Source organism: Lissotriton vulgaris, chromosome 6, assembly GCF_964263255.1.
Source record: "Lissotriton vulgaris chromosome 6, aLisVul1.2, whole genome shotgun sequence".
Lineage (NCBI taxonomy): Eukaryota > Metazoa > Chordata > Amphibia > Caudata > Salamandridae > Lissotriton > Lissotriton vulgaris.
The window spans coordinates 1,129,938,082-1,130,010,170 of NC_141694.1; positions in this window are offsets into that span (position 1 = coordinate 1,129,938,082).

Genomic DNA, 72,089 nt, shown 5'->3' on the forward strand with positions numbered 1-72,089 from the left:
CATTGTCTAACCCAGGGTGGTGTGGAGTGCAAAAAAACGATGGATTTGGGCCCAGATCTTTTGACTGGGGGAATGTGTGACATTGATCCACATTCGGTCCATCACTTGTTGTTTTTGCAATTGCCGCCCTAAGTGCGCTGGGGATGCCCAGACGTGGGTCCCAGGCACTCCACACCACTTGGAGTCAAGCTAGCCGGGCTGATGAGAGGTGTTACCTCGAAACCGGTCCGGTCCTCGGATGCTTGATTCCGTTCTGGGAAGGACATGGCTTTTGTAGTTCGGACTGGACTGTTCCCATGGGGCAACAGGGTCAGAGCTGATTTGCATATCGCCATTGTCTAACCCAGGGTGGTGTGGAGTGCAAAAAAACGATGGATTTGGGCCCAGATCTTTTGACTGGGGGAATGTGTGACATTGATCCACATTCGGTCCATCACTTGTTGTTTTTGCATTGTAAATGCGGCGCACCATGGCTGGCGGAGCTGTGGCGCACTGTGGCGCATGTTAACTGGCGCATCCCTGGGGATGCGCCAGTTAACATAAATCTGCCCCTAAATCAGGCCGTTGATAGTATCCAGTGCGGTTATAAGTTCTTCTGATGCCAGGTGTAGCAGGTAACCACAGCATCCAATTGATTCTCTCAGCTTCACTAGCGAGATTTAGAAATCCTTTGGAACAGCAATTTCCTATGTATCTTACAACATAAGTATATTTTTTCTGTTTTCAGAAATTTCTGTTCTCAGTGAAACTTTCAGCTGGCAAACATTAATTTTGTGTTGTATTAAATTCATCATAAAATATATTTGTTTACATATAAGTAACGTTTCCAATCGGCTTGAACACTTATGTTTAAAATTAAAAATTGTTCTTTGAACAAACATTGCATAGAATAGGGAATTTCAAGTACGAGTTCAATAACTGTCTGTACCATTCAGCATTTTTCTTTATGATATACCCTTGAAATTACCACACATTAATCAGCATTCCATTAAGACATTGAATGAGGCATGTAATACTTAATTTATAATATAGACTATAAGGTACCAATTCAAACCTTTGCAATCACATCAAATTATATGTAGAATTTAATGTACCTAATATTTTCTGATGATCGACCAGATTAAATTGATTTCAACATCATTTAAAAGGTTCTATGGAAGTCAATGTGTGCTCAGTTCCTCTAAATAGGTTTGCAATGTACATATATAATTTAAACTGCTCTTGCTAATACCTAAAATTTTCTAGTGTTTTTTCACTACATTAAAATCAGTTGAAATCTTTTCTGAAAGACTGGTTATTTCTTTTGGATGGGTGGGGGCATTGACATGCCCATTCTGGCAACACCCATCCCAGTTCTAAGAAAAGGAATAGTTCATGGCATCCTAGTTTGCTTTCTGACCCCCTGGGGGGGCAGATCAGGGTAAGAACCCTCATCTGCCCTTAAGGGGGGCTGAAGGACCGTACCTTTATTTTTTTAGGGTAGAAGCATTGTAATGCCCATTTAGGGCAGCCTCCACTCCTAATTTTAAAAACATATAATCCCTGGTGCCAAGGGTTCTTTCTGCTCCCATGTGGGGGTGGGAGGAATGACTCAATCTGGCCAATTTTATATGGGGGGAGCAAAGGCCCTTACCCAAGGCTCCACTCCCCCCACCCTGTTGTCTAGTGGTGGATCACTGCTAGGGGATCACCCTCCTGCAGCGATCTCTAAGCAGGAATCCACTAGCAAAGTGTACAATTGGAAAGGAGAGATTCTCCCCTTTCCAACAATGTTGCTCCCATGTGTTTCAGTGATCAGGGGACTGAGATAGCCTCACCCCCTTCACTGCTACCTTGTTCTATCTGTCCTTCTTGGTCCACTTAATATAATATATACAAATACAGAATTTCTGTATGTATATCCTTTCATTCCCAGCACTGCAACCCTAATAATACGTAACCTGGTCCTGATGATGGTTTAATCCTTCTACAGGCCTAAACACCATCCACTTCCACAGCGGAACTCTTGGCGCCCCTATTCACAGATACCCTGTTCATCTGAAATTTGTATTACTGTACCATTAATTGTTGCGGTGTCCTAAATATGTAAACATGTGTTTTTATCTCACTTGTCTTTTGTTGCGCCCACTGCCCTCAAGCACTTGTGCCCAGTATTTTGTTAGTGTGGCGGAGTAGAAATGACTGGACAGAGATCAGGTCGGGTTAGGTAGGGCTTTATTTTACCAAACACTCGCTTATGGTGACTAGTCAGTCTATCAGCGGCGAACTTGGCAGGATCCTTGTTGTCGTCAGGTTCTTGGCTCGGTCCCCTGGTCTGGTCTTCACTTTTCTAGGCTTTGTATTAGTGTCAGCCGTGTTGACTTTGGAATGGCATGTAGGAGTAAAGAAACAGAGTGTCAGGACGGCGCCGACTGGGACAGATACAGCCCAAGGACCAGGGAGTGAAGGGAGCAGCACTCTCACTTGTGCACGGGTTTAAATTAAATGCAAAAATAACAAGGTTTTTGAAAGAACGAGGGAGGGGAAGGGTGAGTGAGTTATTAGGGCACAAGGGATGAAAAGTCGGTACTTAAATCGGTACAAGGGGTTTAAGGCGGTCCCCGCCTCCCAACCAAGCCCGAGAGTTTTTCTCGTACCTGTGGAGGCCCCGCTCCTCCTGGAACATGGCTCGGTGAAGAGCAGGAACGTTGACCTCCTGGCTCAGCTCTAGCTCCATTGGATTTGACCCGCCGTCTCTCCTGCACACTTGATCTTCTCCTGGACTTTCCTTCACCAAACAACAACGGCAACCTCTCCTCCTTCCTCGGTCTTCCATCCGGTGACGATGCACACGTCTTTCTGAATTTCCTCTCCTTTTACCAATGAGAATGTGCTAATGTCTGCAGTGGGCGGGGCCTCGTCATACTGAAAGGCCCAGTTAAATGTACCAACTCCACTTTCTTGCAATAACGGAGTAGGTTCCCTGTTCCGATCGTCCCGCTGGGAAGGAAAAAGAGGGCGTGATGGGGTTTGAGCTGACTACCAGTCCATGTTATGTTTATGTTGTGGGGCCGGCGGGTCTACCCATTCACCCACCACCCCCCTGGATTCTCCCGATACGGGAGAGGAAAGGCGCGAGACAGGTAATCAGCATTTCCATTTTCTCAGCCCTTGCGGTGTCTTACCTCAAAGGTAAAAGACTGTAGGGACAAAAACCAGCAGAGCACCCTGGGGTACTGAGCCTTGTTTCTGAAGTGGCGCATGATCTGTGTATAGAAAGAAGGGACACCCTTCTAAGTAATATCTTAACTTATCCACAGCCCATTTTATCGCCAGGCACTCTCATTCTATTGTGGGGTATTTGCATTCCCTAGGAAAGATATTGCTACTGAGATATACGATGGGGTGTTCTAAACCGTCTTCCTCAATCTGTGACAATACCGCCCCTAACCCTCAGTTGGAAGCATCAGTGGATAGGATGAAGGTCTTACTTAAATTCGGGTATATTAGCACCAGACTAGTTGTGATGACCTCTTTCAAGTTCCGGAAAGCCCTCGTCATTTCTTCTGTAGAATGCAGCAGTTGTTGTTGCTTGACTTCTTTCCGTAAGATGTTGGTTAATGGTGAATGTTTTGCCATTGTGCAACATTCCGTCCATCATCTTGTTTGTTTTGCTGTTCACCCTATGTGGGAAGGGTATGCCCAAACGTGGGTCCCGTGCTGACTAAGCCACTGGAGTCAAGCTATCCTGGCTGAAGACGGCTGATAGCCAGAAACCAGTTCTAGGATGCTTGATTCCGATCCAGGAAAGACATGTTTTGGCAGTTCGTGCTGGACTGTTCCCATGAGGCACAGGGTCAAGACTGATTTGCATATGGCCATGTCTGAACTGGGGTGGCTTGGTGAGCAAAATAACAATGGACTAAACCCAGATCTGTGACTGGGGGGGGAATGTTTTGCCATTGTGGAACATTCTATCCATCATCTTGTGTGTTTTGCGGTTAATGGTGCTGCCACTTCTGAAAACTGATGAACGAACCTTCGGTAATACCTGATGAGGCCCAGAAATGCTCCTAATTCCCGCTTGGTGGAGGGAAAGGGTATGTTTGCTATTGCCCGCACTTTCTCTGACTGGGGGGCTATTACTCCATATCCCAATACATATCCAAGGTATTTTACTTTGTGGTAAGCTGCTCGGGGTTTCTTCGAATTGATGTGTAACCCGGCTTGTTTCAGGGCCTGCAAGATGGTTTCCAAGTGCTGTAGATGTTCTGACCAAGTTGGACTAACGATGACAATATCATCCAGACATGTCGAACAGAACGAGGTATAGGGTTGTAGGATGGTGTTCATGAGCCTTTGAAATGTCGCTGGTGCTCCATGAGGTCCAAAGGGGAGTACGGTAAACTCAAATACCCCTTCTTCGGTGGCAAATGCTGTTTTCTTCTTGTCTTCCTCCCGAAGGGGTACCTGCCAATATTCCTTTGTTAAATCGAAGGTAGTGATAAACCTGGACTCTCCTAATTTTTCGATTAACTCATCGACTCTCGGAATTGGATAGGCATCGAAGGAAGATATGGTGTTTAATGATTGGAAGTCCATACAGAAATGGTCTGTCCCGTCGGGTTTGGGGACCATCACAATGGGCAAAGACCAGTTGCTTTTGGATGGCCGGTTGACTCCAAGCCAGATCATCTATCTCGTTAACTTCTCTTTGTATGCCCACCCTTCTTGCCGCAGGTATCCTGTAAGGCTTCAGTTTGACGTACTTTCCATCCTGTGTCTCTATGCTATGTTTGGCTAGCATTGTTCTTCTTGGGGTGTCTAAAAATATGTCCGAAACAGGACCCTGGTATGTTGTAAGTGTTTTTTCATGGTCTCGGTCAGTTCATCGTTGATTAGGAGCTGATCGAGAGTGGAGCTATCAGAGGAGGACGGCAACACCAATTGGGAGTCCTTCGGCAAGGGTCCCAACCATTTTTATGATCGGTTAATGTGGTAGCACTGTTTTCGGGTGGGAGATATCTGAACCTGATAGGTTGTATTGCTTATCGTTTCAACCATCGTGTAGGGGCCCAACCATATGCTCTGAAACTTCCTAGTAGAGGAGGGAGCTTGACCAACACCCAGTCTTCAACCGATAGCTTTCTCCAATTTTCCCTTATCATATTGTTTCTTCTGGTTTTCTTTTCTCCAAGTTGGAGTATGCCAAATCCCTCAATTTACCTAACTTGGATCTTATTTGCTGCGTATACTCCAATAGGGATTTTTGGTTGTTCTCTTCTTCTTTTACCCAGACGTCTCTGGTAATTTCAAAGAGTGACCTGGGTTGGCTTCCATAAAGCATTTCAAATGCTGAGAAACCCTTCTGCTCCGTACTTGAGCCCGTAGGTCATACAAGACCAGAGGGAGGAGGCGATCCCAGTCCTGTTCTTCCACCGTGAGCATCTTCTTCAGCGTGGTCTTTAGTGTTCTATTAAACCTTTCGACTAGCTATCCTGGCTGTTGAGGGTTGAAAGCCTGAAACCGATCCTAGAATGCTTGATTCCGGACCAGGGAAGACATGGCCTGGCAGTTCGGTATGGACTGTTCCCATGAGGCACAGGGTCAAGACTGATTTACATATGGCTATGTCTGAACCGGGGTGGCGTGTTGAGCAAAATAACAATGGATTAAATCCAGATCTGTGACTGGGGGTGAATGTTTGACAATGTTCAACATTCCGTCCAACATCTTTTTATGTTGCACCCACAGGCTCTGGCAGCCCATTCGAAATTTGTTAAGAAGGCGTCCGGATCTTCCCCTGATACATATTTTTGGAGAGACACCACTGATGGGTTGTGGATGGGGGCTCGCCTTTCTCCCTGTGCAAACGCCCCTCGTTCATGAATCGCTTTCTGCAGGCTTTCTGTCTGTGCTGCTATGGTGTTCTTGAAGACTTCTCGATCCGCTTGGGCCGATGTCATCTGTCTTTCAATTGCCCATTACATTTTCCCCTGGCCTTTTATCAGATGTTGAATAACAGTCTCCATCACAGGATTACTGATGGATGATGATGTTGATCCCACTTTTGACACCAGTTGTGGAGGGGTAGAAGTGACTGGACGGAGACCAGGTCAGGTTAGGTAGGGCTTTATTTTACCAAACACTCGCATATGGCGACTAGTCAGTCTTTCTGCTGCGAACTTGTCAGGATCCATGATGTCGTCAGGTTCTTGGCTCGGTCTTCGTGTCTGGTCTTCACCTTTCTAGGCTTTGTGGAAGTGTCAGCAGTGTTGCAGTTGGAATGGCATGTAGGAGTAAAGAAACAGACTGTCAGGACGGCGGCCACTGGGATGGATACAGCCCAAGGACCGGGGAGTGAAGAGAGCACCACTCTCATTTGAGCACTGGTTTAAAGTTAATGCAAAAATAACGAGGTTTTCAAAAGAACGAGGGAGGGGAAGGTCACAGTTGGTTACATGTCATTGAATGTAACGCTGAGCTACTGACCCATGTGCTTGTACATATGTACAACCTGTTTGTCAATTGAAATACACTTTATATTTACTTGAAAATGTCTCCCTGGTTTTCTCACCCCTTCGATTTAATCCATTGCAATTAAGTGTGCCACATATAATTGTTCTCTGAATAATACCCTTGAGACATTGTCATTTGTTATATAAAACAGCAGCAAAGCAGTGAAACTGAAATAGGCCGATCGGCTCATTTCAGTGTTATTTCGAAATGTGGAGAGTATGTAGCCTTACGGCTAAAGTGGTCGACCTCGAAGCTCAGGAAAAGGGTTTGAGTCTTGGCAACAACGCACAAGATCCTGTGATTGTGGGCAAATTACTTAATATACTTGTGCCTAACAAAAAAAAAGTATGTGTCCATCTGTAACAAAACTGATGCTCATGTAAGGCCATCTGATACCTGATATCTTTGGGTTTAGTTTGCGCTATATAAAACCCTATAAAAAAAGTATGACATCAGTGTGCCATGCGGGGGATCGTCATTATATTGAAAAAAATGGCTCTGGAGGTTGGGAAGCTCTTTCCCACCACCTTGGCAAAAAAAGAAAAAGAAAATCCCTCTGCTGTTTAAGGCAGCGGGATTTTGTAGTTTTTGAGCCAAGGATTTAATGGTTACGTCCTCGGCACATCAGCATCACAGTCAAAAACATAGCCATAACCTCCCCGGCACTGAACCGGTTAAAATGTAGAGGGGCACCACTACTCAGGAGCTGTCATGTGCATTATGTTGTGTTTTACAACCTGCTCAAAATAGCTCATCTTTAATTATAGGTTTGCTAGATAGTAAATCATTTGGATTTGAACTGGCAGTCATGAGTACCCACAAATCATAGGTAAAGCTGTAGACATTCCAAGTAAAATTTGTGGTGACTGTGTAAATCAAGTATATACCACAACTTTTTTTCTGTTGCAAACTACCCTGTCTTTGACACACAAAGTTTTAATAAGGAAACATGAGTAACCATCTTGTTCTGTTACAGGCTTATAGGACAGTACTACACTTAGATTTGGAGAGACAACCATGAGTAGAAGCAGAAAGACCAGATAGTTATGCGGTTGTGGTCATGTGTGGTGCATCTTGCACATTGCAGTATAATAACCTGGATTTATCCATCTTTTCTTTTGTTTTAGGTTTCTCAATCTGTACTGCATGTAGGGTCTGATAGGCAGGTTTAAATACAAGAAGAAAAAACAGGTAATTACTTGGGGGATGTCTCTTGTGTATCTGCTATATTTCACTATACTATGTTTGAACCACCTTCTTCTATTGCATGCTTCCAAGACAGTAAATGGATTTGGACAGGTAGATGGGAGTATTAGCAGAAAGACCAGGTACATTTGTGTTACGTTCCTTTGTGGAGTATCTTACATTCTGTATTACAACAACCTCCATTGTTTCTTCTATTGCAGGTTCTACAACAATATTACACATAGATGTAGACAGCTGGATGTGAGTACAAGCAGAAAGACCAGGTGCATATATTGCAGATATCCCTTGTGGTGTGTCGGATACATTGTAATATTACAAGCTGCTTTAGCATCCTGTTCTTCTATTACAGGCTTGTGAGCTATAACTACACATAGATTTAGGGATGTAGACAGGAGTACTGGCTGAAAGACCAGGCAGTTATTTGGTAGATTTCTCTAATGGTGTATCTGGTATATTTTAATATAACAACAAGCTTTAACATTAATTTCTTCTATTGCAGGTTTATCAGGCAGTGCTACATAAAGAATTGTAAGGGCAGGTGTGAGAATAAGCAAAAACAGTTGGGTAATTATTATATTTTCCTGGAGATACCTCAGTACTGTATAATGCATGGCATTCATAAGCACAGTAGAAACAAACATTAACATTTTCTGTTTTTTACAGGCTTTACAGCCTAGTAGGGTAAGACTTGTTATCAGCGAAATGTTCAATAGCAAAGCTTTTGCTTCCTTAGAGAATGGTGTCTCACCACAAAGAAAGAAATGTAGCCTTTTTGTTCAAAGAGTCGATGAAGGAAATTGTGGAGACTGAGACACTGAAATCGCAGAAAAAGGTTTGTATAGAAGTGGGGGAGCAGTTTCACTGCAGTCCAATTGTGGGCCTGATCTGCAAAGCATGTGATAAAGCAACAATTGTTGAGGACTTTTACACAGGGAAGAAGTGGAGTGAGCGCTGTAAACTGGTTGCCTCCAACGTCACCTAAACAGCAAAGTATATTAACCTGCTTTGGTAATCCTAAGGAACAAAAGTGCTATCACCAGGTTGGGATTTGGAGTGTGCACCGTGATGACAGAAACTGCTGTGGACAGAGCCAGTAGATTAGAAGTGGATGAACGGCAAAGGTACTTGCCTGAAGAAATAAAGGTTCTCGTAAACAAAGGGTTGCTGGCAGTCATGATGAACACTTGAATGTTTTCTGTCCAAAACGTCCATGACCAGCTAGGATTGTATCTGAAGCTACCAGACAGATGGAGAAGCAAGAATTATGCCTTTGAGTTTCTTGAAGCCATTGATAGCATGAAATTCTCCGAGGCCATGGCAGAACTTCGCAAAGCTAGATTTCACACATCAATAATCGATTAGAGCACACACATTTCAGTTTCCAAAAAGCTCATCCTGTACTTCAAGCTCATCTTGCAAGATCAACAGAACACAGAACAATGCTTGGGGGAATAATGAAGCTGATCACTTGTAATGCTCAGGCTATCGCTACAGCCTCCCTTCCGTCCAATAGTTACAACTATTGGAAGTGTTACGGAACCTCTATCTAAATATCTAGATGCAATATTAAGACCGCACATTGCCAAAATACCTGGATACATATTGGATACCAGACATGTTATCAATCAATTGGAAGGTATTCCCTTTAATGCCCATAAACAATGGATGGTAACACTCGATGTAGAAAGCCTCTACTCTAATATTCCGAACATAGGAGCAATCAGTGCCACTAAATGGTTCATAGAGTCATTTGAAATTGATTGCAACAAAGACTTTATGCTAGATTGTCTCAAAATCATTCTCGAAGACAATGTTTTCGAATTCAGAGGAAATCTCTACAAACAGGTGAAAGGAGTAAGTATGGGCGCATCTTGCGCCCCTACGATTGCTAATATTTATGTAGCATTTTTTGAGGAGTGTCACATTTTCAATGAGGTAGCTCCTTTCTTCGAGTCGGTTTTTTATTGGTCGCGATTTATCGACGACATCATATTTATCTGGGATGACAACGAAGATGTATTGCAGGAATTTATATCATGGCTAAATGCCTGTGATCCAAATTTAAAATTCTCTGAAAAAATCAGCAATACCAGTATCGAGTTCCTAGACCTTGAAATTAAACATGCTCAAGGCCAGTTAATTATGGATCTCTTTATAAAACCTACTGCTCGCAATACCCTTCTTCACTACAGTAGTTTCCATCCCAACACACAAAAAAACAGTATACCTTTTAGTCAATTTCTCCGCCTCCGGAGAAATTGCACTAGACTTGCGGATTATGATGAAAGAGCAGCTGTTCTAAAAGATAAATTCAAAGAACGAAAATATCCCCACAGATTAATACGAGAGTCATGTAAAAGAGCGAGATATTACGACCGACAGCATCTTTTACATAACAGCAAAACCAAACAAGACACTAGTTTGGTATTCGTAACACGACACTCGCTACTAAATAACCAAATACGTCAAATTATTTACTCAAACTGGCATGTACTAAATGTAAACAAGACACCAGAAGATTTGATACCCAAACCAATCTTTGCTTTTCGCAAAAATAAAAATCTAAAAGATTTGGTTGTTAGGTCACGCATGCCACCACCCAGACAAAGTATCCAAAGCAATATTATTACTGGGGACCCAGTAATTGGAAACCACAAATGTGGAACATGTAAAATTTGTCCACAGGCCTTTGAAACAAAAGAGTTTCGGCACAACGGTATCACAATACAACTAAACTACATGACAAATTGCAAGACAAAAAATATTGTGTATCTACTTTTATGTCCCTGCAAACTAGGATATGTAGGTGAATCTTCTCGTACAATATATACAAGAGTCACAGAACATAAGTCAGCGATCCGTACGAAGAAGCTAAACGCCCCATTAGTGGCACATTACCTGGAATATGGACATAAACCTGAAGAGATCCAGTGGGTAATTTTAGAGAAAATTATCCCCAAGGAAGGTTTATGCATAGATAAAATCAGGCTAAAACGTGAAGTGTTTTGGATATTCACTTTGGATACTGTAAAAACGGGACTGAATCAGGAAATCCCGTGGGAGCAAGCGATAATGTAATTTGTCCACAAACCATCGGACTCATTAATATTCTCCACAGTATACTTTGGCATATTCGTTCTTCAACTAGTGATTGCGGTTTTATATACACATTTCCCCTTTCACTTCCCATTATGTGGTTAATATATCCATTGTGTAAACGATCTGTAATTCAATCTGCCACAAACGGATCATATAACTACATGTGAGAATATATATAATACCGATAATACGCAGAATACCAATATGGCTCCTTAACACAGACCCTAGAGTCCGTTATTTATTTTTATGATCATCCACTAAGAGTAATGCGCCACTTCCAACATGGCGTTCAAGCTTGTAAACATCCCCTTCTGTCCGATTGTCTGAAAACACGGAGAGTCGACGTTCATCTACGTCAATAGTCGGCACCTTCAATAGTTACACACCGGTAGCCAATATTAGAGAAACCGCGGGAATTATACGCGCTATAAATAAACAAACCTGACCCCAGTCAGTTGGTGCTTCCTAATCGTTGCGGACTCCCGGCGGTATGCACGGATAGACTTTCCGGTTAAAAAGGTAAGAACTCAAGTTAGGGGACTGCCCTATAAGTTAGGTAGTTACAATCCTTTGTTTACCCATTGTACATATTGCCTTGCGTTTATCCCCTTTTTAGATAAACTCATAGGACAATAAAGAATATCGGAAGGCTATTCGCCGTATTACAAGAACAGACAATGGGTATGGTTCTGTATTTTCAGCACATACTATAGTGCACTTGTATTTACTCTTGTAGCTCACATCATTAAACAAACGATGTTCGGTTTTTTATAGAATTGTGCACAACCGCAAATGAAGGTCTCCTCTAGAAGGAAGATATTACCGTGAAAATACTATTTCCATAATAAGGTAATCTAAATGGATAAAGCATAGGCTTTTTATCTAGAAAGCCCTGTTAAATATAGCTAACTAACCTATATGTATATGTATTTACCTACTAGGACGTGATTGCTGATTTATCTCAAAACCTCTCCCCCTTTAATACCAATATTACTGATACCATCTGATTGGAACGTCAGAAAAATAAAGGACCGATTCGATGGTAATGTCAAGTTAAACTTGAGTATTATAAAACTGTCAGCTGCACGAAAAAAGCTAGATTTATAATATAATTAATTTGTCTTAAACAAAATGTCTTGAGGACAATACCTTCCTCTAAACCTTTCAATTTATAACACTACACAGAACAGTAATAGTGTTGTTTCTTTTTCTAATTCTACCATAGAGTCTAAAATACTTCCCGTTTTTGGATTGGATAAAATAAAAGGCATCACACAAGTGCGGAATTCTTTCTCCACCCTATGGCACAGAACAGACCAAATAATAATCATTTGAGATTTTCAATATAAATATTTTAATAGTAAGTATATATTCATCTTACTTAATCCATAGGTCAGGTCGGACCACTTAGTGTACTAAAAGGGACCACATTATGTTTCAACTAAACTGTTTTCATCTTTCAAAATGTGTTCTGCTTTTATTCGTTTTCTTATTCTTCTTTCAAAAGTTTGAACTAGAGGATACTCTTGTTAAGGGACTCACTTGTTTACATAAGTCGGACACAAAAAGATATGTGAATGAATGAGTATGTAAATAATTAGGTGGAATTGTCTTAGATACAACCTATATAATCTATGAACATCCTGAACTGGAATATACTTTTGCTAAGTGACTCACTTGTTTGCATATGTCAGGTACAAAAGATATGTCTATGAATAAGTATGTAAACAAATAGGTGGAAATGTTTTAGACACAACCCATAGAATCAATGGATGTTCGAACAGTAAATATAAATACAGGATATAAATAAGATACAAATGTATAATGAATTCTTGCATAGGGATGATTAGAATTATATTTTTTCATTCCTTTGACAAATGCATGTAGCTGTTTCTTGATGATAGGTATGAAATGATACAAAGAGGTATATTATGTACTGTTCATACTGACCCAATGAGTTCTCTCGTGGATACATATATCAATGTAGATAAATAACAAAATACAAAGTGACCAAAATGGATAATGCTATGTATTCTCTTTTATATTCCCCCTCCTTTTGTAGATTTACGTTGTATTATGTCAAGTTCTGTCTCTTTGTCAATGACGGTCACCTGACGAAGGCTATTGGCCGAAACGCGCATAGTTGCTATATTCCACCGCTTTGCCTACCTCAATGCTACATCGACCGGAGTTTTGTTGTGTTTGGTTTTGTATAGTGTATTTTTGTATTGATCATTGTATATATATATTAATGTATGGAATCTATGTATGTTGATCAATGAATTAATTATGAGATGCAATATATTTATAAAAAGAAAACAGAAAATATCTAACATCAAAATAAAAACAATTTAATCAAACAAAAAAATCTTTTTCTATAACTATTTGAAGTCATTATTAAGAAGGGTCACTTTGATTGTCACTCAATATATGGGCAGTTTTATAACTTCAAGTTCTGCTAGTGGGAGTGTGTAGTCACACTCTTGTTTTCATAAATTCTTATAGTTCCCTACAACTAGCAAACGTAGTTTAAGTAGGGGTCCCCTGTTTTTCAAAATATATCGCTACAGCTGTGAAATACGTCTACACTACCAATGAACTGGACATTTTGAATGTGGTCATGTTTATGCCAGATGGTGAATCCATGATGCTGGGCAAAAACAAAGGTTTGGCTGCTCGCCTTAAACAAGAAAGCCAACATCTAGTTGAGTTGTAGTGTGTCGCCCACAAGGAAGCTATGGGAAATGGAGATGCCTGGAAGAAGATGCTGATGCTCGAAGAAATGGAAACATAATTGAGGACAGTCTTCACTGTGTTCTCCAGATCTTGTGCAAATAAGTTCAAGCTGGACAAAATTACACTAGTAGCTCAAAGTGTTATTGTTTCAAACATTTAATGAAGTGCTGTGGCTTTCAAGACATTTTGAAGTAAGTGCACTAATGCATAATTATGGGGATGTACTCAACAACTTTAAGCATGAGAAATGAAAAAAATCTATTGCTAAACATTGATGCAAAAAGCTGTCTAATGCCAACTGCCATATTTCCCAGACAGCACTGAATGGCATTGTGGCTGAACTGTCATCATTGTTCAAGCTGTTTCAAAAAAGCTTGCTGACCACTATTGAAGCTACAAAGTATGCCAGGGCCAAGATTGGCTAAGTTAAGTGACAGTACTTGGGCAACACTGTCTTTTGGAACAGTGCAGTCTGAGATCTACTCACTTTGTACAGGGAAGAAAGAGAGTTCGACATTGTGCCTATTTTTGTTTTTACTTCTGTGTGAGCATATGCAAAAATGTTTCCCTGCAGACGAACTGAAGGAGTGGGCAAGCTTTGAATTCCAGACAATAGCAATACATTCACAATTTTTTAATAGTATAAGAATATGTTGTTCCAGGGACATTGTGAAACACCTGCCAATGTTGTTCAATAGTACATGTAATTTAGGTTTCTTGTGGCAGAACATGCAAAATGTGTGTTGTTACAACCTTTATTACATGGTAAATATCACTTTACGGAATGCTGCTCAGTATAATGTGATATTTCAACTTGTAGATTTCAGTGCAACATTCCAAGCATCAAGTGCAGACTGTGAACGCGGATTCAGCCTCATGAACACTATCAAATCTAAGGGTGCGTGGCTTAGCCAATAATGGCAACGGACGTGTTGCTGTGAAGCTCGGTCCTCGGCTGCCTTCACTGGCCTCATTTAACCATGAACAACTGCACTGGAGGGGCTGCTGCCGGCAGGACCCGCTCCGGAAATGGACCTGACCCACTGGCGGGGAAATGAGTGGCTGGATACCAGGGGAAACTGAGGCAGACTCTCTGGCCTGCGCCCCTGCCGTGAGTGGCTCTGTGACTTCGGGCTATCACAAAAGACAAGGGAAACCCTACTCACAAGGAACCAGGGCAGACAGTTATATCAAGAACAATGGTTCCAGTGGTGCAATCGAAAATAATAACAATTAGTTGTATGGCTCAATGGCGATAAAAATTACTACTGAGGATTGAGGATGGCTAAAAGAAGAGGCACACACACAATTATATATATTCCTCTCTCGTTTTTACTTTATAGTACAATTATCATATTGAATTATGTCATACAGAGTAGTTCATACAAAAAGACATAAACAATACATAAAAGTGCGATGTGTCCCAAGTGTATCAAAACAACCAAACTAACAATACACAAACAATAAGTACTCTAAGGGCACAGTGGTTTCTTAAATGAATATATATACTGGAAAAAGACCCAAAATAGATATTATAATTATTCTGAGTGAATCTACACAATCGTAGGCACTCGTCAGGACAGGAAAATGAAGGACATCTAAAATTAAAATTACAAAGGGGCTGTAAATAAACTGTATGACAGTTGTATATATTTTGATAATTATTTGGAAATTAGGGACCTAAATACCTTATTTCTATTTCTATGATCACCCATGCGTGGTATAAGGAAGAAAAGAATTCAAACACTTACAAGTGACCCAGCCGGGCACTGTTGGATTTGTCAAAAGAGAAAGGGAAAACAAGAAGGCAATTGGTGAGAAATTATTATTGCCATCTAAGTAATTTAAGAGAAGGAGCACTAGATTTAAGAGAAGGAGCACTAGATTTAGTACTTACCACTTGTAGTGGTCAGGGAAAACGCAATATGTAGCGCAAGGCAATTGTGTTACAATCTTGTGGTAATGTTGATTACACCTGATGGAGTAATGGACATCCTAGTTATATTGCGTTTGTAAATCGTAATACTTACAACCCCTTAGCATAACAATTTTAATTGATTACCTGCAATGGGTGTATCATGGATCGAGTATTCGATTCTTTATGCCAATGATTATGACAGACGAGGGTAGTGTCTGTATCAATGTTTAAATGAGGGTAATACCTATTCCAATAAAAAAGAAGGGGGGAACTTGTTACATATGAAGCTTTATCGCCACAAATCGCAATAAAACGGGATTATAACGCAATGAATTAGGACGTACCTCACTACTGCAGAGCTCCGTCGCGTCTTACAGCTTCCCGCTTCCGTGTCTCGCTCCTCACGCTCCCGCTCTACTAGTTCCAGTGAGACCTCACCGCGCGAGTTAAGAAAACTCGAGCGCGGTCCGGTCAGTGAATCGATGGCTGAACCCATGATTCCTGAGGTCAATTGCTTAAAAAACGGACTACAGGGAACAGAGTGTATTAGCGCGATACTGTTTGTAAACACTAAGGCACCCTTTGTAAATGATGTATATTACTCATTGGGACCCCATTTATATCGTATTTGTAATTTAAATAGTGCATAAGCATATATATACACGGCATGACAGTCAACTTTCCATAAATAAAATAGACACTATAGTGGGCTACGACGATGGATGTGTCCTATTATCCTATATGATATGTCAATTTTATATATGCACATGGCCCGGATACAATTAACTTAAGAGTAATAACAATGCAAAGAGTGGTACATTACTATGCGTAGATAATTCCGGCATACGGCAAGGTTTAAATGCTTACAGTTATTACACTATAGTATGTACAATAAAGTATACCTATCATATTTACATACATATGCATACATCAAGTATTCAAACACCATATCAATATTGAGTATTCAACAATTAGCGTCTCAATGAAATATATACATTAAATTAGACATTATTCAAACCGAACATCATCATTCTTAACAAGCAAAATATCAGTGTAAAAAGGTCTAGATAGGCAACACATTGATATGAAGCAGGCTAGTTTGTAATGTTTGACACATATCCTCTCCATTCATCTGCGGAGTTCAAACCATGGTTGATAGAATCAATTCTATCTATCCAATGACATTCTCTACGTTGTAGGATCTGTGTGATATCACCACCTCTCTCAGGTACCGATATATTGTCTATGACTTGCCATCTGATTTGGTCGGCATTGTGATTGAATTCTTTGTAATGTGTTACAAGGGGTGCAGTCAGGATGAGTTTTCTAATCCGACTCCGATGTTGACCTATTCTGGCTTTAATAGGTTGTTGTGTCTGCCCAATGTAGGGCAGACCACAAGGGCACCAAATACAATACACAACACTACGAGTGTTACAATTTGAAAATGTCTGTAATGTATGAGTAACATTGCCATGTTGGAACAAGGTTGTCTTGAAAGTAAAGGGGCAGGCTACACAGTTACCACATGGATGGTGACCCACCACCCGTGGTAAACCCCAAACCGATTCCAATGTACCGCTTGTATCTCTGGTATTTTCATTTGAGGAGTGTACCAAGTGATCTTTCAAATTCTTTGCTCTCTTGAATGCAAAAAGTGGCACTTCAATAGAGGGATCAATATTTTGTATGATATGCCAGTGTTTTGTTATCAAGCTACGTATCTTGTTTGTATGAGTACCAAAAGTAGTCACACAAACGATCTTCTGTATGTTTTTTTTGGGGCGTGTTATCAAAAGCTCCTCACGTGGACAATACCACGCACGTTTCAGTGATCTTTTTATCAATTTGTTAGGATATCCTCTATTAAGTAATTTCACTATCAGAGCATTTGCTTCTCTCATATAGTCTTCCCTCCGGGCACAATTGCGGCGAATGCGCAAAAATTGCCCGAAGGGAAGGCCATCCCTGAGAGCTCTCGGATGGTGGCTCTAGTAAGAAAGCAAAGTATTCCTTTCTGTCTCTTTCCTATGTAGTGATGTAATCAGTTTATCTCCATCACTCATGATGTTAAGATCCAGGAAGGCAATAGTGTCTTTACAAATTGTGGATGTGAACTTAAGATGGTGTTGTATCGTATTCAAATAAGTCAAAAAGGCATCAAAATCTTCATGAGTACCATTCCACACCAGGAAAATATCATCAATATACCGATACCAACATTTAATGTTGGTACGGTAAGGATTTCGATCATTGATGGCAAAAGATATTTCTACCTGATCCATATAGATATTTGCCAGGTTGGGAGCAAAAATTGCTCCCATACTGGTCCCACCACATTGTTGATAATATGCCCCATTGTGTACAAAGTAGTTCCTCTGAAGGGCAATACGTAGTAGGGAAATTATGAATGAGGTGGGCACATTCACAGGCCTTGCTCTGGTGTCAAGGAGATTAGCAATGATGTTGATGCTTTCTTCTTGAGGGATATTCGTATAAAGTGACGAAATATCTAAAGTCACTAACCAATCTGTGTTCTCATCAAAAGAGATGGTGTCAACTAAATTAATCATGTGCATGGTGTCTCGCACGTAGCTTGGTAAATCAGGGACATAGTCTTGAATAAAAAAATTGACATATTTGCCAATGGGCTCCAAAATTGAGCCACATCCGGACAAAATTGGTCTACCAGGAGGATCTGTGATGCTTTTATGAATTTTAGGCAACGTGTACAAAACCGGTGTCCTGGGATTTGGAGAGTTTAGAAAGGAGAATTCATGCTTACTCAAAAAGCCCAAATCACGACCTTGTGTAGTAATATTGAGTATTTCATCTCGTATATCATTTAGGGGGTTATGTGTCAGTTTTTTGTAGTGTTTAGGTTCGGAAATCTGCTGATTTATGACTGTTTCATAATCAACCCTATTTTGTACAACAATTCCTCCCCCTTTATCCGCAGGTTTCAGTATTATGGACGAATCTTGTTTCAGACCATTTAGTGCTTGGCGCTCAAGGAGTGAGATGTTATACGGAATAAATTGTTTGGTGGTCCGCAAACTATCTACATTTTTCAAAATTATCTTCTCAAAAGTAATGAGTTCTGAAGGCATCATACTATTGTTGGGATAGAAAGTAGAAGGGGGTCTTAATCCTGTCACTGATTCTTTCCCTGAATATTCCTTATCTTTAAAGAATATTCGCAGACGGATCTTTCTAAAGAATTGAAACAGTTCCGACTTTAAATTAAAGAAATTTGTATTCTCTGTTACCACATAGGACAAACCTTTACTTAACAGAGATATTTCTGAACAAGACAATATATGATTAGACAAATTAAAAATAGGGATGGTTTCCATATTGTCTTCGGAGGTAGTCCTCTGTTCTAATAAGGTTGGGGCCCCCACTGATAGTGTTTGTTGCGGGTCTGTCTCTCTCTGGCATACTGATGCCATACTCGTCTCTTCGATCTCCCTCCTCTCCCTAAAAAAGGCTGACCTTGATGGGTATTCGAATTACTAGGGCCTGGAGAGTTATTAGAATCAATTGAGTCACCTGATGACTCTGAAAAGGTCACAGGTTGGTTCCTTTTAAAACGACCCCAAGTTTGTTGTCTGTTTGGATTTTGAAAATTGGTAAAGTAGTCTTCCTTCAAATATGGGAAGGCCTTTTCTTTTGTAAAGAATTTTATATCCTTTGATACCTTATCAGCCTTCTTTTTAAGTTCGAAGGAATTGAAATCTTCTATGGTCTTATTTAGTTTGTCCAATAAAAGTTTTGCTTCTGTTACACCGTCTCCCCCCAGAAGTTCTTTCTCCAATTCCTCTATTTCAAGAAGTTATGCCTTTGAATGTTCGATGGCCGTCTCTACACCTAAGACCATCCAATGTCTTGAACACGTCACTGAAATATTACAAAAGCTACCCTTGAATTTTGGATCTTCGCGGAAGATCCCTGGTACATTCCTAATTTGAAGACCCTGTGGAATAATTCCTGCTCTAAGATAATCTGACAGCATCCGAGCATGTAGGTCCGTTCTCACATGTTTCTTTTTTGCCTTCTCTAGTTTATCAAGCAGAACTTGTCTGGGAATACTAGTGTTAGTGGGTAAATCCGAAGACAAAGAACAGGCAGGTCCACTTGTCAATTTGGTAATATAATCCTCTGTGTATAAAGGTGCATCTCTATCAGCCATACCAATCCTCAGTATCAACTATACCCTGTATTGAACAGGGAGGGAAATCCGAACAACAGATAATTCCCTTGCGGTGTAGCCACCGCGCAAACAATCTATCACAAAAGACAAGGGAAACCCTACTCACAAGGAACCAGGGCAGACAGTTATATCAAGAACAATGGTTCCAGTGGTGCAATCGAAAATAATAACAATTAGTTGTATGGCTCAATGGCGATAAAAATTACTACTGAGGATTGAGGATGGCTAAAAGAAGAGGCACACACACAATTATATATATTCCTCTCTCGTTTTTACTTTATAGTACAATTATCATATTGAATTATGTCATACAGAGTAGTTCATACAAAAAGACATAAACAATACATAAAAGTGCGATGTGTCCCAAGTGTATCAAAACAACCAAACTAACAATACACAAAACATAAGTACTCTAAGGGCACAGTGGTTTCCTAAATGAATATATATACTGGAAAAAGACCCAAAATAGATATTATAATTATTCTGAGTGAATCTACACAATCGTAGGCACTCTGTTTGGGGGTTCTATTCCACGTAGCGTCGACGGCGTTTCGACCCCTTAGGGTGGGGGTCTCGTCAGGACAGGAAAATGAAGGACATCTAAAATTAAAATTACAAAGGGGCTGTAAGTAAACTGTATGACAGTTGTATATATTTTGATAATTATTTGGAAATTAGGGACCTAAATACCTTATTTCTGTTTCTATGATCACCCATGCGTGGTATAAGGAAGAAAAGAATTCAAACACTTACAAGTGACCCAGCCAGGCACTGTTGGATTTGTCAAAAGAGAAAGGGAAAACAAGAAGGCAATTGGTAAGAAATTAATATTGCCATCTAAGTAATTTAAGAGAAGGAGCACTAGATTTAAGAGAAGGAGCACTAGATTTAGTACTTACCACTTGTAGTGGTCGGGGAAAACGCAATATGTAGCGCAAGGCAATTGTGTTACAATCTTGTGGTAATGTTGATTACACCTGATGGAGTAATGGACATCCTAGTTATATTGCGTTTGTAAATCGTAATACTTACAACCCCTTAGCATAACAATTTTAATTGATTACCTGCAATGGGTGTTTCATGGATCGAGTATTCGATTCTTTATGCCAATGATTATGACAGACGAGGGTAGTGTCTGTATCAATGTTTAAATGAGGGTAATACCTATTCCAATAAAAAAGAAGGGGGGAACTTGTTACATATGAAGCTTTATCGCCACAAATCGCAATAAAACGGGATTATAACGCAATGAATTAGGACGTACCTCACTGCTGCAGAGCTCGGTCGCGTCTTACAGCTTCCCGCTTCCGTGTCTCGCCCCTCACGCTCCCGCTCTACTAGTTCCAGTAAGACCTCACCACGCGAGTTAAGAAAACTCGAGCGCGGTCAGGTCAGTGAATCGATGGCTGAACCCATGATTCCTGAGGTCAATTGCTTAAAAAACGGACTACAGGGAACAGAGTGTATTAGCGCGATACTGTTTGTAAACACTAAGGCACCCTTTGTAAACGATGTATATTACTCATTGGGACCCCATTTATATCGTATTTGTAATTTAAATAGTGCATAAGCATATATATACACGGCATGACAGTCAACTTTCCATAAATAAAATAGACACTATAGTGGGCTACGACGATGGATGTGTCCTATTATCCTATATGATATGTCAATTTTATATATGCACATGGCCCGGATACAATTAACTTAAGAGTAATAACAATGCAAAGAGTGGTACATTACTATGCGTAGATAATTCCGGCATACGGCAAGGTTTAAATGCTTACAGTTATTACACTATAGTATGTACAATAAAGTATACCTATCATATTTACATACATATGCATACATCAAGTATTCAAACACCATATCAATATTGAGTATTCAACAATTAGCGTCTCAATGAAATATATACATTAAATTAGACATTATTCAAACCGAACATCATCATTCTTAACAAGCAAAATATCAGTGTAAAAAGGTCTAGATAGGCAACACATTGATATGAAGCAGGCTAGTTTGTAATGTTTGACACATATCCTCTCCATTCATCTGCGGAGTTCAAACCATGGTTGATAGAATCAATTCTATCTATCCAATGACATTCTCTACGTTGTAGGATCTGTGTGATATCACCACCTCTCTCAGGTACCGATATATTGTCTATGACTTGCCATCTGATTTGGTCGGCATTGTGATTGAATTCTTTGTAATGTGTTACAAGGGGTGCAGTCAGGATGAGTTTTCTAATCCGACTCCGATGTTGACCTATTCTGGCTTTAATAGGTTGTTGTGTCTGCCCAATGTAGGGCAGACCACAAGGGCACCAAATACAATACACAACACTACGAGTGTTACAATTTGAAAATGTCTGTAATGTATGAGTTAAATTGCCATGTTGGAACAAGGTTGTCTTGAAAGTAAAGGGGCAGGCTACACAGTTACCACATGGATGGTGACCCACCACCCGTGGTAAACCCCAAACCGATTCCAATGTACCGCTTGTATCTCTGGTATTTTCATTTGAGGAGTGTACCAAGTGATCTTTCAAATTCTTTGCTCTCTTGAATGCAAAAAGTGGCACTTCAATAGAGGGATCAATATTTTGTATGATATGCCAGTGTTTTGTTATCAAGCTACGTATCTTGTTTGTATGAGTACCAAAAGTAGTCACACAAACGATCTTCTGTATGTTTTTTTTGGGGCGTGTTATCAAAAGCTCCTCACGTGGACAATACCACGCACGTTTCAGTGATCTTTTTATCAATTTGTTAGGATATCCTCTATTAAGTAATTTCACTTTCAGAGCATTTGCTTCTCTCATATAGTCTTCCCTCCGGGCACAATTGCGGCGAATGCGCAAAAATTGCCCGAAGAGAAGGCCATCCCTGAGAGCTCTCGGATGGTGGCTCTAGTAAGAAAGCAAAGTATTCCTTTCTGTCTCTTTCCTATGTAGTGATGTAATCAGTTTATCTCCATCACTCATGATGTTAAGATCCAGGAAGGCAATAGTGTCTTTACAAATTGTGGATGTGAACTTAAGATGGTGTTGTATCGTATTCAAATAAGTCAAAAAGGCATCAAAATCTTCATGAGTACCATTCCACACCAGGAAAATATCATCAATATACCGATACCAACATTTAATGTTGGTACGGTAAGGATTTCGATCATTGATAGCAAAAGATCTTTCTACCTGATCCATATAGATATTTGCCAGGTTGGGAGCAAAAATTGCCATTGAGCCATACAACTAATTGTTATTATTTTCGATTGCACTTCTGTGACTTCGGGAGCGGCAATGTATGTGCCGCCGGGGCCTGGCCCCTCCCCTTTGGCCAAGACGGCTGCTGCGGCTCAATCTATTCCCCTAATCACTCCCTGCGGCAGATATCCCAGCATCGTCTCAGCGAAACCTGGAGGAGGAGTGATATTATCTCTGCTGGAAATCGGGCAAGCCCTGCCTCCTGCTGGGCTGCTGGATACAGGGCAGCTGTACGCAAGGCTGGGCTCCTCATACTGGGCCTCGCTGGTGGAGGAGCCGCCGCGGAGACGTGAGGCTGTGGTCAGCTGAGAGGATTCTGAGCACACCGGGGTGACTCCTGTGCGACGGCAATAGGAGAAGAATTGGCTCTCTGGAGGCAAGTCCGTCATTTTGCCCAGCTGCTGAATGGAATGACTGGGAGATTGTGCCCTGTAGCTCATCTGGATCTAGTGTCCGCCCTAACCTTGTCTTTGAGCAGTTGAGTGAATGCCCTTCATCGTGGCTGCACTACCCCAGTTGCGGATGCCCAGTGTTGATCCCATGAGCCTGCGGGGTGGTGGCATACACTTTGCTCTCATGACTGCCTGCAGCCTGCAACATGGCAACCTGAGTACCCTGCTGGGCGCTGCCCAATCAGCGGAGGCCAAGTACGCAGGGACGGCCTGAGACGAATTGTACATCGGCAGAGTGAGAAGGTGTGTGCTTGTCAAGAGGGGCTCGCGGTGAACTGTGCTGGCGATGCCCCATTAATACAAGTTCTGGTCTGACTGCTCTGCTCCTCCACGCGTTCTTTTGTCCCTGGAGTTTTCCCACCAGCAAAGCAGTGAATTTATGATTGACTGTGTATTGGGGATTCTTGCGCCTGGCCCACCCTGCTTCTCATGCTTTTGGCGCTTGGCTCGGGGGAGGTGGAGTCCACCTACTTACTTCTGTGCTGTACCGTTTGAGGCATGGGCTGCGGAGAGGGCTTAAGAGGCGCAAGGGTCCTGTCTGTTTGCTCTTGGACTCTAGTGGTGGCAGACAGAGGACACGGGCCTTGTGGGTCGCTTTGGGGATGCCTGAGAAAAAAGGCGCCCGACCTGGTGCTCTCTGACTACTGTTTCATGTAACGAGGGGGTCGCACAAAGGTTGGCACTGGCAGTGCAGCGGCCCCTCACCCCCAGACCGGGGCACAGGCAGACAGATGGCAAAGACAGTGGATCCCATGGTGAATAAACTTGACGCAGTGCTGGCAGCAGTTGAAAAACTTGGGAAGACGATAAATCAAATTCGCACATCTCTGGAAGGCAAAATTGCCAAGGTGGAACTGGATCTCACGCTGCTACATGTGGATAATCGGAAACTTGCGGACCGTACTGCTACCACTGAAGGGGAAGTCACAGAGGTTATACCGTGAGTGTCCACGGTTGAGATGAATATCCAAGATGTATTGAACCGAGTGGAATTCCTGGAAGACAGGTCAGAAGATGCCGAAAGCAGGACCAGTCGCAATAATGTATGCATTGTGGGCCTGCCGGAGGGGGCGGAAGGGAGAAATGCAGTAAACTATGCAGAAGACTGGATCCGATCGTTGCTGCCAGGAGAGGCCCACCTCCACAATTTGTTGTTGAAAGAGCACACAGGGTACCTGCTAACCCCCACCTCCAGGCTCGAATCCAAGGTCATTCTTAATCCGCTTATTAAACTACAGGGACAGGGATGCTGTCCTCCAAGGAACTCGAAAGCTGCAAGAAATACAAGTGGACAATCACAAAGTCATGATCTTTCCAGATTTGACTTTCCAAGTCCAGAAGCAGAGACACTCTTATTTGGCAGTGAAGAGGCGCTTGCGGCAAAATGATCTTAAATATTCTCTGCTGTTTCCTGCGAAGCTGAGGGTTATCGTGAATGGAAAAACTCGTTTTTCACTACTCCGGAAAGTGCAGAGGAATGTGTAGACTCTTACACTTCATCACCAACTAGATGGCGGGAGGCACTGCCTGAGACTACTCTACGATGTCGCCAGCGAAGATGAAGGAAGTCGCAGTCTTCGACCCCTCAGACATCCGGCCTAACACCATAATTGATACTGAGTGGGCAACTTGAGGCAGTACTAGCAGTGGTAAATATCAGTGGATCGCCGGAGGGAGAATGTAATTCGGACTCCGATCTACAGGGGCCGCATAGTGAGTAGGAACTTTCGGGCAATCTTTCTGCCTCTCAAGGATCCTGTGTGATGCCTCATGTCAGTCCGCAGACTTCTAATAATATGGCTTGAATGGGTGTATGTCAGCTATTGGCATTTTCCCTCCTTCACAGTCTGACCATTGCGCTACCTCCTTGGACACGCAAGTATAATGGACTCTCTTCGCTCTCTTCGAACCGTAACATTTATGTTTAATACTTATGCAGCTGTTGCTCTTGTGGAGCGGGTTCTGGGCATGTTGGCATACCCTGCTTATTAACCCCCTTCTTTCCTTTTAATGCATGGGAATTACATGTATAATGAACCAGCAGAGGCCCTGCCTCATAGGCATCAGGCCAGAGATAGGTTTAGCCGCACACAATGGTTCCCTCCTATTCGCTAGTTAGTCCTTAGATTGCTGTGCGCAATAGTCTCCCCCAGACGTTGGTAGTGTGCTATTGCATTTTAAGTTTGGGCACTTGCTTATTGCAAAATTGCTCTCATGGTATTTCTGATCGTAAGTTATTTAATTGTTTTCTATGCCATCTTTTTTGACAAGGTTGTGATTGCTGCACCATTGGTCTGCGCAGGGAAACACGCGCTAGAGTAGATTCTACATATCTATTGTTGGCCATTCTCATCATTTGGTGGGATGGCTCCATTTCTGCCCCCAGCACTCTTCGGTTATGGCCCCAGTTAAGATAGGCACATGGAACATGCAAGGCATTCACAGCCCTGAACATAGTTATCTTATATATTCGTATTTGAAGCCAAATCACATACAAATAGCGCTCCTTCAGGAGACTCACTTAACCAAGGTAGAAGCTACAAGACTACACAGATGTTGAAGAGGCAATTGTATGCAACAACCTACTCTGCATATGCGCGGGGGGTCTTAGTGTGGGTAATACCAGGCACTCCATTTTGGGTGGTGGACATGGTAGTAGATAGAGAGGGCAGATACGTCATAGTTAAAGGAATACTTGATGAGACGTCAGTAGAAATAGCCTCATTCTATGAACCTAATACTGAACAAACAGCCTTCCTGGATCAGATCTCACAAACATTATCCACATGGCACGATCTCCCTATGATTTTAGGTGGGGATTATAACTGCGTGCTAGATGTCTCCTTAGACGCTCCTTTCCCCCTTTGCCTGGCACGCTCACATATGTAGCTGCAAAAGCATTGGTGCACTGGGCTGCACAGTGGCGTTTTTCTGATGTATGGTGACACAGAAACCCACTTGATAAGATGTATTCTTACTACTCTGGGGCTCACAAACTTCATGTACGTCTGGATCGTTTCATGATGTCGACCGACCTCTTGCCATGCATTCCTGACTCCATATACATGGGGCGCAGACACTCTGATCACAACCCGCACATTATGGAGTTACAATGGGAGATGGAGTTGCCTCTGATGCCCATGTGGCGCCTCCAGCCAGATGTCCTCCTGGATGTGCCCTTCCAGGACCTCCTTGCTAACACTGTTGCTCAATACTTTGAAGACAATGCCAGCACGGCCACGTCACCTTTGGTGGAGTGGGACGCCCTTAAGAGGGTTGTTAGGGGGCACTGTTTGGAGACGAAGGCGGGTGTACAGGTGCACCTGAAAAAGGAGCTCACAGCTGTAGAGCGAAGATTGTCCGCTAGCGAGCAGGCAGATGTAGACGATGCTCAGGGGCAGCAGGGCAGCCTCAAGGGCGAGCATGCGCAATTGCTGGAACGACTGCGTTGCATCAGTTATGCAGCTCACTCAGCGAGGACACATCAAATGGGCGATAAGGCAGGTAAGCTACTAACATAGCTCATCCCTCAGAATGAGTCCTCATCGCCCATAGTATCGGTGAAGAAGACGAATGGGGAGATTGCATACTCACAACAAGATATTCATACTGTGTTTGTAGCGCATTACAGAGATCTGTAAAAATCGTGTGTGCAGGCTATGCCTCTAGCACTACAGACATATTTGGCAGGACTAGATCTACCACGGCTCACGCGCACCCAGCATGAAGAACTTAATGCCCCTCTCCTTCCTGCGGAGATTCGAGAAAGTATCTTTTCCCTGTCTAATTGGAAGTCGCCAGGGACAGAAGGTAACTGCAAACCGAATTTTATAAGGCATATACACATATCCTAGTGCCGCAGTTGTTAAAAGTATACAAGACTCTCACTGCCATGCAGAATGAGGCCCTGTTAGTCTCCCTTCTAAAACCTGATAAAAATTCCGACCTCCTAGGTTCCTACTGCCCACTTTCACTCCTCAACACAGACTATAACATTTTTGCGTCACTCCTGGTCAGGCGTCTATCACCCCTAGTGAAATCATTAGTACACCCTGATCAGAACAGTTTTGCCCCCACGCGTTGCACCTCTCTTCACATATGGCGGTAATTGCAAACAAAACAGGTGATGGACCGAATGTGGATCAATGTCACACATTCACCCCAGTCCAAAGATCTGGGCCCAAATCCATTGTTTTTTTGCACTCCACACCACCCTGGGTCAGACAATGGCGATATGCAAATCAGCTCTGACCCTGTGCCCCATGGGAACAGTCCAGTCCGAACTACAAAAGCCATGTCCTTCCCAGAACGGAATCAAGCATCCGAGGACCGGACCGGTTTTGAGGTAACACCTCTCATCAGCCCGGCTAGCTTGACTCCAGTGGTGTGGAGTGCCTGGGACCCACGTCTGAGCATCCCCAGCGCACTTATGGCGGTAATTGCAAACAAAACAGGTGATGGACCGAATGTGGATCAATGTCACACATTCACCCCAGTCCAAAGATCTGGGCCCAAATCCATCGTTTTTTTGCACTCCACACCACCCTGGGTCAGACAATGGCGATATGCAAATCAGCTCTGACCCTGTGCCCCATGGGAACAGTCCAGTCCGAAATACAAAAGCCATGTCCTTCCCAGAACGGAATCAAGCATCCAAGGACCGGACCGGTTTCGAGGTAACACCTCTCATCAGCCCGGCTAGCTTGACTCCAGTGGTGTGGAGTGCCTGGGACCCACGTCTGAGCATCCCCAGCGCACTTATGGCGGTAATTGCAAACAAAACAGGTGATGGACCGAATGTGGATCAAAGTCGCCATAAGTGCGCTGGGGATGCTCAGACGTGGGTCCCAGGCACTCCACACCACTGGAGTCCAGCTAGCCGGGCTGATGAGAGGTGTTACCTCGAAACCGGTCCGGTCCTCGGATGCTTGATTCCGTTCTGGGAAGGACATGGCTTTTGTAGTTCGGACTGGACTGTTCCCATGGGGCACAGGGTCAGAGCTGATTTGCATATCGCCATTGTCTAACCCAGGGTGGTGTGGAGTGCAAAAAAACGATGGATTTGGGCCCAGATCTTTTGACTGGGTTGAATGTGTGACATTGATCCACATTCGGTCCATCACCTGTTTTGTTTGCAAATTCCGCCAGAAGTGCGCTGGGGATGCTCAGACGTGGGTCCCAGGCACTCCACACCACTGGAGTCAAGCTAGCCGGGCTGATGAGAGGTGTTACCTCGAAACCGGTCCGGTCCTCGGATGCTTGATTCCGTTCTGGGAAGGACATGGCTTTTGTAGTTCGGACTGGACTGTTCCCATGGGGCACAGGGTCAGAGCTGATTTGCATATCGCCATTGTCTAACCCAGGGTGGTGTGGAGTGCAAAAAAACGATGGATTTGGGCCCAGATCTTTTGACTGGGTTGAATGTGTGACATTGATCCACATTCGGTCCATCACCTGTTTTGTTTGTAAATTCCGCCATAAGTGCACTGGGGATGCTCAGACGTGGGTCCCAGGCACTCCACACCACTGGAGTCAAGCTAGCCGGGCTGATGAGAGGTGTTACCTCGAAACCGGTCCAGTCCTCGGATGCTTGATTCCGTTCTGGAAAGGACATGGCTTTTGTAGTTCGGACTGGACTGTTCCCATGGGGCACAGGGTCAGAGCTGATTTGCATATCGCCATTGTCTAACCCAGGGTGGTGAGGAGTGCAAAAAAACGATGGATTTGGGCCCAGATCTTTTGACTGGGTTGAATGTGTGACATTGATCCACATTCGGTCCATCACCTGTTTTGTTTGCAAATTCCGCCATAAGTGCGCTGGGGATGCTCAGACGTTGGTCCCAGGCACTCCACACCACTGGAGTCAAGCTAGCCGGGCTGATGAGAGGTGTTACCTCGAAACCGGTCCGGTCCTCGGATGCTTGATTCCGTTCTGGGAAGGACATGGCTTTTGTAGTTCGGACTGGACTGTTCCCATGGGGCACAGGGTCAGAGCTGATTTGCATATCGCCATTGTCTAACCCAGGGTGGTGTGGAGTGCAAAAAAACGATGGATTTGGGCCCAGATCTTTTGACTGGGTTGAATGTGTGACATTGATCCACATTCGGTCCATCACCTGTTTTGTTTGCAAATTCCGCCATAAGTGCACTGGGGATGCTCAGACGTGGGTCCCAGGCACTCCACACCACTGGAGTCAAGCTAGCCGGGCTGATGAAAGGTGTTACCTCGAAACCGGTCCGGTCCTCGGATGCTTGACTCTGTTCTGGGAAGGACATGGCTTTTGTAGTTCGGACTGGACTGTTCCCATGGGGCACAGGGTCAGAGCTGATTTGCATATCGCCATTGTCTAACCCAGGGTGGTGTGGAGTGCAAAAAAACGATGGATTTGGGCCCAGATCTTTTGACTGGGTTGAATGTGTGACATTGATCCACATTCGGTCCATCACCTGTTTTGTTTGCAAATTCCTCTCTTCACATAAGCAGGCTCTTCTGAGTGCAAAGCTATGCAACATGTAGTTGGCCCCGATCAGGCTGCCTAGTATTGGATTTAGAGAAAGCCTTGGGTTCAGTGGTGACATATGAACTAGGGGACCACTATTTAAACATGGTCTGTCTCAAATCAACGACCCACTGTCGGGTCAGCACTGGCAGGTTAATCTCAGACTGCCTTGGAGTGAGACGAGGGACGCGCCAAGGTTGCCTGTTATCTCCGCTACTGTTCTCCCTGGCTATGGAACTTTTTGCTATGTTACTCTGGAGGGATGGTGAGGAGTGGGGGATATGGTTGGGAGATGGGCTGCATACTGTCTCCTTGTATGCTGACGACTTGCTTTTATATCTCTGAGATGTCACAGCGATACCGGCATCCATAGATGATATTCTCACAGCATTGGAGGAAAAATCAGGGCTTCGGGTTAACTGGGCCAAATCAGGCATTTATCCATTTAACTGTGACACAGTTGAAGAGAATGTGTTCCTGAATGGAGCGTTTCTCACATGGTATCTCATGACATCTAGATATATTGGCATTTTCATATACCGATCACCCGATGACTTATTGGAGGGTAATCAGGTAAGAACAATCTCGACAATACGAGCTCAAAAGCAATTTTGGAAAACACTTCAGTTGACCGTGATGAGCCGTGTCACCTTGCTAAAAATGATCATACTGCCCAAACTGTTGTATTACTTCTCAAACCTTCCACTCAATATTCCACCCAGGACTTTTAGAGACCTGGAACGGCTGTTCCGGAAGCTAATATGGAACAAATGTAGACCAGGAGTTGCACTGTGGAAAATATATGTTCTCATTAGTCACGGGGGGTTGGCAGCTCCTAATATGGAACAGTACTATTTAGCGGCCCAGCTCTAAGGTGCAACATCATGGTATGACGACAGGTGCCTGGACCCACTCTCAAATCTGTCATATGTTCGAACCCATCGCTAAACTTCCACGACCACCACAACTACATTTGGGATTAGCTCACAGGTGCTTTAAGAGAAGCTTATACCTTACTCGCATGACACTTCTATATGCCCCAATTTTGCCCCTGATGGGGACGCCGAGGGGTAGGCTAGGCTCATCGGAGGCAGCCCTGACGGCCTGTCGAGCGGTGAAGCTAGACACACTAGGTGATATGTACAGAGGTGGCACATTAATAACATTTGAAACGCTGGCTGAAGATACTGAGTTGCCAGCAGGGCAATTCCTTTTACATACCTCCATTTTGAAGGCTTTGACAACTACCTGGGGAAATTTAACAATTGAGCCACTGACACACCTCCTGGTACAATATTTGCATGTAATGGGAGCGGATTCACATGTGGTACACTGGCTGGTGGGTGCGCTACTTGCACATACGCTGAAGCCGATGCAACGTCTCCGAGTAAAATGGGAAGCAGACAGAGGCCGGCCCTGGACCCATAAGGAATGGGATAACATACTGGCGGGCGCTAAATACATACCAAGGAACTCTAGGTTCAAGCTCATACAAACATATATCATACAAAGGGCATACCTCTCACCTCTGCATCCAGGTGCTGACTTGCTTCATATGCTGTGGGCTTGTGCGTCCCTTCAGCACTATTGGCAGGAGGTGGTAACAATCCTAGATTTGTGCACAGACACATTGCTACCATTGTCCTGGGGAGTCTGCATCCTAAGGCTTTATGCCAGATCCAAGGCAAATAAGGTCACCTCGAGGTTCAGGGATTTAGGTTTAATTACGGCAAAGAGCTTAATAACTAAGAAATGGAAAAATACGAACCCTCCAGAGATACTTAGTTGGAGACGTTCACTTACAATTTGGGCACAGGCGGAAAGTACAGCACTACTTAAAGAGGAAACAGTGGGGCTCTACAAATTCCCCAATGCACAGAGTTGGGACGCCTTACTCACTGCTTTACAGGCAGGCCACGCAGCGAACGCACACAGTAACTAAATTGCTGGCTCTACTCAGACACACTAATCACTCATCACTTAGTTAAGAGTCGCAGGTATGCCTCAACATAACCGATCAAATACACCACTGCACCCCTGGATCACTATAGATAACCGCCTGCTCCGTTTTCAGAAATAGAGAGCCTCTTTACCGACTGGTGAAAACGCCTCTATAAGCGCACTACTCCACTTCTTGATCGGTTATGTTGTTCAAATAATATTACACCGATGATGCAGCTTTGTGTTTGTTGATTTTGTTTAAATTTCATGGATGGCATATCAGTATTTTTTTATTTTTATATATATTATAAGTTTCAGTTTGGTTGGAGTATTTTCAAAAATATGTCTTATTGGTGCCTTTCAGTATCTATCCCTTGTGTCCTATCAACATGTAAACCCTAGTTTTATCTATTTGTATTCCTCTCTCACAGTGCATTGTAGACCAGGTCTGACTGACGAGTGTTGTAAATTCTAGATGTATACAAGTAAGATCCTGTCATAACAGTCCAGTCTGGAAATGTCATAAGTAAAATGCGGATAATGATGATGGAAACATGTAATATATGATGAAACAAAATATGAGAGTAGGGACGCGCATGTGGTGCTGGAATATAAATAGCCTAAATTCCAAACTAGCCGATCAAGAGTTGATTAATTGTGTATCGTCCTTTGGTATAATGTTCTCCCGGAAACGTGGCGAGTGGAGCCTGTCTTTATACAAGGATATATATATTTCTTCACACCAGCTATAAAACAAGCAAAACATGAGCATCCCTCTGGAGGACTGGCAACTTTTGTTTCCATAGCTAGTGGTGCCTTAGCAACAGCTCTAGATCTTAGGGCCACAGGACTGAATGCAACATTATAGTTGTAATTTTGATCAACACTTACATTCAGCCCCAAAAAAACTTAATGGTAGTAAAAAGATACTGCATGAACTAACGAGATTGTTGGAGACTGTGAATGCAACCCACTTTATAATATCCGGGGACTTCAATCTATACTTAATGGGCTCTTTGGCGAGTGATCTATTAATCTCCCAATCTGCACTTTAGGAAATACCCGACAAGGGCAGTAACACACTAGGGAAATGGAAGAAAATTGGGTGTCAACTTCTAAATGATCTTGAATATTTATCTCTTAGGGCCCTAAACGGTAGGTTTCAAACAGATAACCCACCCTATGCTAATATTGGTACTTGTTTGGACTATTGGACTATACATTTGTCTCCCTGACCATATTTCAACACATTTGCTTATTTCAAATTACGGATAGATCCAGCATTGACCATCTTCCACAAGAAGTTACAGTCTCCCCATATATTACTCTTTCAAATCATATAAGGGCTATAACTGACAAAACCTGTTTAATTAATTGTAGACGTATAAAGAGTGCAACTGTTGGGATTGTGCACTTGCATGAAACTGTAAAGGATACACTCCGGGAAATCTCAAGCAATGAAAGTACAGCAGTAAATATGTGGGAACGACTCACTGGAATACTTCGAGAAAAATATACTAAACCAATAAATCCCAAAGGTGACATCAAAGCATATTCGAAAGCTACTACTGTAACACATGATATCACATTTCGGGGGTACAAAACTCGAATAAACAAAGCCCTAAGGACATTAAGGAAGAAGCCAGGAGATTTAACAGCCTTTACAGTACAAAGGTCAAATAAAAAAGTAGTAAAAAAAGCTAAAATGGTGAAGCCAAAGAGATCATGCTAATGATATCTGGGCTAAATTGCATACTGATATAAACGGCACTAGATTCTGGACCACAGTGAATCAACTCCTGAATCCAGAGAATAAATGAATAAAGTCACATATGACAGAGGCTTTGTGTGTCTGCTACCTAAAAAAACTACTTTAATGAACCATCAGAAGAATATTAACAGACAAAGCGTCAGGATATTCCATCAAGCATGCGATACAAGGGCTTGTCAGAATAAAATAGAGATATTATTAAATAACAGATAATGAAAGGATGTAAAGAGGGAACCCAGAGCACTAACAGCATACACTCTGCGGTCTTCAAATATAACCCAGCTTTTTGGGCTGAAATTCTTTCAGCAGTATTTACGGAGGTTAGGAGCACATAAATATTCCTGCGCCCTGGAAGAGGTTGATTTATCTCCCATATTTAAAGGAGGGATTAGAGCTGTATCGGCAAACTACCGCCTTATAACATTAATGTTGTTGATGGCAAATATTTTGCCGGAACTGTCCTGGAAGAGTAGTCATCATGGTCTTCTAATAATAACTTAATTCCATACAACTAGAATGGGTTCATAAAATCCACCGGCACGATCATGAACATTTTGGTAAATGTCCTTACTTATGGACACTTCCAAACCTTCATTATACTTCTGCTATATGGACTTTAATTCAGCCTTCGATTATGTAGACCAATGAAAATTGTGGCGGAGGTTAGAAAATTGGACTAAACCACAGAATCTTTAAACCATGTTGACAATCCTGCATAGTGACACATGGGATCAAATCAAAATAGGAGCATGCACACATCTTTCTTGAAAGATTCAAACCACCTGAGACCTAAAACAAGACTGTGGTTTGGCACCAACCCTATTTAACCTCATAATGGTGTACTTGATGGAATCATTACAATCATGTAATCCTCATGCTGCAAATCTAGGAGTAAAACCAATATCAAGCTTCTTATATGACGATGATGTAGTGATGGAGAAAGGGTTCGCACGTAGAGCGACTTGCTTGTACTCAACCCTCTCTAATAACTCATACCATAATAATAAACATGTTTTGTGTACTAATAATTGCGCCAAACAACATTACTAGTATCTAGGGGAAGCTTTTTAATGTGCTTTTATTAACTATAATCCGCTTGCACTAAAATGGCTGCTGCTACGCAGAATTTTCTATAACGCATACGATTGTCATACTCACGTGACTTGACGTATTATCTAGCTTTGAGGGAAAACTTTACTTCTGCGCACTAGAACTAAGATGGCTGCTTTGTGTTACCGCATGCAAGAAGCTTGCACTGCTGCTTTTGCTAAGCCGTCTGTCTTGCCTAAACACTAAACGCAATAGTTAAAAGAAAATGATGGATAGAATAGAGATAAGTGGTATACAGTACATTAATTTATTCTGTGTTCTAAAACTGGTTCTTTCTATTTTTCATGAAACTTAATCTTGGGCTTGGGAGGTGCTATTACTCCATTTTTAAAACCCACACTGCGCATGTCAATCTCCAGAAGGAGCTTAAGTCATTTGTCATTGAATCAAAGCCAAGCCTTCATCACACTAGAAGATGCGCCTGGGAACTTGACTTGATGACCCCAAGCGGTAGACAAACTGTTAAAATTGTATTTCTATAAAAACATTAATTGTTGGGTGGAATAAAAAATGCATGGGAAAATTAAATTGATGGGCGGGAATGCTAATTTAAATTTCAGGAGAAAAGTTTCATTTTGGTATGGTGTGATGACCTCTCCTCATCCTTTTGTCCAATCAGAACCTGGGGATCCTTACGCTTGCAACATTGGGGGGTGGTACACTGCCCTGGAAAATAGTATAACTAGAGTGGGCTTAGCTAGTTAATTTGTCCGACTTGTCCAAATAGCTGACCTGTCACTGACCCAACGCACTCAATAGGTGATCGAGAGTAGAGGTGCTGTCGGAGCACTCTGCCAGAAGAGTCGATAATCCAATCGGGGTCAAGGAATTGGGGTGCTGGTGAAGCACTTTGTCCGAGAATTTGCTGACCCAATCAGGGTTCGACTGTTAACTGCCGAGAGGGTCCAACGTAGGTGTTTGTCCTTTAGCTGAGGGTGACAGTTTTAGCCTGAGGTTGTCCTGTCCGGATCCAAATTGGTCCGTACTGTCCTGATTCTAGTCTGCACCTGTTCTTACCTGCCGGCACCAGCATCTTAAGTTCTATCCTTTGTCCCAGCCTGTGGCCAGGGTTGGTCTTCACACCATTCTAGGTAAATATAATGTGGGTTTGTCACTGTACTGTTTTCCCTTTTCTACCCTCCCTATGTTTCAATGCTTAACGAAAGTTTCTTATTTCATTTTAACTTAATCATATTCTTGTTGATTGATCAAGTTTCAATTAATGTAGTATGTACATTGATTTTTAAAGATTTACATAGATAAAGAGTTTAAACCTTTCCCAGAGTCTGTGGTTATTATATGAGCACAAATGTTATATTACTACCTATTTTCTTGCTAACTCCCTTGATCCCTAGGACTTTAGGTACCGGTGACTAGGATAGGTAAGTCAAATGGTATAGGTCCTGAATAAGTAAAACACATTTAATATGAGTGTAGGTTTTACCTGTTCATTTGCGTAAGTAAAATGTTATATATATGGGCCCAGGTGAGTATAGTAGATAACGAGCAAGTGAGCCTGCGCTCTATCAGTTTCTTTTGGTAGCAGAGGTAAGGTTAGGGTTTAGTTAAGATAGGTAGTTAGTTGTAAGTTAGTTGGTTAATTTAAATATTTTTGCATATTTTAAATTCAATTATTGATTTTAATGATATATGTAGGTAAATGGCATTTACCGAATCGTAAATACCGAATTTTACCGATTCGGTATTTACAATTCGGTAAATGCCATGTAGGTAATTATTATTTAAATATTACCGAATCGGTAATATTCGGTAATTACCGAATCGGTATTTACCGATTCGGTAATTGCCATTGATTCCTATGGGCCTTGAGGCCCATAGGAATCAATGGCAATTACCGAATCGGTAAATACCGATTCGGTAATTTTACCGATTTGTTAAGGGGGACAGGGTGTCACTTTGACACCCTGTTGCACCCCTGATTCTGGCTTGTGTGCAATGTGACACACATACATGCCCTTAGGGCATGTATGTGTGCCACATGGCACAGGTGTACATGCACAGATGTGCATGTACACAGAAATTCGTTATTTACCATGCCATTGTATTTCATGGTAAATAACGAATTTCTAAGGGCCTGTGGCACTGTTTCCAGTGCCACCTACATCCCAAATTACCGATTCTGTACATTTACCGATTCGGTAATTTACCGATTCGGTAAAATTACCGATTCGGTAAATATACAGAATCGGTAATTTTCAGGCCCCCTACATCTGGAATTACAAATTATTTGTCGGTAACACCGAAAATGAGCCATTTTCGGTGTTACCGATCGGTATTTGGCCACCTACATATGGCCCTTTATGTATTAACCAAAACTGTTCGTACCTGTTTTATGTTTTGTCTGGAAACCCCGGGGGCAGAATAGCAGGTGGTAAATGGAAGCCACTCTGTACTTGAGGTCAATTGCCTAAGGAAGCAAGTGCATGGTTAGGTACAACTGGAAGCACTGTTTAGGAACTTTTTGAATAAATGTGTGAGTAATTGATAGCAAAGAGTTCCCTGGCAAAACTGTGGTGCGATATCACCTAGAAAGGGTCACATTGAAGGAGTAGCAGGTTCTTCTGAGCTTGATTGACAGCAAAGGGGTTCGCTAGTAAAACCTTGGCCTTATATCACCTAGAAAGGGTAAGCCAGAGGGAGTAACAGTTTCTCTAATGCTTGTGTGAAGGGTAGGCAGAAGACATCTACTCATAGTGCTTGAAGAGTAAGCAGAAGGGATTTACTCGTAGTGAGTGAAAATCATCTTTTCTTTGAATCTAGTCACTTAGGCACAGTGGTGAATGTTTCTACGTTGTTAAATAATGTAAATTGTACTTTTAAGGGTGAAAAGAAACAAGTTTCATATTACCTTGCAAAGGAGGGAGTCAGTTGCGGAGCTGCACTGGCGGCACCTAGAGCCGCACTGGTATTGGTTGAGACAGCGGGTGTGTAGCTGAGGTAATATTGAAAAGGAGGCGTGAGTGCAGGAGCGTGAGAACTCATCTCACAGCAAAAGCAGTGTAACTATTGGTTGGATTTATTTGAATCCTAAATTTCGATTGGTCATTGAAAATTAAGAAGCGTGCTGGTATTGGAAGACTATTAGTAAACAAAATGAGGGTCTTTACAAGTTAAAAGGGGCAATAAAAATTACATGTGGCTTTTAGACGCAGCAATAATAGGAAATAGACCTGATAGGAGGTACTTAGGTTTTGCATAAGAACAATGTATAAGAGGAAGACCTCATATCATGTACGGAGACTAAAGAAACAGGTTGTTCATTAAAAAGATCAAAAACTTCTTTAAGAAAGATAAACCAAATAAAACTAGATAAGGGATTATTATTCCGCCACCAAATACGCCGGCGTCATACATGATGGTTGAGAGGGGCTACCACACTTGTGTGTGGTTAGAAAACTGGATGGATTACACAAAAGATGATGGTATTTTAGCATTTCCAGAAAATGGTACCTTTAATGGTAGAGTTTTGTACATTCTGAGGACACGCATGAATGAATTAGATCCTAGACCTAGATTAACCCAGTAGGAAGCATTAGAAGAGTGGAAAACTATGGCTTTTGAACAAGATAGACCCAGAAGTGATAGAAATTGGAGTAAATTCTATCCTAGATATCCTAAGGAGACAAGAGACAAGCAAATGAAACGATGGAGACAATCAATGCTAGTGGAAAGGAAGAATTTAATGACCAGTGGTGAATCAGATGATGAACATTTGGAGGATTTGTTATTGAAAAATCCAAAAAATGAAGAGCCAAGTACAGTTAATCCTAGTGCACCATTCTTGAAACCACCGTTGGTTCCGCAGGTAATACACAAGACTTCATTAGAAAAAGTGTTAAAGGACAGGGAATGGGAAGCAATAAATAAACAGAGAAATTAGTTGATTCAGAAAATTTCCCAATTGAATACGAGTCCTGAAGCCTTAACGATTCCGGTAACTATTGGTCCTGTCGTTCCTCTATACGGGCATAAGCAGTCTAGTCCAAAACCTCCTTTTTTAACTACACCTGTAGTACAGTCAACGAAAGAGACATTAATTGTGGATGATCAAGCAAGTGAATGTGAATCGGGAATTTTCCTTATGGATTAGATAGGATTGGATAAGAGAACCTGAAATGAGCTCAGTTAGAAAAAGTACTCCTGGAAGCTCTAGAGAAGTGCTAATGGAAGCACCATCAGGTACAGGAAATGCAATGGTTGTTACTCCACAAGAAATAGAGAGATGGTCCCGAGTAATAGATAAACCAAAAACTCAATCAAAGGCATTCGATATATTCAAATTAAGAGTTGAATTAGAAGAAATGATGGCAGGAAATGTGGGTTTGGAAAGATTGAATACACTCAGTGAAGATGAATTGTTGTTTATATGTCGACGTATCACACGGAACACAATAGTATTTCATGATAAATTAATGAATATGGCACTTGAAATGGGATTTGACATTGGTAAATCAAAAGTACTACAGAAACCTTACCGAGCTGAATTCACTGATAAAGATTTGGAAAACATGTATGTGTCAGGAAGAAAAGTGCAGATTAAAGAACTATTGACAATATTGCAAACATGGGGTGATTTAGAAAGATGGAAAGCCAGGTGGGCAAAGAAAAAGGAGGAGGCCCAAACAAAGAGCAATACATCAGAGTATATGTTGAAAGAAGCAGAGAAAGTGGAAAGGTTGTTCCCGATGAGAGAAGTGCCAGGTGGAGGTTATGTGCATGTTCAATGGTCCCGACAGGATATTTAGTCATTTACTAATGATTTCCCAAAATTACGAGAAAAACCTGTAGAATAGTACAGACAAGTTGAGAGATTTGCAAAAGTCTTAAAAGTACTGTTAAAAGATCTAGATGGATTATTCGACATTGTTGTTCCTGTCTATTTATGGACAGACTGTAAAATAGCAGTTGATTGGCCAAATGATGAGTATCCTAGAGACCCAAAGACAGGAGCTCCATCTGTGAAGTAACGAAAAAATACAACCAGGTAATACTATATTTGAAAGGGAAGGTACCTCCAAAAGAGACTGACTGGACCAGAATAGATAGAACGACACAGAATAAAGCTGAATCTGTGCATGCATATTATGAATGCCTCTTACAAGTCTTTAAACAATATAGTGGTCTGGAAAACATTGATACTAAAGATATGACACATTTCATCTATCGGTTTGTGTCAGGGTTAAAACCAGAAATTTCGCAATGGATTAAAGATCATAAAATCTGTTGGCAGGCCAAACCTATTGATGAAATCCTAAAATAAACAAAATAATGTGAAGATGAATTAAACAATAAGTGTAAGAATTTAGAACAAAAAGTCATGTGGGCACAAGTAAAACTAGTAGAGCAACAGGAACTACAATTGAATCAGTTGAAAAATAATCAAACCCAAGGGGATGGAAAAAGAGGAAAGCCAAAGAGAAATTATAACAGAGATGAAGCAAAAAAGAAATTTCCATGTCACATGTGCAGAAAGTTGGAGCATTGGAAAAACGATTGTAAAGCCATATTGAATAATAATGACACGCAAACTAACGCTTTGAATCCACAGACGCAGAATGAAGTTTCAAAGAAACAATCACAGCAGGTTATACAGAACCAATTACCCCTAGCACCTATGCCAAATTCTGGGTGTAAAGCAAAGTATAGTGTGGATACCACAAATTGGGAGAGAAGTGATAGGAGAGATTCAGTGGCTCCACAATTCCTTTTGAGTGACACATTTTTTGAAGAGGACACCTACTGATGGTGCCTGAGAGGGGAGGACGATGAGTGCGTACTTTGCGCATCCTTGCCGGTAGATCAGACAGGTCCATACATTGAGGGAAAAGTTGAGGGAAATGATGTTACCTTTTTGTTGGACACTGGCGCTACCCGTACTACTGTGAGAACAGCAGACGTTCCAAACCTACCCCTCTCGGGAGAAGCGATCCAAGTAGTGGGCGTTTGCAATAAACAAATCAGTACCCCAGTTACAGAACCAATGGAAGTCAGAATAGGCAATTTTAAAGAAATGCATACATTCGTAGTGTGTGATTCCAGTCCAGAGACTTGTTGTACAAAATGAATTGCACCATCTTCTGCACTGCAAGTGGTGTTGAAATTCAAACCCAAGACAAAGATGGAGTATATAAATTAATGTTAGCAAAACAGGGAAATGAAAATAAAACATTGACCATAGAAGATATACCAAAAGAGTTACAAGACACTGTGAATCCTAATGTGTGGGATTTTACAGGAAAAGATATAGGATTAATAGCAAATATCGATCCAATAAAAGTAACAGTAAAAGACGGTGCAGTTTACCCAAACACTCGACAGTATAAAATGATCCCAGAAATAAAAGCAGGAGTTGCAGCAGAAATAAGACGGTTGGTTGAAAGAGGCATTTTACAAGAAATAATGAGCAGTCCATGTAATTCACCCATAATTGGCATAAAGAAACCGAGCGGCTAATAAAGGGTCGCACAAGACCTTCGAAAAATTAATAAAATTGTTGTCCCATGTTGTCCTGTTGTGCCAAACCCAGCTGTAATTTTATATCAGATACCATGGGCAGCAGGTTGGTTCACCGTAATCGACTTGTGCCACGCATTTTTCTCCATACCCTTGCACCCAGACAGCAGATACCTTTTTTCTTTTGAATTTGACTGTCATGTCTATGTCTGGAACCATGTCCCTCAAGTGTACACAGAAAGTCCATCGATTTTTAATCAGATTTTGAAAAAAATGCCTTGAATCTTTGGTGCTGCTGGAAAATCTGTCTAGTGCAATACATAGACAACCTATTAGTAGCATCTAAAACCCGAAATTACTGTGTAGTGGATACCATAGCTTTGTTAAATCATTTGGGTGAAGGAAGACATAAGGTGTCACCTGAAAAATTGCAGTGTTGCACCACATCAGTGAAATATCTGGGGCACCAGAATCTACCTCGAACCCAGAAAGAAATCAGAATGTTTCTTGGAGTCGTAGGTTATTGCAGGCAATGGATTGTGGGATTTGCAGTCCTAGCACAACCACTGATACAATTGACAAAGAAGAGAGCAAAATACCCAGTAGACTGGGATGATGAAAGCATGTCATCTTTCATAAAATTACAAGATTGTTTGTGCACTGCTCCTGCACTGGGAATGCCTGATTATTCGAAAGATTTTGCACTGTTTTGTGACACACAAGACAATTGTGCACTTTCAGTTTTGACCCAGACCCATGGTGGCATACTTTTCCTCCACACTAGATCCAGTAGCATCTACATTGCCAGGATGCCTGAAAGCAGTAGCTGCAACTTGCATGAGTCTTGAACGAAGTGAGTCCATTATTATGGGCCATCCAGTAACGTGTATGTCCCACATGCTGCTGTAATTTTGCTGACCAGAACTAAAACCCAGTATCTAACTCCTAGTCGGCTGACTAGGTATGAGAGAATTCTTGTAGGTGCAGCAAATGTGACCATTGCTAGGTGCAACATTCTGAATCCAGCCACATTGTTGCCTGAGTCACATTTTGTAGAAGTCAATGATGAAGTCGAACATAATTGTATCGACCTGACAGAATATTGTACCAAACCTCGACCAGACATAAGAGAAGAACCATTAATAGATTCAGAACATGGATTGTTTGTAGATGGCTCATGCATGCGTCATGAGGGAGGAGGCTTGAGTGCCGCACATGATCTGATTTCAGGTGACTGGGTAATGGTAAAAGAACATACTCGAGAATCTTGCCTAGCACCAAGGTGGGGAAGGCCATGTCAAGTAATATTGGTCACCACCACAGCTGTCAAATGTGAAGGAATTCCGAATTGGATTCATGCCAGTCACACGAAAAGGGTGACTGAACCTGATGAAACTGAAGCAGAAGGTTGTACAGCTGAAGGGTCTCAAGAAATCGACCCTGAAGTAGCTGATGAACGACCAAGCACCAGTCAGGATGATTGGATTCCAGTAGTTGACATACCTACCGGGAACATAAGAACAAGGAGTCAAACTTATCTAGACAGACAAAGTGATAGTGAGGATGAGATAGGTATAGAAGAACGTACTCAGATTACAGAAATCCAAGCCAATGGTAATCTTGAGGAGGACCAGATAAGGAAAAATCAATATACTCAGACATTTCAGATACCTGTTACAGCTCCAGAGTCTATGGAGGGACCGATAGGTACTAGGGCGGAAGCTCAGGAAGAAGAAAAACAAGAGATCGAGTTACCTGAGCAGGACCAGATAAGATAGTTGTAGAAAAACATGTTCAGGAAGAAGAAGGCTAACAAAGTCAAAATCAAATTCAGCACACTCCTGAACAAGGCCAGATTAGTGTTCAGACAGAAGAAACAGAAACAAGTCCTGGACAAAGTCAGATAGAGAGGGATACAGAAGATGACGATGAACAAATTGTGCCACAACTGAATAAAAATAAAAGAACAATTGAAGAAAACCAAAGAACAGTGCCAGCTAAAAGACTCCGAAAAGGAGATAAGTGGCCTGGTTTTGTCAAAAGATTGAAATTTTGCCTTAAAACAATAAATGAAGAACCAGAGCAAGTAAATGAAATATCAAGTCAAGCTGGGCCTTCCACAGAGCAACCAAGAAGGAGAAGTCCAAGGCTGAAAAGACTAAATAATAAATTCAGAGGCCCTGAATGGACTTACGTCATTCTTGAAGATTTTGAACACTTAGAAATAAGTGATGAAAGTGGTGACAAATTAATTGCTGATCAGAATGACGAAGAAGTGAGACCAACTTGAAATAAATTACACAGGTTAAAAGACTGTGAAAAAGTTACAAAGAGGGGTTAAGTCTCTAAATCAGCCATGGCTGATCGTACTGTTAATTGTAAAGCGAAAAGAAACTGTTTAAAAACATGCAGTAGAATATGCACATGTAGTATAGTGATAGTACTTTTAGTATGGTTAGGACTGACAATAGCCATTCATTACATAATGAGTAGAGACATGAAGAATAACACTAGTGATCCTGAAAAATAGGTACACAAGAAAAAGCACTTAGCATTAAGCAACAGAAGGTAGATTTAGAAGCATCAGATGAGGAAGGGTTACATTATACTAGAATTAAGAACAGAATTCATTTAAATGTATTTGCTAATCTATTAGTACACTATGTAGAAACTATGGAAATAGAAGATTGCTATGTCTGTATGAAGTTACCTACTTCGGTTGCCGAGGGTGACTTACCACCATTTACCCCTAACATATGGTATTTCCTGTAGTATATTAGCTAGTTTATTTTACAAGAAAGGACCTTTGCAGTATTATTATTCTAACTCTGATGTGATATTCTCTGAACTTCCTATACATAGTAACCTGAATCCTGTGCATACTAAGAGTGATGTAACACGTTATATGGGTGAATATTTTCTAACTATAGGTACAATAGATATAGCTCAAGCACACTAGAATAATTTAACATGAATATTACTTGAAAAAGAGAAAATATTTTTAAATATGGTTGAGAAAAGGAGCGAGAATTTCCAAAGGAAGGCAAATGATAAGAGTCACAAAATTCCTAAATGTGCTGGAAATATAGGGTTCACCCAAAATGGCAGGACTCATGCTGCTATGTTGTTGGATTTTGAAAAGAAAGGGAAACGCTGTCTCCATAGAGAAAGAACACGTTATTATAACAATGTATTCATTGGATCCAGTGAGTGTGAACACAATAACAAGGTATTTGGGGGTTAGGGCTACGGAGATGGAACTGAACCTGTGTTTCCTGGAATTTATTTTATATGTGGAAACAGGGCCTATTACACGCTACCAGATCATTGGTAGGGGAGCTGTTATTTTGGAATAATATTTCCAAAAATATATCATGTAAACAAAATCACTGGAAGCAATGAAGAAACTAATGGATTAATACGTAGTAAAAGAGCTAGTTTTAGAGAAATAGTAGGTGATATATTTAGTGCATTGATACCTACAGTGGGAGTGACTCTGAATACGCAAAAAAATTGCAAATTGTCATCAGAAGTGCATCGCTTATCGACTGACACTGCTGGAGGATTCTTGATGATCAATACCGAAATGGTTGCAATCAGATCAATGGTTTTACAACATCGACTTGCTCTTGATACATTGTTAGCAAAAGAGGGTGGAGTCTGTAGAATGTTGAAAGCGCAACATTGTTGCACTTACATACCTGAAAAAAGTGTTGAAATTAAAGGGTATCTAAGAAATATTACACATTTGGAAAAAGAGTTAAAACCACTGGAGGTTGATAGTGCATGGAAGAGACTTACTGATGGTCTCTCCTCTATAGGTAGTAAGATTTCTAATGTAGGAATAAGTTTTGTAGGTAGAATACTGATGCCAATGGTGGGAATAGGTTTTCTAATTTTAGGGATAATAATTTGTTGTAGATGTCGTTAACACAAGAAGACATATACAATAAATAAGAAAGGAAAAAAGAGAAATATAGTGGAAATTGAGTTAGAAGAGTTGAATGGGAATATATACAAGAAAGTGAAAAACTTTCACACAAATAATGAAAAGAAACAAATAGAAAGTTTGAAGAGATTGAATTGGGAGAGTTGTGAAAAGTTGGCATCTGTTTCATTAATGGTTGAGGATATAAAATATCATCAAAGAGGGGATTGATGGAGCAAGGATTCGTACGTAGAGTGACTTGCTTGTAATCAACCCTCTCTAATAACTCATACTGTAATAATAAACATGTTTTGTGTACTAATAATTGCACCACATAACTTACTAGTATCTAGGGGAAGCTTTTCAATGTGCTTTTATTAACTATAATCCGCTTGCACTAAAATGGCAGTTGCTATGCGGAAATTTCTATTGCGCATGCGTCTGTCATACTCACGTGACTTGACGTATTATCTAGCTTCGAGCGAAACTTTTGCTTCGGCGCACTAGAACTAAGATGGCTGCTTTGTGTTACTGCATGCATGAAGCTTGCACTGCTGCTTTTGCTAAGCCATCTGTCATGCCTAAACACTAAACGCAATAGTTAAAATAAAATGATGGGAATAGAATAGACATAAGTGATATACAGTACATTCATTTATTCTGTGTTCTAAAACTGTTTCTTTTCTATTTTTCATGAAACGTAATCTTGGGCCAAGTAGGTGCTATTACTCCATTTTGAAAACCCACACTGCGCATGTCAAACTCCAGAAGGAGCTTAAGTCATTCATCATTGAACCAAAGCCAAGACTTCATCACACTAGAAGATGCGCCTGGGAACTTGACTTGATGACCTCGAGCGGAAGGCAAACTGTTAACATTGTATTTCTATAGGAACATTAATTGTTGGGTGGAATAAAAAAAGCATGGGAAAATTTAATTGACGGGGGAACGCTAATTTAAATTTCAGGAGAAAAGTTTAATTTTGGTATGGTGTGATGACCTCTCCTCATCCTTTTGTCCAATCAGAACTTGGGGATCCTTATACTTGCAACATTGGGGGTGGTACACTGCCCTGGAAAATAGTATAACTAGAGTAGTCTTAGCTAGTTACTTTGACCGACTTGTCCGAATAGCTGACCTGTCACTGACCCAACGCACTCAATAGGTGATCGATAGCAGAGGTGCTGGCGGAGCACTCTGTCAGAAGATTCGATAGCCAAATCGGGGTTAAGGAATTGGGGTGCTGGCGAAGCACTTCATCCAAGAATTTTCTGACCCAATCAAGGTTCAACTGACAACTGCAGAGAGGGTCCAACGCAGGCGTTTGTCCTTTAGCTGTGGGTGCCGGTTTTGGACTGAGGTGGTTCTGTCCGGATCCAAATTGGTCCGTACTGTCCTGATTCTGGTCTGCACCTGTTCTTACCTGCTTGCACCTGCATCGTGGGTTCTATCCTTTGACCCAGCTCATGGCCAGGGTTGGTCTTCACACCATTCTAGGTAAATATAATGTGGGTAGGTCATTGTACTGTTTTCCCTTTTCTACCCTCCCTATCTTTCAATGCTGCTTAACAAAAGTTTCTTATTTCATTTTACCTTCATCATATTCTTGTTGATCGATCAAGTTTCAAATAATGTATTATGGGCATTGATTTTTAAAGATTTACATAGATAAATAGTTTAAACCTTTCCTAAGTCTGTGGTTATTATATGAGTGCAAATGTTAGATTACAACCTATTTTCTTTCTAACTCCCTTGATCCCTTAGGACTTTAGATACCGGTGACTAGGATTGATAAGTCAAATGGTATAGGTCCTGAATAATTAAAACACATTGGATATGAGTGTAAGTTTTACCTGTTCATTTGCATGAGTACAAGTTTATATATATGGGTCCAGGTGAGTATGGTAGATAAGGTGCAAGTGAACCTGTGTTCTATCAGTAGTATTGGTAAGTTGTACCCGGGTGGGTCTCCAACGACTCCTCGACACAATGATGATTTGCTCACAAACTAATGGTCTGCGAATTAACTTTGGCAAAACAAAAACCATGTGCTATAATGTTAAGAAAACACAAACGCAGGCTTGGTTTCTGGGTAAAGAGTGGCTGAAAAATGTAGACAAATACAAATACCACTGAGGCAATCAAAATGGAAGGCTTAGTTCTAGCTACCGCATTAAAAACTTGAGGAAAAATGTAGCCGGACCTGCATTGACACCACTACTGGAAGTTGTAAGGAAAAAACTCCTTCCAACAAATTCATATGGAAGTGAAGCTTTAAGAGGACAGGATGCAAGCACTCTGGATAATGCAGTCTCTCAAGCTTACAGAATTATATTCTTGTTGCCAAGTTATACCATAGATAAGGTTAGAATTTGGACTGGTCAAGCAGTCACTAGCTAGATGCAGTGCATACATAATATGCTGAAATAAAATCGGGAAAGCCAAATCCAACACACTGAACCATGTGTTGTGGGACGAACTACAGCATCGCCATACATCCCCGGGAAAAGAGTATTTGTAAGAGTCACTTGCTCTTACAGGTCTTGCACAGCTTTAGGACATGTAAATAGATCTACAGGCCTTTAAGCGTATTGCCAAGAAGTCACTTAAAATTCAACCAGATACAGAAGATAAAGCCACAATAACACAAAGGGCCCATGGGTGGATGACATTAAACAATTACAAGTCTATCGCCCTACAAAGTTATTTTGCCACGGGTTACCCAGCTTTCATTATCCAGCAGTTTTTAAGATACCGGCAGGGGCTATTACCAGTTAATGAACATATGGCACCTTGGCTACGTGGACATCTATATGCCACTTGTTGCCTTCGTGGGAGCTGCAAGGAAGACATGTTGCACTTTGTTTGCTCCAAGGAACACTGTAATGAAAGAACGGAATCAACTGTTGACTAAGGCTTTTATTCAAAGAGGAATTGGAACAAGAAGACAGGTAATTTTAGCGAGTTTTGATCCAGGGGATCCTCAGTTAAATTGCAGTTTCGTCAAATTTCTGCTAAAAGTGGAGCAGAGATTACAAAACACGTAAAATATTCAGAATAGTTGATACAAGAAACAATTCAAGGGTCATATAATCCTCTAGGAATAACACAGAGTTCCCTAAAGCACTATAAGGGGCTTTCTTTGAATTTAAATCCTCCCAGGAATGATTAACAAACTGAAATATTTTCCTTGAGTGCTATCACAACCTTAAAATTGTGACCTTTACATCATCCAATGCTGCTTGAGGCTCCCTATTCTGACCTGGCTACCTGGCCTAGAAGCAGGCTGATTGCTTGAAGAGTGGAGTCACTGGTGGAGGCCTGCCCTGAGAGTGCTAACTACCTCTGGACGCCGTAGGTAAGACTGTGCGATAGTGCTGACGGGGGACCGCCAGGCTGGCTAGATATAGTTATGCTGCTGGAGACACAGTTGGGCCAATGTTCTGGGGAAAATGATCCAGGGGAGGAGAATCCTCTGACTTAGAGGAACCTCATATCAAGAAAGGAGGCTAATATGGATACAGCTTTAATGTAAGAAGGTTGAACAGAAATGAACAGTAGAAAAACTCAGTGCAATTTACAACACACATCTCTAGCTGGTCTACTAGTTGTACTACATTTGTCTGATCCCTACCAAACACCTGTGCATAAATATATTTGCAGCCTCATGGCTATTGACTGTACAATTAGTAATCTGCCTAATAATGTTATGGCAAGATGTATGCTTATCCCATCATTCATTAGAATGGGGCTAATGTCAGAAATGAGCACTCCAGCATATCCTCTTAAGCACTTTGTCTTCTTGTTTCTCATCTCAAATCCCAGGGTCTCCTTATACCCTTCTGCCAAATGATTGTCTATGGAGAAAGAAGAGGACGTTGCTTTGCAGTCTTTTGTATCTGCACTACAAGGAGTATAAGTCTCCCTTTTTTATGGCAAGCTATGTACGTTTCCCCTCATTCCTCAGTAAGTTGATGGCGCTACAGTCAGATAACTGTTTTCCAGCATATCCCCTTAGCAATTTGTCTTCTTATTCCTCCTACCAAATCCCAGGGTTTCTTTACCATTCTCCTGAAGGACTCTCTATGGAGATGGAAGAACACATTGTGCAGTCTTTCGCATCTGTACTGCAAGGAATGCACTATGTCTCTTTCAGAGATGTGTTCAAAAGGCAAGCAAATGTATCCAACTTATTGCCATCTTCCTTCCAAATGTATTCCATGCATGGCTGGATTGCCTTGCAATTGTAATGATGTACACATAGCTTGCCAAACAGCATAATGGAATATTTCACTCTGCTGCTATTCTGTAATTTTAAGGTCAATCTGTTTGATAAATTAATATGGCTACATCTCACACTGTGTTTCTCATAATCATTCCTTAATAATATTACTTCACAAGTCCCTAAGCCTTACACACACACATGCTACCAAGTTACTAGATCTTATGTTGACCATACTATTAGGATGGATTTGTTTGTAACATATATGTATTATCAAGAAAGTGTAGTGTAGTTACTATTTTCTGAATAGGCTCTGCGCTTTGGAATTACATAAACAGCAGTGTAGATGTAGGACGGAGGTCATCTAGGTCTCTACTGACTATGTTAAACTTAATTTAGGTTTGCGACAGCTAGCTCGGAGGTCACTAGAAACTTTCTTGAATGAATAGGGAGGGATGAACTTCCCTGGCTCAGACAAGAAGGGATTCAGTTTCCGACAACCGCATAAACATGACAACTTTGCTCCCTCAGAAACAGAGTGTATCTCTAGAGTCGTGTGAAAACATTACAGTAGGCAGCTATTTCACTCAGTCAGCAGTGCATACTTAGTTTCACCAGAGTGCAGAGAAATAGAGAGACAGGCGTTTTCAATAAAAGGTGTTATTTATTGAGCAGTCTTCTTCCTCATGCAAGAAAAATGAATTGCCACAATTGCAATACTTAAAGTAAAGTAAAGTGCGTACAGTAAAAGTAGTATTATGAAATAATACTGTAAAAGCATTGATATGGTTTCTTAGCCATATGATACTTTAAAATGGATAAAATATATACATACACAAATACATTGACTAACGTACTCAACTGGTGCTTCTAACTAACCATACCCCGGTGTACCTGACCTAAGCCTAATACATGGGAAGGGATGAATAAGTAGCAGTTTAGGTTAAGTTGGTTAAGATAGTTTTGCCAAGAATCTGCATCAAGAATTCTCTCAAGGGTTTAGTCAGCTCCGTACCTTGGTAATAGAATGTGGGAGGTCTGGTATCTCTTTCCTCAGGACTCGTTATCCCAGCCACCCGCAAGAGTAGGCTGGAAACACCGGAGCTGAATTTTCTCAGCTGGAGAAAAAGACAGCGTCTCTCTCTCAGTGCGTCAAACAGGAGGGGCGGCTTCCGGGGGCTCTTGCATCAGCTGGGCTCTCGGGCAAGTAGATGGCCGCTCTGCTCCAAACCACTGTATGTTTGCTTAAGGCAACTGTTGGTATTTTATACCTGGAAGGTGCCGGGTTTGACGTAAGATTGGACATAAGATGTCACTAAGAACTAAGGGGCAGATTTATGTTAACTGGCGCATCCCGAGGGATGCGCCAGTTAACGTGCGCCACAGCTACGCCACCCATGGTGTGCCGCATTTATAATGCGTCGCACGATGGTGCAAAAACGGCACAGATGCATGACGCATCTGTGCCGGAAATGTGGCACATTGCTGGAGTTGCGTCGCAAGCGCGATGCAGCTCCAGCAAGGCTCGGGGGTGCCCCATCTACACAATGCTGCATCAAGACCTACGCCTGCTTCAAGCAGGCACAGGTGTTGACACAGAATTGCCCTGAAAGTGACTGAGTGAAATCTCATAGATTTCACTCAGCCACTTTCAGGAGGCGTTCCTGCGCAGGAAGGCCCCCCTGCGCAGAAACGCCTCCTTATGGCGCAGTGCTTCACAATGTGATGCATCTCCTAAATGCGTCACATTGTAAATAGGGCGCATTGTTTGCGCTGCAGTTGCGTCAAATAAAGTGACGCAATTGCGGCGCAAAGATGTGCAACGGCCTCATAAATCTGCCCCTAACAGTTCTTTCTGGACTTCAGGAGTTCTTGTTCAAATCAAAACAAAAGCACGGGGGATTTTCACGGGCTGCTGCAGGCTTGGTTTGTTTAAAGAACGCGTTGTACTTTCTAGGAGTCGATGGGAGTAGCCATGCTGTGCTTTGGACTGCATGGGCTATTACTGAATATGGATCTGATTCTTATGCCTTTATCGGGGATATTATTGATTAAAACCTCACAAGGGCATAAACCGGGAATATTGAATTAGGGTCCTAGATATAAACATGACACCCACTCCACGGATTTATGTCCATCATTACTAGAAAACTAAGCAATAGTAAACATTCAACGATGTATGTGTGTTTTCCGACCCACCCCAAAATACATATTTCACATTTGAAATGGTATAAGGTAAATAAACGAAAATTAGTGTTGGTACTGTACGCTTTTCAAGCAGTGTCATCATTCAGATAAATGCATATATATATCAGCTGAATGAATTGCGAAAATTACACATGAAAATGGCCCTAAATACAGAAAAAAAGGTCAAGACCATTTCATCAAATATTTATACAAATTGCTGTATATGTGCTGGAGGCTGAGGTAAAATATTGCCTCTAGTATCCTAAAATAGAAGCTCTGTTCTCTAAGAATAGTTCTACTTTAAGCAGAGTACCATATGCCAGAAAAAGGTAAATATTTTGAAGAATGGGCAAAAATAATTTCGCTTTCAGGGGAAAAATAGTTCCAAATATTTTCTGTAGCTTTGTTTATCAAAACTGAAGGCAGAATTCAGAATTCAGGGAACGCTGTGTGCTCATTGTTTTTATTAAGAGTTATTCTCGTTGACTGGAGAGAACATTATTTCAGAAAGACCTGCAAAAAATTAGTCTACAACATCAGGTGAAAGTTCGACCAAGTTTGAAAATGCTGCAACTGTGCAGTTCTCTGCATGATTGCTATGATCGATGTTTGCATCAGCAATGCTCGCAGAAGGCTGTACCTGTTTGGTGCTGCTTTCCTCTCGTACCTCTTCGTAGTGGTGAAGTCTCAACGAATGCCGTCATCAGAATCAGTAGCCGCTGGGGACAACACGATGCATGAGTCGTTGTAGGATCTAGCAAAGTATCGATATCCATTGGTACTGCTAATTGTAGTGTAAGACAGATGTCCAACGCGCATTCTTCTCCGTATAGCAGACACCGAAGCACAGGTATTATGCAATCCTGCCAGATTGGTCTGAATGAAAGAAACCAGGTTGTACTCAGATCTCTTAGCCGGGCCAATCCGAGGACCTTAGTGATACGGTCTCGGTATCGTATTGCTAGGATCATTTATTCCATCGTTGCTAGAGTCTTGTCTGTGGATCAGCTTGCCATATCGGTGCAGAAGGAGCAAAAATAAAATTCCTGCCACGAGTCCCAAGATTAAGGGTAGGCCGCCGAAAACAGAATGGACAAAATTCGGGAAGATGCCCAGAACTGTTTCAAAGGGTGTTAACAGTCCCAAAAAATTGTCTTAAATACATGTGTGATGCCTCTGGTATCAGACATGTTTAAGATTTGGCTTAATATTTCTACGAAATGCAAAGGGCAATTTGTCGATAAAAGGGAATGTATCTCTGCCGATGTCCTTGCCACTTGCAGATCATACATTTCTTTTGATGACGTTAAAGGCACAGTTGTCTGTAAAAGAATAGACTTAATTCTGCTTAAGTATCAATTCGAATAGAAGAGATATTCAACAAAGGCCATAATGCAGCCCCCATATCTGGATTGCTGTGTCGATACAATACTTGCATACAGCAAACGGCCCTGGAAGTTACAGTTGTCAGATAGGCTTTTCCTGGCAGCATGCCACAACAGCTGTGGTCACTTATTAAAACGTAACTGTCGTTAGAAAGCGGTCTAAAAAATGGCTCTATCCGTTTTGCAGGCGTGCCATGCAGGTGACATGAAAGGTTATTTGAAGACCCTTCGCAGGCTCCATGCAAATTAATAACTTGACAAAGAAGTGTACCGCTTAGTGATTTTTTACAATTTTTACCACTAAGAAAAACCTCCTTGTTCCCTTCACTATAACATCTGTGTGTATAAGGTAAATTCCAGGTTGATTTGATGTATTCTTTACCCAACCTTTCATACTGGCCTACAGGTATATACTCTTGACAGTATTTAAGCTGGAAAGTAGTTATTGGAATTGTAATCGTTCCATGTATAATCCATTCAATGACAGGTCTCTCTGACATTGTCAATGGTAATCTCTCGAGTTTTACAATGCTCAGAATCGTATAGCCTGCTCCTTTTTGTGCCAAACTGATTTGTTTATCAGTAAGGTTAAAGATACCGAATAATGACGTAGTGTTTATTAAACGCCATGGTACGCAGCCTGAACGCAGATTTTGCAACGTCCAGCCAAGCTATACAATAGAACGTAATTGAGACTGACCATGTTGTAACATTAGTAAGTCCTGCTCTATTATATCAAAAGCAGATGAAACAATGCTGTCCAGTGAATATATTCTGGAGGACAGAGTCGTTAACCCATTGTCCACAACAGAAAGTGATTTTTCCAAATGTAAACGATGAATTTCTCGTATTTTTTCCACTGTTTCAATTTGAATTACTTTCCATGCTTTGTTGTACGCAGCGTATATACCGGCCACTATGAAACGTTTTTGACACTGTTTGCGTGGTCTCATTATGAAATCACGCAAGTCTGAACCGTCTATAAGTAAAGTCAAGTGTTGCTTAATTTCAGCCGGTGTGGATTTCTCTAGCCACTCAAGGCAAAGTTTCCCTACACTGTATGTTGTAACTATCCCTGGATGTTGTCTCTGGGAGTATCTAGGGTCTGGTCTGATCATTTTGAACCCCGGAGTTTTGTTCAGGAATCTATCTTGACAGTTATTCGTGTCTGTTGGCCAGATCAACCACTTCTTCCAATCTGGAAGTGTTCTGTTTTGGTGTAAAATATGGGATACGTCTATCTCCACATCTGCAGTGCTGTCACTATCTGTCATGGGTTTCGGAATAGACGGTGTATTTAAGTCTTTTATCTTAGCTAGGCCAAGACAAGTAGTTTGCTGAATTGTGTCATTCAAGAATATCATTTGTTCTGGGATCATGCAGGCCCTAAATAATGCTTCTAGGCCTTGTACTTGCCAATCTTTGGAACCCCAGATCGTTTTTGTTTCAATGGTGTTTTTCCAAAATTCGAAACCAAATGTAGACATTTTTTCATAAAAAAATTTCAGAATAAATCAGTTTAGTATTTGTCAACATTGTTTTCATTCCTGTCCTACTTAACATTTTAAAATAAAACGTTTTTGGATCACTGTTATTAAACCCTGAGAAGTACTGGAATTTCTCATAAAATGTTTTCGAACTGCCTTTTGGTGGAGTTGGACAGTGTTCCCACTGGTTATCAGATAAAACATTTCTAGGCTGAGCAGTTTTATGCAAATAGTGATCACCATAATGGTTATACCAGTATAACTCTTCATAATTCAATGAACCCTGTAAGTAATCATGTTCTGTAAATTTTGCTGACATTACTAAATCATGTTATTAATGTTTTCAAAGTCCCAATCATCAGAGAATGTACTTGTAGTCACAAAGTCAATTAATGAAACCTTGAACTGATGTGGATATTTCAAGAGTTCAACCGGGCCAAAAATGTCATAATCAGTTCTGTCCCACGCTACACCACCGGGTATTGGATTGGATAAGATGTTTACTGATGTCAGTTCTCTTTTCTCGATGTGGGAGGATGTGTGAGGCTTTAGGACCAAGTTGATGTTCTGACTTGTTGTGTCCATTGTACAATATTTTCCATCAATGAATTTTCCCAAACATAGAACCATGATGAGCCAAAGCAGGAAAGTAAGTACACCTAACACAATCCAAAATTCAACCCATGGTGAAATCAGATACTTTTCTTTTTGATGGTGAGAAGGTTCAATTACTTTGTCTTTGAAAGTTTTTGTTGGAGGCGTTTCTTCATGCTCGCTTGGATCTTCAGACAAGTCGTCGAAATTGATGAAGTAGCCAGATGCAGTTCTGTCAATTGTTGGAATTTTTTCCGGATTTTCATTTGCTTTTGCATTTTTTATTCTTTCATTAGTATAGTCAGAGGCTACATCATTGTAGACTGGTGTTTCTTGACAAACTGTTGTAATTTGGGTTTCAAGAGGCACTAGCTCCATGGCATTATTGCATAGTCCTTTGTTACTCACTGCAGTTTTATCAAATGTGATTAGTCTCTCAGTATGAGCCTCTTGGATTGTAGCGAATTTTGGTATTCTGCTATTTCTTGGGAGTCCACTTGGCCTACTACTTATTATTGGCCACATGATTGTGGTTTTACCAGGTCGATGGAAACAACTCTGTTCTCCCTTTTACCAGCAAGGGGCGGTAGTACAACTGATCTTGTTCTGCTGATAGCTAACACAGGTACTGCTTTTCTGTAAGAAGGCCCAAATTCCTTCTTTACCGCAATCTTTTCTCTGACCAGATCCCCAATCTTTGGAATCCAGACGGGTCTTGCTGGGACAGCTGATTTTTCTTCAGTGGCTGTCGGCTGTTGTTTCAACTTTATGTTACTCAGGTTTTTTCTTGTTTCATTTAAATCCTGTAAAACAGCCAAACGATCTTTGATATCAAAGGATTTTTCTTCTGCCACTGAAGTTAGACTATCAAGATCCTGAATAAGCATTCTAGTTCCGAACAATAGTTCGTATGGAGTGAGACCTTTTAGAGAATTTCTTGGCAGATTATTAAGACTACGTTGGACACTTGGTAAATGTTTGACCCACCCATCACCCGAACCTAATACCCTCGCCGTTATAGATTGCTTTATGTCCCAGTTTTTTCTTTCCACAACCGCATTTCCCTCAGGATGGAAGGGAGAAGAGTACCGCAATGCGATGCCCATGCTGTTCATGGCCTCTTTGTAAGCTCGAGAGCTAAACGCAGGACCCTGATCAGAATGTAGCATGACAATTGCGTATGTGCCGATATAGACTCGCAAATCTTTTATAACAGTTCTGGCGTCAGCCGAGTGCGGGGGCCACATTTTTAAGTGAATTAAGTCTTTATTAAATATGGGACGCATTTCTCCGACTGGATTTCTGCGCTATAGATAGCCTGATGCTATCTAATAGTGGTATCTGGGCTACAGGGTGGTCCGGTTCACAACTGCGATCTCTGTTGCAGTCCTCACAATGTTTTGCAAATTTGTAGATATCTACGCTCATTCACGGCCACCAGTATTCTGATTGTAGTTCCATCAGAGATTTCAGGATCTCTTGGTGCCTCAGACCCAATCCCATATGTGCTTCTTGTAGCAAGAAGATTCTCCGATTCGTGTTTGGAATTACTCTATCCCACACTCCAGGGATTCGAGCAAACGGAACGGAGTTTGCATCAATTATGTATGTATTACTGAGTGGATAGTTGAGAGGTAATGCTGCATAATCGTCTTTTAATGAGGCTTTTACTCCCAGCATGGTTTCTCCATCTATTTGTTTTTCTGAACGCTTTTCAGTGGATACGGGAGCCGGTTGAACCGCTTCCGCTGTGGCTGTGTTAGCCAATGAATTCCCTGCAACGTGAACGCCATCACGTCGATGACTCAGTGCGTGTATCACTTGAGTCTTTTGTAGTTCTTTCTTTAAAAGAACTACTTGTTCCCAAAGCGTTTTATGCTTTATTGTGGCACCTGTGTCATCTTTGTAACTGTTTTTGTTCCATGTCTGCATGTCACTGTTGTATGATTTGACGCAGAAATACGAATCACACACTATTAGTGTGGGGAATTCGCGATCAGCGTTTTCGAGCGCCATATTTAAAGTTCTTATTTCAGCTCGCTGACCTGAACATTTCCTGAGTGATTCAGTTTTAGTAATCATTGGTTTGAATTTACCAGAGCGCCAGCAACCTTTAACAATCGCGCACGCTGCATAGTAGGATTTCTTTTCTGCATCGTAGTGTTGTGCGAATCTGTCGATATAGATTACGCAGGAATATTGTTCTAGAGGCAGGATTTCAGCTGGCAGAGGATATTCTTGTTCATATTCTAGATCATCTAGTTTTTTCAGTTTTGGGTCAAAATAGTATTTCACGTCTTCTGTAGCAAAAGAATTCTCCCATTCCATCCATTTTTGATCTAAGGCCATTTTAATCAGATTACGTGGACTTGTTAACGCCTCAAGGGCTGGTTCTGATGAGAAAACAGCTATTCTTCTGCCTTCGGCTAGGGCTCTTTCTTTTGCTACAGCAGTTTGAACCGCAGTAAGAATTTTTTTCTGAAGAACTGAATTTCATTTCATCTTGAGTGTACAAATGTGATTTGTAAGCTATAGGTACCATTTCTCCCTTATTAGAGGTCAGGTATGTGAATCCGTATCTTCCTGGGATGACTCGGATTACAAGATTGCGTATGTTTTCGCGAGTTTGTAATTTTGTTTTAGTTAACATGTCTGTTTGCAATGATCTCAAAGTCTCTGTGTGTTTCTGAGTCCAATTGATTTGTTTGAAATCTGGTCTTACTAATTCATAGAGAGGTTTAACCCTCTCTGCATAATTTAGAATGTATGTTCTTCCGAAATTCAGGAAACCTAGTATTGATTGTAAATTTTTCAGCGTTTTTGGTGTTTGGAGTACAGCACATTTCTCTAAGAAATTGTCTGCCAGGCTTTTGCCTTCACTTGATAATTCATATCCTAAAAATAGGACAGTTAGATGGGCAATTCGTGATTTTTTAAAGTGGAATTTGTAACCCTCTGACGCGAACCCAAGTATTATGGTGTTCACCCTTTTTAAGTGAGTCTCCAGGTCATCATCTGTGAGATAGATGTCATCGACATATGATAATGCTTCATCATCATACAATTGTAGTAACTCTGCTACCCTTGCTGAGAATAATCCTGGGCTATTCTTGAATCCCTGTGGGAGGCGGCAAAATTGTTTTTGTGATCCAATTATTGAGAAAGCGGTCAAATACCTGCTTTCAGGTGCAATGTTTTGACAGAAGAATCCATTAGAGATATCTAATGTTGTTTTATATGTTTTGCGCACAATGTTATTCATTAGTGCTGCACTATGTGAGTTTTGTACAGCAAATGTTTTACAACAGGAGTTAAGGTGTCTGTAGTCTAAAACTAGACGATATGACTTGTCTGGCTTGGAGACAGTAAACAAAGGATTGTTCATTTGTGAGGTGCATGTTTCGATCACCCCTTGATACTCAAGTTGATCTAAGATCTCCCTGACTTGCTTTTTAGATTCTTGTTTAACTTAGTACTTCCTTTGTGCAGTGGGCTGATTTTTTAACTGGATTTTGTGGTGAGGAGAATCCTCATCCCATCCTACATGATTTTTATATAAGGCAGGAGCTTGAGCCACTGCCCATTTTCTTGCCAATGTGTATTTTTTATGAATCGGGATATGATTTGAGATGGCAGGCATAATCATTTCTTCGCCATGGGGGCAATCCCTGGCAAACTCTGGTGGCCAGTCTTTCTCAGCTAACAGAATATCATAGCCTTTTGAAAGTTTTTCCCAAAAGAGACCTTTTATTTTCCTAGTTTTATCTCCCTCTATACGTAATGTTATTTCATATAGTTTATGGGGCACACTAACTCGTGTGTCTGCAGTTTCCACCTGAATGTTCTCATTTGTGTCCACTGTCTCCAGAAGATTCATCAGGATCTTGCGAGCTATGGTCACTTCTGATGCGTTGTCTAGCATTGTCTATGCCCACTCTCCATTTTTCAGTTGTGTCCTCAGAATTCTCGGCATGTTTACTTTTAATACTTGCTACCTTCTTTCTGGGAAATTGTAATTTTTTACTTTGATGAGCAGGTTCCTTGTCTTTGGACTTGACGTGCTCTTCTCTGTGTTCTGACCTTCCTCCTCTTTCCGATTTCTGTGAGGAAGATCGAGAAAGATTGAGTGAGAAGGATCGAGAGGGACGTGTATCAACATCTTTATATCTGTCAGGTTTTCTTATTTTATCCCTATCTCTAAGGTTATATCTTTTTTCAGAGGGCTCCCTTTGGGGAGTCTTGTCTTCTCTGCCTAGAGATCTCTCTCTCCGCCGAGGAGACCTTCCTCTGGACTGGAAATGTTTTTCCCTGGGAGTGGATTTTCTATTACCATCCCAACTCTTTTTTGGAGTTTTTAAATTATTTTTAATAAATGTTTTTCAGGATTTTCAGTTAGTTGGGGTTTTACCGGTTTCCCACCCAAACTATCTCTTCATAGCTCTGCATAGGATTTTTCTATGATTCTGGCGAGTTCAAATGGTTGGTCTGCTATATCTGTTTCCTTCAATTTCTGGCGGATCGCCATTAATGCTTCTTCTCCTTTTATGTTGGCTAATAATATAGCAGAGACCTGCTTGACGTCTTTCAGTAATTTCATACCCAGAGTTAAAGCAGATTCTGGACCATAATTATTTTGAATCTGTCTTAGTACATCTGGTATGACTGCCATAGACGGGACACCATGTGTTTTTGTGTAGATGGAAGCAAAGACTGTGCCCCAAGTGTCATAGTCTTCTACATGTGGTGTGATCCCCATTGGAAGACAGATAGTCAGAATTCTGTGTTTCTCAGTAGGAGTAGTATCTGGAAATACTGCCTTTATTTGAGTAATCTTTTTTGCTAACCAGAATGGAGTTTGTTCCCGTTTTATGGGTACTTTACCAAGACATGATTGTATGTTCTGTGGTGTGATTTTGTTTGTGTTCCCCTGATGAGGGGTCAGCTGTGGAATATGAACTGTAGGTTGGAATGTTGAAGTTCGCATGACATATTGGACCAATTGTCTATGTATTTTAATTAAGAGTTTGAGCTGAGCTAAAAGTTCCCGGTCTGACATTTTATCAATGTCTGGATGTGGTGTGTAGCTGGCTAGAACCGTCCACGTTGCTCCTGGTCTACCTAGTGGACCGTGCCTGGTGATGTGATTATTATGTTTTAGGGCGCCTTTAAACCAGAGCAGGACAAGCGCATAAACATGACAACTTTGCTCCCTCAGAATAAGAGTGTATCTCTAGAGTCGTGTGAAAACAATAGGCAGCTATTTCACTCAGTCAGCAGTGCCTACTTAGTTTTACCAGAGTGCAGAGAAATAGAGAGACGGGCGTTTTCAATAAAAGGTGTTATTTATTGCGCAGTCTTCTTCCTCATGCAAGAGAAATGAATTGCCACAATTGCAATACTTAAAGTAAAGTAAAGTGCGTACAGTAAAAGTAGTATTATCAAATAATACAGTAAAAGCATTGATATGGTTTCTTAGCCATATGATACATTAAAATGGATAACATATATACATACACAAATACATTGACTAATGTACTCAACTGGTGCTTCTAACTAAGCCTACCCCAGTGTACCTGACCTTAGCCTAATACATGAGAAGGGATGAATAAGTAGCAGTTTAAGTTAAGTTGGTTAAGATAGTTTTGCCAAGAATCTGCATCAAGAATTCTCTCAAGGGTTTAGTCAGCTCTGTACCTTGGTAATAGAATGTGGGAGGTCTGGTATCTCTTTCCTCAGAACTCGATATCCCAGCCACCTGCAAGAGTAGGCTGGAAACACCGGAGCTGGATTTTCTCGGCTGGAGAAAAAGACAGCGTCTCTCTCAGTGCGTCAAACAGGAGGGGCGGCTTCCGTGGGCTCTTGCATCAGCTGGGCTCTCGGGCAAGTTGATGGCCGCTCTGCTCCCAACCACCGTGTGTTTGCTTAGGGCAACTGTTGGTATTTTATACCTGGAAGGTGCCGGGTTTGATGTAAGGTTGGACATTAGACGTCACTAAGAACTAACAGTTCTTTCTGTACTTCTGGAGTTCTTGTTCAAATCAAAACAAATGCAGGGGGGATTTTCCCGGGCTGCTGGAGGCTTGGTTTGTTTAAAGAACGCGTTGTGCTTTCTAGGAGTCGATGGGAGTAGCCGTGCTGTGCTTTGGACTGCATGGGCTATTACTGAATATGGATCTGATTCTTATGCCTTTATCAGGGATATTATTTATCATAACCTCACAAGAGCATAAATCGGGAATATTGAATTAGGGTCCTAGATATAAACACGACAAAAGAACTGCCATAAACATTACCCAATCTTGTGTGACAATCTATAGATTAATTTATTCCTGTCTCGTATACATTATTGTTTCCTAATAATAACAAGCAATGTTTGCTACAAATACATTCTATTCTGAATGCGTAATTGTAACTGTATGTGTGTAGTGGAGTTGTAAGGTAATGTGAACGCTATGCTAATAAAAATGATTAGCTCATTCGGTTTTATATTATTGATCAGAAAATCCGACCATTTTGCTTTAAGGTGTTTATCTTGAATAGGTAAGAAGGTGTGTCAAGATTCATTCTTCATATGTTAGGCAGAAAACTCTCTAATCAGAAAACCTTACATTTTGTGTCCGTTTAGTACACTTTTGCTCTGGATTGTCTGGGAACTCGGGCCATATTATCAAGCAAGGGCGATACATTATGACCACTTTTATCGGCAGGAAACTGATGCTAAAGCGGCGATAATGGGCTTGATAATATTCCCTTGTGAATTCCCATAGAAGCCCAGGTTAACACCAGAACCTGGGCTTCTATGAGAATTCACAAGGGCATATTATCAAGCCCATTATCGCCGCTTTAGCGGCAGTTTCCTGCTGATAAACGCGACGATAATATATCACCCTTGCTTTATAATATGGGCCTATGGGACTTATTATCAACAACTAGCGAAAATTATCGCTAACTAAGCTTAGCAAAATTTTTTCTATCGCCGTGCTTCGCCTGATTTTATTGCAGAGATAACGTGCTATTAGCAACGTTTATCTCAAATGCGATAACATTTCATGCGTTAGCGGCAAAATGCGAGAATATCGCTGAGAATCCAGCGATATTCACGCGTTATCGCCAACAGGGACTTAGCCACAATATCCAGCTCCCATTGGATATAACGGCTAAGAACTGGTCTGAGCAGGCATTAGTTTTTGGAGATATTCGCTCTTAGCGCAAATATTTCCATCCCTACGCCTGCCTTGCTAATAGGCGATAGCGACGTTAGCGACTGCTTTCAGTCGCTTACTGGTTTGGTATGCCCACTTTGCATGTCATTAGCGATAAATATCGCTGACATGCAAAGCGGGTCCTAAACCACTCGCAATCGCCTAAAAGCTGTTGCTAACATCAGTTAGCTACAACTTGCTAATAGGGCGATATAATTATCGCCGCTTAGCGGCTGAAAACGGCCGCTAAAGTGGCGATAATCCAATATCGCCAGGCTTAGTAATATGCCCCTAGGTTCTTCAACCTTCAACTTTGCCACACGTGGAACACATTTTTCTCTCTACTGTGCTAAATCATTTTTACATCATCAGTAGCACACCAGTGAATAGTTTAGAAAATATATATACTAGTGTGTGGAAAGCTGACTTAAAGGTTTTTTCTAACTATTCCTATTAAATCAGTTACTGCTGCTTTTATGCCAATTGTGTTAGTGACATGAACCATAGGTCCTGAATAATTTAGAGACTATTGTGGACGGCTCAGCATTCTTCAGAGTGGCAGAAGTAATTCCTTATGCTACCCTTACTGGACTTCAACCCGCCATATTTTAAGATCTCTGCCTGCCCTGTGGAGTTTCTTGTGTCTTTGGAGGAGCTGCTGCCATGATGGCCTTTGTGAAGAAGGCACTGAAAGTTTGGTTATTGGTCTCGATTTCTTCAGCGTTACCCTCATCAAACAATTTTATATTCTAAAAACAAACTCTCAGAGTGGGACTTTGTTATAGAAAAACAGAAAATAAATGTCCCGTGTATCATTGGAGTTTTCTCCAAGGGTGTTGGTGTAGCATTTCTATTTTTGTCAGTTAGGGAACTCCTGTTGGTCTCACACTGAATAAATGATATATCCGACCATCCCCTCTAGGTAGGCGGACTGTCAGTTGCACCTACATTAAAGCACTTACCTCTGTCGAACCACTAAAGTAGGGTTTATAATGGCAGAGCTAGTAGGGGGACTGCTGTCAGAAACATGTCAGTCAGCCCATCTCAACATAGAGTGAGCAGGACATCATTTTGGCAGGCAAGGTAGTCGATTACGTTTGCAGTGGAGTACCCTGTCTGCCAAACTCTAAATTAGGCCCTTTATTAGTATCCATGTGGTTATAACTTCTTCTGTTGCCAGGTGTATCAGGTAACCACAGCATCCAATGGATTGTCTGACCATCACTAGCAAGGTTTAGAAATCCTTTGTTATAACAATTTTCTCTGGATCTAACAATTTGAGAATCATTTTTTCTAAGTTTTCTGAAATTTCTGTTCTCAGTGAAACCTTCAGCTTGCAAACATTATCATTGTGTTGTATTGAATTCATCATAAAAAAATGTGTTTACATATAAGTAACGTTTTCAATTGGCATGAACATTCATGTTCAAAAATACAAATTGTTCTGTGAACAAACAATGCATTGAATATGGAATTCCAAGAACGAGTTCAATAACTGTCTGTACATCTAGCATCTTTCTTTATAATAACCCCCTCACATTACAACACATAAGCAGCACTCACATCAAATTATATGTAGAATTTCAGTTACCTAATATTTTCTGATGATCGCTTAGATTATATTGATGAAATATTTCAACATCATTTAAAAGGTTCCATGGAACTCAATGTGTGCTCAACTCCTCTAAAGAGGTTTGCAATACTCATATATGTTTAAACTGTTCTTGTTATTGCCTACAAATTTCTTGTATGGTTTTCACTGCATCAAAATCAATTGTAATCATATCTGAAAAACAAGGCTATTTCTTTTTGGGGGGGGATTGGAGGCATTGGCATGCAATTCTGGGCATCCGCACCCCAGCTCTAATAAAAGAAAAGTCCCTGACATCCTAGTTTGCTTTCTGCCCCCCCACCCAGGGATGGTAGATCAGGGTTATAACTAACACTGGGCGAAGAACTACGCTCCGTTCGCGGAGTTTGCGGAGTTTCGGCAACTCCGCGCTCCGAGGAGAACGCGAAGTTGTTGAATACTCCGCAAACTGCTGCGTAGCGTAGTTCTCGCGCGCTCAATAGCATTTTCGCGTGCGCGAGGATGCTTGTCGGTAAGATCGAGTTGCCGAACACGCAGAAACTGCAATCTGGCACAGAATAACTCGCGAACACGTTAGTAGTGACCGGAAATAAGGGGACGCGAGCGGGCGGGACAATCATCATGGGTAACTTTGCGCGCTACACATCCCGAGCATGCAGGCAATCAATCAATCAATCAATCAGGATATTTGTATAGCGCGCTACTCACCCAGAGGGTCTCAAGGCACTTGGGGGAGGGAGGTCCTCTACTGCTCGAACAGCCATGTCTTGAGTTGCTTCCTGAAGCAGAGGTGGTCTTGGGTCAGGCGGAGGTGGATGGGGAGGGAGTTCCAAGTCTTGGCTGCCAGGTAGGAGAAGGATCTTCCTCCCATGGTGGATCTTCGGATGCGTGGCACGGCGGCGAGGGCGTGGCTGGTCGATCGTAGCTGGCGGGTGGGAGTGTAGAAGGTCAGGCGGTTGTTGAGGTACCTGGGGCCCAGGTCGTGAAGGGCCTTGTGTGCGTGGGTGAGGAGTTGGAACGTGATTCTCTTGCTGACGGGGAGCCAGTGAAGGTCTCTCAGGTGTCCGGAGATGTGGCTGTGTCAGGGGATGTCCAAGATGAGTCGTGCGGAGGCGTTCTGGATGTGTTAGAGTCTTTTCTGGAGTTTGGCTGTGGTTCCGGTATAGAGGGTGTTTCCGTAGTCCAGTAGGCTGGTGAAGAGTGCCTGTGTGACCGTCTTCCTGGTTTCGGTGGCGAGCCATGGGAAGATCTTTCGGAGCATGCGTAGGATGTTGAAGCATGATGATGAGACGGCGTTGACTTGTCTGGTCATCGTGAGGGAGGAGTCCATAATGAAGCCCAGGTTGCGTGCGTGGTCCGTTGGTTTGGGTGCGCTGCCCAGGGCAGGGGGCCACCAGGAGTCGTCCCAGGCGGAGGGTGATGATCCAAGGATGAGGACTTCCATCTTGTCTGAGTTCAGTTTCAGGCGGCTGTTCCTCATCCACTCGACTACGTCTTTCATCCCTTCATGTAGGTTGGTTCTGGCGGTTCCTGGGTCGTTGGTGAGGGAGAGGATCGGCTGGGTGTCGTCGGCGTAGGAGATGATGTTGAGGTTGTGTTGCCGTACGATGGCTGCGAGGGGGCTCATGTAGACGTTGAAGAGGGTGGGGCTGAGTGATGATCCTTGTGGTACGCCGCATATGACTTTGGTGGCCTTGGATCTGTACGGGGGGAGGCGGACTCTCTGGGTTCTTCCGGTGAGGAACGAGATGATCCACTCCAGTGCCTTCTCTTGGATTCCGATGTTGCTGAGGCGCTGCACTAGGGTGCGGTGGCAGACCGTATCGAATGCTGCGGAGAGGTCCAGGAGGATGAGGGCCGCTGTTTCCCAGTTGTCAAGCAGGGCTCGGATGTCGTCAGTGGCTGCGATGAGGGCGGTCTCGGTGCTGTGGTTGGTGCGGAAGCCGGACTGCGAGTGGTCGAGGCTGGTTGGGCGAGCGCAATTGGTGATCCACTGTGTGAGGTTGTTGGCTGCTTGGTTGGGGTCCGTTGAGCTGGCGGGCGGGTTCTGGCTCAGTGAAGTGGTGAGCTGGTCGGTGGTGATCTTGCTATGAGAGCTAAACGTTTCAGATCAATGAACTCCTCAACACCTGATTGAATCACGTAAATATAGGTGTAGTATATTACACAACCTATGTCTGTAGATTTGTATAAAAAACTTGCACCATATAGTTTTTTAAATGTTTTTTGAACTTGCCAATGAACTACTTATAGAACATAAATGTGATGTTTTATCAAGGGGTTTGATTTATTCTAAAAAGGAAAAGTAAAAAGTAAAATGTAAAAGTAACACCTGACCCCGATTTTCCCTGCATAAATGTTCTTTTTAATGTCTCTTTTAAAACATTTTTTTATATGTATACCACATCCCTGTACCGTATTTGTTGAAATATGAATGAAATGCCATCCCCATCTTTATATTTCTTTATATGCCTTCATATGCCTTTATATGTTTTCATATGTGTTTGTAGTATACTTTTATGATTTTAACTAATCGAATAAAGTATTTTTGACTCTGACTCTGGTGATCTTGTTCCAGTTCCTGCGGGGAACCTGTTGCGGGTGGTGGTGAGTTGTGGTCTTTCTGAAGCTGAAGTGGACGCAGCTGTGGTCTGTCCAGTGGAGCCCGGTGGAGTGGCTGAAGGAGATGTACTTGCTGGAGGAGAAGACTGGGTCAAGCGTGTGTCCGGCGTAGTGGGTGGGGGTGTTCACCAGTTGCATGAGTCCGAGGTTGGCGAGGTTGTCCAGCAGGGTGGTGGTGGTGTTGTTGTTCTCCAGGTGGAATTTGAGGTCCCCTAGGAGGATGTAGTCAGCGGAGGCGAGGGCGTGCGGGCTGATGAAGTCTGCGATGTCTTCGCTGAATTGTGTGCGAGGTCCTGGGGGTCTGTAGAGGAGGGTGCCTCTGAGTGTGGTCTTGGGGTCGGTGTGTATCTGGAAGTGAAGATGTTAAGCGGCTGTGAGGGTGTCGTCTGAGTTGGTCGTGATGCGGATGGTGTTCTTGTGGACGATGGCGATGCCTCCTCCTGTCTCGTTGACGCGGTCTCTCCGGGTGATCTTGTATCCGTCCAGGATGGCGACGGCGAAGTCGGGCGCTGAGAAGGCGTTCATCCATGTTTCCGTGAGGAAGGCGACGTCTGTAGATGTGGTGTCGAGCAGGTTCCAGAGTTCCACGGCGCTCCCGAAGACGAAAAATGGCTTGCGAACGGGTCAAGCAAGCTACTACGCATGCTCGCGGAGCTATGCGTAGTTCGCTGAGTGCAAGTGCATCTTCGCGTAGCTCGCGGAGTGCGGCTACGCGAACTACGCCCAGGCTTAGTTATAACCCCTCTCAGTCCCTTTAGTTTATGGGGGTGAGGGCATTGTAATGGCCATTTAGGGCAGTCATTACTCCTAAGTATTTGAAAAGAAATAATTCATGGTGTCCAGCGTGCTTTCTGCCCCCCTGAGACGGGGCAGAAAGACGTAATCTGGCCAATTATAAATGGGGAAGCAAAGGCCCCTGCCCAAGACTTCACTCCCCTGTCCCTGGTGTCTAGTGGTGTATTCCTGCTTGCTGATCACCCTCCTGCAGCTATCTCTCTTAAATCTTTATTTCGACAATGTTGTCATAAAAGAAATCACATTAGATTAAACAATTAAAAATTGATACATTGCATTAAAACACAGTAAAAACTACAATCATGGCGTATCCTAGGAGCTACTTCATCACAGCAAAGTGCATGACAGTAAACATAGATAGATACATGATCAACTAATAGCCCTGCCCATCTAGAGTTAAAGGTCAAGCTCCCTGGCAACTATACAAATGTATCTACTAGATCCTATTTCCAGCGATATTCACATATTTCCTTCTAATGTTCTACATGGCTGCTAAAAATTTAGTTACAGCAAAAACAATTAGAGGAGAAAGATCAGTTTTAAGTATTCTATGAGCTTGGGAACAATGCCAAATCTTCAAATTTTTACAAATGGGAATAATCCACTTCTTTCTAGCTTTCTGGTAAACAGGGCAGAAAAACACAACATGCAATTCATTTTCCAGCTCCGTGGAACAAGCAAGACAATTTTTGGGAGTAGGTGAACACCACTTGCTCGTAAGGGCTCTGATTGGCAAAGAGCTGTGTCTCCATTGGAGATTCAACTTCCTAAGAATAACTGGACTGACATCGTCAAAGACAGACTCAAATTTGTAAAAATCTTTAGTCATAAAAAACGTGATGGTCAGAGTACCAGTTTGGACATTCGATAAGCAGGCAGTAAGGTTACTTTCATGGTACAAATTGACCAGGTACTTGCGCGATAAATTTCTGCAAACATGCTCCGGGTCAGACCACATGGATGAAAGGCCTAATCTCTCATATTCTATCTTTGGACATACTGGGGGATACTGGGGGATAAAAAGTCTAGGATCAGCGCATTATGATCGATTTCTCCCCTAGGTACCACCCTAAAATCAAGGACCTTGTGCTAAGCACAGCTCTCCACAAATATATAATCCAGGCGTGACTCCTGCCCAGGTTTATTAAATGTGCACCTTGAAGGGATATCCAATTTTACATGGCCATTACAGGCCCTGATTGAGTGGTTCAATGTCAGGGTCGTGATTTGTACGGCCAGTGGTGCCCATGACCTTGCAGGAGGACCCGCCACTTGAGGAATTTTCTAATGCCTCTCCTCTTCCTAGTTTGCACCATCCAACAGGCCCACAAGTGGCTCAAAATGAGAATTGAGGTCTCCCCCTATCACAAATGTAACTCCCTTTGGGATCTCATTTAGGAAGGCGGAGAGCTCTTCAGTGATTCTGGACTCAGATGTAATACTCACAGGTCTAGAGTAAATGTTGACCAAAGCATGTCTAGAGCCATTCTGCCACTCTAGGACCACACATTGCACATCCTCTGTTGCAGTATCCATGACCCTAGCACTACAGCCCAAGTGGACTCCCACCCAGAGTGTTAACCCCCCGACGGTCTACCCTTTCCCCCCCCACCTTGCAGGGACTGAGTATGAGGCAAAACCAGGTCGAAATTGTTCTTCCCTCGCCCAGGTTTCCTGGAATAGACATACATCATTCGTATGAAAGAGCCCCACTCAGGGCAGGCCATTTTGTTACGAAGACCTGCCGCATTCCACGAGTGAATTTTTAGTAGTGTAGAATCAGATGGAGGACCTTGGGATCGCGAGGTAGATTCTACCTCAGTGGAGAGCATAGCCACATTATGTAAAGATGCTTGTCCATAGCCTGACTATGGATATTAGGCCCAGAAGAAGCAGCTACCGGTATCCCTGGGTGAGTGATCCTCACATTGCCTGCTTCCTGGCCGCTACACTGAATCGAAGCGCCAGTCCCCCCATCTCGGCCCCCAGAACCAGCTTCATGGTGCAGTCAGTCTACCTGGTCCAGGCAGCTATACCTGTTGATGTGAGAGTAGTCGGTGGGCACAAAGGGCTCATAAAGATTACTCCTGAACCCTCTGTTGTGTCCCCTAGGTCCCACCCTTGTCCAACCCTCTTCAAGCCCAGGTTCAGGTTGGATGTTAGCAGGTGGGTAAAAGAATGACAATGGAGTGTCTGGATTGCGGTAGCTGCCATTTTGCCTGGCCAGTTGCAGATATGCGAGACAATCCCAGGATTCCTAAAGTTTACCAAAATACAATCGCCCTTGAATATTTTGTTAGTATATCCCACCCACGAAACCCTTCTGACCATTAACATTTCAATTGAGATATGGGGGGGAAGGGGTCTATGGGTGTTCAGCCAGTTAGCTACTTTATTTTTCAAGGACGCAAAAGATTCTACTGCTGAGTTGCTAAGCTCGGGAACTCCGGTTAAAACCACTACCTTTTTCAACCTCACTCTATTGCCATCAGCTTTAGACCACTCAACATTCACTGTAGCCTTACTGACCAACCTATTAGGATTAACCGATACAGCAGACTCGGTGTTCTGTACTGAGATAGGGGGTATTACTTGGGCAGGGATGGTTACTGAAATGGGGAGGTTGGGTGGAAAAACACCCCCCCATTGGCTTCAGGGGCCCTCTGCGTGCTTCCCAAAGATTTTAGATGGTTCACCATGCCCCGGTGGCCGTTTCTATTGTTTGTAGCCTAAGATCGATACGGTCAAGTCTAGCAACTAGGGGGTCAAGCAAAGTTTTCAAAATATTTCCAAGGGTGTGAGTGAACTGGTCACCCCCAGCATTCGCTACATCCCCAAATCTAAATGCAATGTGCTGCGCCACAGGCAGGATTTGGGGGTGGGTTACTAAAACCATTATTAGCTGGAGGGGCCACCCTGACTGCTGTGGGACCTATGGTCTCAGAATTAGTGGGCCCTTTGTCTAGCTTTTTTCCACCCCTAACCTGCGCCCCTCGTTTCTTTTTGGGGACAGCCCCTTCCCTAATTCCTCATAACTGAGGAGTAGTAGGATCGTGCCCACCTCCAGATGACACACTGTTTTCGTTTAATGGCACAGGAATAACCTCAGGAATAACCGGGAGGGAGTCTCTATGCAATACGGGGCTGCACCTAAGCTCTTGTAGTACAGTGGTTATTGTTTGATCAATTCTGTCTAGGATGGCTGTAGGGGTATCCCCGGCCTTTTCCGGGGCTTTGGCATTAGCTATTAAACCCAATGAGGATCTTCTAACACTTTCAATTCCCTGCGAGAGCCGTCTTTCTAGAATAGTTAATTCATTAGTCACGAGTGAATTTGCTCTAAGCAGAAAATTGTCCAAAGTACCTGCCACCATGGTACTCGACGCTGTGGCTGTACTTCTGGTTTCCCAGGTTGTCATAGTCCTTACTCCACAATGGTCCTCCACCCAAGAATGAGTAGGTGTCTATTGTGCACTGGCGCAAATAGTCAAATGCCAAGAGGGGTGGCCCGGTCCGGTCTGTAATGGGCTAGAACAGGCCCGCCCTTGGCCCGGGCTTCGTCAGGCGCACATCCGCGAGGCGGAGAGGTGTTGTTGAAGAAATCCGTCCAGGCAGGGGCTTGAACAACAGGGAAAAAGACTCAGCTGTGAGCAGGGCGGAATGCTGGTCCTCGCAGTCCACGGTAAAGTGCGCCTCTAATCAGCAGCAGCCACACCACAGCGAATGGCTACTGTGGAGCGGGGGCCATGAGAGGTCTCTTCAGTGTCCAGGCAGGGGCTGGAACAACAGAGTAAGAGGACTCAGCTGCGAGTAGGGCGGAATACTGGTCCTTGCAGTCCCCGGTAAAGTGCTCCTCTAATCAGCAGCAGCCACAACACAGCGAACGGATACGGCGGAGCGGGGGCCATGAGAGGTCTCTTCAGTGTCCAGGCAGGGTCGGGAACAACAGGGGAAGAGGACTCAGCTGTGAGCAGGGCGGAATGCTGCTCCTCGTAGTCCCCGGTAAAGTGCTCCTCTAATCAGCAGCAGCCACACCACAGTGAACGGCTCTCGCGGAGCGGGGGCCATGAGAGGTCTCTTCAGTGTCCAGGCAGGGGTGGGAACAACAGGGGAAGAGGACTCAGCTGCAAGCAGGGCGGAATGCTGGTCCTCGCAGTCCTCGGTAAAGTGTTTCTCTAGTCAGCAGCAGCCACACCACAGCAAACGGCTCCCGCTGAGCGGAGGCCGTTAGAGGTCTCTTCAGTGTCCAGGCAGGGGCGGGAACAACAGGGGAAGAGGACTCAGCTGTGAGCTGGGCGGAATGCTGGTCCTCGCAGTCCCCGGTAAAGTGCTCCTCTAATCAGCAGCAGCCACACCACAGCAAACGGCACATCTAGTGAAGTAGACATTGTGTCTGACAGTGTAGGACTTGCTCCCCAAGCAGGGATTCACAAGAGAAGGGTACAATTGGAAAGTGGAGATTTTCCCATTTCCAACTTTACCTCTCCTGTGTGTTTCTGAGTTCAGGGGACTTGAACAGCTCAAAAGAGCACCAAAGCAATTAAACTGAAATAGATGATCAGCTCATTTCAGTTTCACTTTCAATGTAATGACGTCAGCTTGCCATTCGCAAGATCGTTATTATTTTGAAGAAAATGCCTCAGAAGGTTGGGGCAACTCTTCCCCACCTCCAAGACAAACAAAATAAAAAGGAAATCCCTCTGCTGTTTACAGCACATGGATTTTGCTGTGGTATGCCTGAGACGCAATGGTTACATCCTTGGCACACCAGTTCCACAACCAAGGAAAAAACTGTTACATCCTCAGCACCGAACCGCTTAAAGTGTATCGGGCACCACTGCTCAGCAGCTGTCATTTAAATTGTGTTGTTGTTGTTTTAAAACTTGTGCTAAA